Raw genomic sequence first — 72,089 nt, forward strand, 5'->3', positions numbered from 1 at the left:
AATTCCATAAAAAATATTCTAAAATTCCAGAAAAATCATAGAATATTTATAAAATTATTTTGAGAATTTTCGGGCGTTATAATTTCAATCTCTTTATGCTATTTTGTAAGAAAATATAGCTAAAAGGCTATTAGGAGTGGACTCTAGCACTTCACCTAATTCATCACAATATTTGCATGGTAAAGAGTGAATTGATGATGACAAAATTGATTAAAGGGGGACTCTAAAATTTTGCTACTTCTGCTACTTCAAAAATTTCATAAAAAATATTCTAAAATTTTAGAAAAATCATAGAATATTTCTAAAATTATTTTGAGAATTTTCGAGCGTTACAATTTCAATCTCTTTATGCTATTTTGTAAGAAAATATAGCTAAAAGGCTATTAGGAGTGGACTCTAACACTTCACCTAATTCATCACAATATTTGCATGGTAAAGAGTGAATTGATGATGACAAAATTGATTAAAGGGGGGATTAAAGTTGAATTTGGTTAGTGGTCAATAAAAACCTAAAAAGTTGGAGCATAATAAGTTCAGATAGTTGATTGGAGATAATTCAGTGAAGTACACTTCTTTTCTAGGTTGTATGATTAAGGAATTTTTGTTATATACATTAGATGGATGAAATGACATAAATGAAAAAGTGAATAATAGGATGTGTTGTTGTCTTCAGGTTATCAATGAATTTTTCTTATCTAATTCTATAACCAAATGCAAACATATTTTTGTGCTTTTTAATGTACATGTGAATTATAATGTTGAGGAGTAAGAAAAGAAATCAATCTTTCAAAAGATAGCAAAGTTGTAGAGTGAAAAAAGTTCAAACTACAAATATTTATACAAGAAACTCATGTTGGTTGAGTGGCTTCCTAAAATCTTAGTATTTTAAAGTCTGAATTTATGGATCAAAAGCAGTGGGGCTTATTTATAAAGATGATAATATCACCTAACTTTCAAGTAAGTATTAATTAACAAGTCTTGCTTTTAATGGATTATATGTATTAGTAATACTCTTAAATTAACTATGATTTACTGAAATATTTTGGATGGCTTTAAGCATTTTGAATAGAAGGATTGTCATGTTGGATATATTTTGTGTGTTCAAATAGATAATCAATTATATATTAATATGTTTGACATATTTTGATTCTCAATAAAAGAGTGCAAAATTTAAAGTATTGTGGGTAAAGCAAGACAACATTCATATAATGAGCCAGAGAGTTTATGTCTATTTGACTTGCATGATAGTATATATTATTATTTAGAAAAATTTATGAAAAGTTTTACTGATACACTTAGTAACATTATTATTTCTTCCTAACAATTTTTATTTTTTTATGTCTCATACTTAAGAAAAAAGTAAGTCCTGCAAATATACCTATTACAAGATCAAAAGTTTGGATTGAAGGTCATAAGAAAAAAATGGACAACCTAGTAGTCAAGATGTTAGAGAGAAAATAATAATAAAACTATATCTTTGTTATTTGCAGAAGGTCACAAGAAAAGAAAGGGAAACCTAAATTTCTTATTTTATCAAAAGTTATCCCTTATTATTTGCAGAAAGAAATAGAAAAATGTTCACCCAAATCTTAAAACACAACTAACACTACTGACGATGTAATTAGCCTTGTATTTGGCAAGGAATCTCAAGGTAGAGTGCGCAAAATAGGCTTTGGAGTTATACCATTGAAAGTTTGAGCTTCTGTGGAACAAATGGAACTATTAAACAACTCTAAAGTATAATGCATTACCTTCAATAAGAAATACAAGAAATGAGGTCCATGTTTTTTTGCAAAATATGAGGTAGCAACATAAGAAAGAACAAGTTAGTAATTAAACAGCATAAAATAAAATATGGAAAAGTGATTTTTCTTTCATAAAGGTACATTCAAACGAGACCCTCCTCTCTATTTTTTTGTCTGTTATTTCTGTTTCTCTTTATGTTTGAGAGATTTTTATATGAATTTGAGGTGATTTTTCTTGTCTTTATTCTAGGTGTTTCAGATATTTTTACATTAATTTGAGGAGTAGATAGTTGTTATATTTGTTCTAGTGTTTATCAAGAAGAGAAATTCAAAATCAATATTTCTTAATTACTTCAATTTTTTGTGTTCTTGTTAGTAAAATTATCTCATGGTGACATTACTTGACACAATTTGTTTGTAAAATTAGGTTGCTAGTGGTAGCATTAATAACTATATTGGGAATGATGTTGGTGGCGATAGTGATATCAATGGTGCAAAAAAGTGATAATTTTAACCAACATCTAGTTGCAACTCAAGTGATTATCTTGAAATTGTGTATTTTCTAAACCACAAATTTGTTATAAAATAGGCCTAGTAAAATTAATAACTTTGTATTATTATACAGCTAAAATTAAAGAACTGTGAGTCGTGGAGATATCCATAATAATACTAAATATAAGATGCTTTATTGGTGTGGTGATTGTGTTGTTGTAGAATGTCGAATTGCATCGACAGATCCAAAAGCAAAAGTGCATCACGTTTTTCTTAGTCGATCTTATTGGAAAGAATAGGTTGATAGGGTTTTTGTAGAGAAGGTTGAACTAATTTGACTAAATGATGAAATATTTTTTTCTCAAGGATGCAATAGGAAGCACAATCACTTGGTTATTTAAATATATAGATTTGTGCGACTAATATAGATTATACTAATTGTAAAGTCATATACATTTTTTAGGAAAGAAATCATGTTACTAAGTGATTTTTTAAAAAAAATCTCTTATTAGATAATGAAGAATCAACATTAATTAGTTTTTATGTGATATCTTATTATTTTACTCAAGTTCAGCACAGCTTTCCATCCACAGACTGATGGACAGACAGAGCGAGTGAATCAGATTTTAGAAGATATGCTCAGAGCTTGTGCGCTGGATTTCAAGGGAAGTTGGTGCAAGTATTTGTGCTTAGCTAAATTTGCCTACAACAATAGCTATCAGGCCACCATCAAGATGACACCTTATGAGGCACTATATGGCAGGAAATGCATATCACCCATATGCTGGCAAGAAGCAGGAGAGAGAAAAGAGATGGAAGTGGAGCTGGGCATTCAGACGGAGCTGATAGACGAGACCACTCAGGTGGTCCAAAAAAAAAATCAGACAGAGAATTGAGACTGCCCAGAGCAGACAGAAGAGTTATGCTGACACACGCCGTAGGCCATTGGAATTCCAAGTAGGAGATTCAGTTTTCCTCAAGGTCGCTCCTATGAAGGGAGTGATGAGATTTGGCAAGAAGGGCAAATTAAGTCCTCGCTATGTAGGACCTTGCCTGATCATAGAGAGGATTAGGAAAGTAGCTTACAAGTTGGACTTACCACAAGACATGTCAGCAATACACAATGTATTTCATGTCTCCATGCTAAAGAAGTGTCTCTATGACCCGAGCCAAGTGATTCAGCGTCAGTCAGTGCAGATCCAAGAGGATCTTAGTTATGAGAGCAGACCTACACAGATAGTGGACAGAGCAGTTAAGAGTTTAAGAAATAAAGAAGTACCACTAGTGAAGGTCATCTGGCAGAACCAGAAGCACGAGGAAGTCACTTGGGAGCGGGAGGACAGTATGAGACAGAAGTATCCAAAGCTATTCTAAGTTCGAGGATGAACTTTTTATAAGGTATGGGGGATTGTAACAACCCAATTTTCCCTATTTCAAGTTCTAAAAGTCCATAAAAATATTTGGAAATACTTTTAAAATATTCTAGAGATTTTTAGGAATTTTTAGAGTATTTTTACGTAATTTTTGGAGGTCGTTTAGTATGGTTACAAAAAGAAAGAAGTTTTGACCAAAAATTTGTGGAAGGTGAGACTCGAACCCAAGACCTCCGGCCGAACCGGACTTAACCGAACACAGCTAACCAACTGGGCTACGCGTGTTTTGTTAATCAAGTATGAAGCGAGATGTATTTAAGTTATAGTAAGGATCAGAAATAAAACCTAGGTTATAAAGGGTTAATTTCTTTTACCCGAACCCTAACTCCTTCTCTTCTCCTCACGCCGCGCGATTCCTCTCTGCTCGGGCGAAACGAAGCCGTATTAGGGCTTTGTCTCCGGCGCCGGCGAAAGGCCCTTTTTGGCCCGGTCTTCACCGTGCGTGATCACCTTGACGAGGGGAGCTCGGAAACGTGAAGAGGAGCCCAGATTTCAAGCTTCTCCCGAAGCCCTAGTTGCCTCCTTCCGGTTGTAAGTCCTAAAAGCAAGTGTAAGTACTACTCACCTGCAGTAGGAGTAGTTCCGAGTATTACTTTGATTTCTTGGCTTTTGGAATTGAAGTGGTATGGATTTTGAGATCTTTTGATTGCTGCCGTGAGCTCTTTGAGGGAGGATTGGGTTTTTGTTTGATGATACTGTCGTAAGAGAAGGGTTGGGGAAATAGAAGGAGGAGATTTCTTAAGTTTTGTTCCTGATTGTGTGGAATTGCCATGGTTAGTGTCGTTGCTCAATTTTCTCTCCTTGCTGTCACAATGAAAATGAGATGTTATGTGCCATGTAGTGCTAGGTAGGTTGAATTCTTCAATTCTTCCATGCTTTGTGGAGATGCCATTTCCGGATTATGTATATGTATCCTTGGAATTTAGTTTTGTTGCCAAGCAATGAGCATGAATTAGTTAGATACTTTCGTGGCTTAGTTTAGCATTTCAGCTGCAGATTTCTTGCTAAGATCCGAACAAGAACAGCCCCTAGATTTCAGATCAGCTTTAGACTCTTCTTCTTGCTGGTTTACTAAGTAGGAGTGGTATTCTTTTGATATGCAACCCTAAACTTGTTTATTTCCAACAACCGGGCATGAAAACTTCTTTTCACAGCAGTAGAGTTTTATTCCAATGAGCAGATTGCTAATTTTTCTATTAGTAAAACTTGAGCAGTATTGTTTAGTTTTTCCCTTTGCTATTGAACATGCATGATCGGACTTCATGTCCTATTTCTTTGCTATAGATTTAAGCATGAGCAGTAGTTGAATGTGTTTTACTTGCACCGCTTGATCTTCACAGTATGCTTAACTTGATTCCATTGCATGCCTAGTAGTTAAATCTATTTTTACAGCATGTTTAGAAAGCCTAAAATCACTTTCCTTTGCTCTTTTATATGGCATGATTAGTAAGTTCAAAGTCACTCTCCTTGATTTGGTTTTATAACATGCTAGAGGGTTCAAACTGATTTCCCTAGTGTATTTGTATATAGCATGCTTAGTTAATTGTAATCTTATACCTGTTAAATACATTTACAGGACTCTAATAAACTCTAATAAAAGAGTATGAGAAGTATAAGTCAAGAAAAAGACTAAAGTCTAGTTAAAAAGAGATAACAAGTAAATTAAAATAAGAGGCTAGTACCCGACTTCCGAGGTTGTCGTTAAACAAATCCAGGTGACCAATTCTGAGGTCTTGGCCCTGGTAAGACCGAGGTCTTTATCCTCATAGGGCTGGAGGCTCGCTACCCCAGTCACTATTAGAGAGCGCGCAAAACAAAGATGGTACTAAGCCTGGGCCCAAAGAAGAAAAGAAGAACAAGAAGAAGAAAGTGAAAGAGAAATTAAAAGATTAATTTCTAGCATAAGAAAAGAAAAAGAAAAGAAGAAGAAAGTAAAAGAGAAATTAAAAGATTAATTTCTGGTGTAAAGATATAAGAACATGAAACAAGTTTATGCTTAGAATCAATAAAAGTTTAGTTCTTTAATTCTAAGCTTACAGTAGTTGTTTCATTACTTTCCTGTCAGTTAGTGAGCATGTTTAGTATTCAGTTTTATTTCTGTATACCATGAGTACATGCAGCTTTGCTTTAGCATTTCAGTTTCAGTATTATTGCATTGCTTTTATGCACTTCGAGTTTTTGTGAGATAGATTAGTACTTACTAAGTATTTTCGCTTATAGATCTTTTTCCTTTCCTCCTACTGCAGATAAAGGAAAAGCTAAGATATGAAGGGAGACGATAGGATGGTGGTGGTGATGAAGGTGTGTGATGACTGCGACTATGGAGAGATCCAGAGAGTGTTATCAAACCTGCAGGACCTATTTGATTAGAGTTTATGTTTTAGTTCTTTTCTTTAACACTATTATGAAGTTTGTGAGATTGTAGTTGAGTTTATTTCCGCATATGCATTTAGTCACTTTAATTATTTGTGGAGTGATATAGTTGGTTGTCTTTACTGTTGTTTTTATAACTGCGTGGTTGTGAAAAATGAGTTCCAGCCGCCTGCGGCTGCGTATATATCTTATGTACTATGGATTTGGTCACCAGTACAAGGGAGATTCTGCCGAAATTTTTCGGTAGGAATTCCTCTGAACCGTGATAAATCTAAGTATTGCTAATAATAGCGTTAGTGACACTAGTAAGTAGAGTAGTAGTTAAGTAACGGTCGCCCTTAGAGAGTAGTAGTAAGAAGGGTGGTCGTTACATGCATCCTAATATTGTAAAATTAGCAACAACATAACCTAGCTCTGATACCACATGAAGGATTTTCAATCCTCTTTAAGATCGCGCTACAACATATGAATCAACAAAACAATTTAAGCGTTCAAACATAGAATCTTGTTAAAAATCTACAACAAATATGTGATACCAAAAAATAAAAGCTTAAAATAGCAAATTGTAAACCCATACATGAATCAAGTGACAACTCATCTTCATTGTCACTAGAAGAACCTGAAGATCGAAATGAATCAACTGTAGGGCCTGATCTTCCCTAGGTATGATGGTGACAATTCTGAAATCTCGATCTGATGGAGGAAGCAAGAAAGCCATCACAATATCTCTCCTATGAGGATCACATCCATATATATATTGTGCCCAAACACATTAACAATCTATCAATGATAACGGTAATGAACTAACAGGTTCTATACATGAGTCCACAATACCACAAACCCGTTGATTAAACACAAACACATGAGTCCACAATACCACAAGCCTATTGATTAAACACAAATTAGATCACTTTATTGGATTTGTGTGTAATGGTAAATTTGGGCACTACCAATTAATATGTGGGCCACTAAATAAACATGAAATCCAGCACATTGTCTATTCACCCTTTCCCCCTCTAGTCGATCATTGTAAAAAAATGAATTCTTCTCTTGAGAGGAGATGGGTGTTCACTTATAAATCTTATAGTTGTTGTTGTTTCGCTGTTTTAAAAAAAAAAGAGGTAGATCTATTGCATCCTCCACTATTGCTTTGTATAGAGCTCCAAATGTGCCTTGCCTAAAACCTCAGCATACGCCCTCAGTAGATCTTCTAGATCAAAAGCAAAGGTATAACCTTCAAAGAAGACTAGTTAGTTATTCTCACCCTTGGAGGGTCTCTGGCCCCGCGAGCGACCTCTAAGGTGTAAGTACTCAGTGTTAGTTTTGATGTGATCAACTAAATCAAGTTAGATTCTGTTGTGGTTTGATACCTTGTGACTGAGTGTGCAGGAACTTAGGAGCACAGGACGTCCAGCAAAAAGACGCAGCTAGCGAGAAGGATGACATGGGAGAGAGTCAACGGGATCGGTGTGTCCTAGGGATGAGGTGTTGTGGAAGAGTACGCTGGAGGACGAGGAGGCGTGCAGCGTTTCTAAGGGATGAGAGGTCGGAGAAAATAGATTTGGGTGAGCCCTATTCCGGATGGCTACAATCACCCAAGCGAGCAAAGCCGAAGTAGAAGACTCGGACGAAAATTCAATTGGATGTTGACTGTGGTCCGACCGCCTGGAGTAATTCCAACTGTTCGAAGTTGGTCGGGGCGCTTGGAGCTGGTTCAGGCACTCGGACCACTTCGGGTACCGAGGGTACCCTCGAGGGCGCCCTCGACTGCGGATCAAATTTACAGGGTCCGGGTACCCGGAGCGGGTCCATGCACCCATACTAGAAAGTTTATTCAGATCCATTATGACGTACTCCATTTTGACACGGATAAAATTTTATCCACGTTTAGGCACTTAGAACCCTTCCAAACACCCCGATTAAGGCTATAAATACAACCCTGATCCCAGTAGCTAAACACAACACTTGTAAATGATCTAATTTCAGTTTAACTTTATAATTGAGTGTGTTAACTACTGTAAGAGGCTTCTCCACCTGAAGGAGATTTTATTAGGCTTTTTCAACGTCTTAGATTAGCAATCTTCTGATTGCAAACCAAGTAAAATCTTTGTACCTCTTTCTTTAATTTGCTTACTATTTTTGTACAAGTGTTTATGTTGATAAAGCTATAAGACGAGAAAGGTGTTTTGTTCTTATTTCACTCTATTCACCCCCCCCTATAACCAGTCGTAAGGGACCAACAAGTGGTATCAGAGCGAGGATGTTTCAGAAGGACTAACCACTAATTGAAGCACAAGAAATGACTGCAGCTAGCATCTACCCACCAATGTTCGAGGGGGAGTTTGTGTTTTGGAGACGTCGAATGGAGGTACACTTTAAAATCAATTTTAATATTTTACTAATGATTAAGTACGGTTTTGATATGCCCAAAAGCGAAGAAGGAAAACAACTTGAGGAGCATCGATGGACTGAGAAGCAGCGCAATGATTTCATGGAAAATGGTAAGGTTGAGTTTCACCTTCTGAGCGTTCTGTTTGCTCAGGATCTCGATAGAATCGGCAAATACAAGTGTAACGACCCGGCCCTTTGGCCTCTTGGGCGGCCCTTGCGGCGACCCACTGACGACCCCTTATGTCGTCAGCCCATTTGGCGACCTCTAATGTCATCGACCGATGACCCTTGGTCGTGTCGTTACTCACTAGGACTTTCCACCCCTGACCAGTAGATTTTTGCCTCCCCCAGGATTCAAACTCTAGACCTCCAGGCTTAAGTACTAGATTTTATGAATCATGGGCTCTCACTTAGCTACCAGGATTCATAAACTCTACTACTTAAGCCTGGAGGTCTAGAGTTCGAATCCTGGGGAAGGCAAAAAAAATCCACTGCCAGGGGTGGAAAGTCCTAGTGAGTAACGGCATGGCCAAGGGTCGTCGGTCGACGACATGAGAGGTCGCCAAATGGCCGACGAGACAAAATATGTAACGACCCGGCCCTTTGGCCTCTTGGGCGACCCTTGTGTCGTCGGCCCATTTGGCGACCTCTCATGTCGTCGACCGACGACCCTTTGGCCGTGTCGTTACTTACTAGGACTTTCCACCCCTGGCAGTGGATTTTTGCCTCCCCCAGGATTCGAACTCTAAACCTCGAGGCTTAAGTATTAGAGTTTATGAATCCTGCCGCTCACTTGGCTACCAGGATTCATAAACTCTAGTACTTAAGCCTGGAAGTCTAGAGTTCGAATCCTGGGGAAGGCAAAAATCCACTGGCCAGGGGTGGAAAGACCTAGTGAGTAACGGCACGGCCAAGGGTCGTCGGTCAACGATATTAGAGGTCGCCAAATGGGCTGACGACATAAGGGCCGCCAGTTGGGCCGTCACAAGGGCCACCCAAGAGGCCAAAGGGCCGGGTCGTTACAACAAGAGTGCAAAATAACTTTGGGAAAAGTTTTTGAATCTCTACGAAGAACCAAAAGAAGTTGAATCCAACTCCTCGATGGACACCGAGTCGTTGTCAGAAAAATTCGAGACTGAGGAAATTACCAGAACAACTCTTATAGCTGAATACCTACCTGAAAACACAAAAAAAACGCATCCGAGATTAGCATCATTGAAGGGGGAGAGTCTTCGGAAGAAAGTGACAATGAAGAGGGAGCATCTATAGATGAAAATGATATGTTAAGTTAGGTATATAAACTTCCTTCAAATCAACTGTTTGAGTACATTAAAATGATAAATACATCATTATGCAAAATCAGATCTAAGTATGTAAAATCAAAGAAAGAATATACATGCCTAAAAGAAGAAATTGATAAATTAATAAGTGAAAATACAAAAATGAAAGATAAAATCAAAATGCTAGAAAAAGGCAATTCATGCTTAAATCTTTCACATGCTCTAGAAAGAAATTTCAAATATCATCGAAGGCTTAATGGATATTTTAGATACCATAAGAGTCAAATTACAAAAGTAGAAAGACAAACCATCCCTAAAAAATTTTTAATTAATACAGTTGGAAGGAACCTATATTGGGTTCTAAAATCATGTCATAATTAAATTTTTATGCATAAAGTACTTTTAATTGATTTAATGTTTTACTTAGAATTAACTAAATAAATTTCTTTTCATGATTTCTATTAGAAATTAATTAGAATTTAATTTTTCTGAGAAAGAGAATTTCATCACTTATCTGTAGGGAAATTTTTAAATTTTCTTGACCGTTGTATGATGTTTCTATGATTTTTTTCTACAAAAATCATATTCTAAATATTAAATAAAATTAATTTTCGTTCAATTTTTGAAAAAATAATTTTTTTATGTAAAAATACTTGCTCTATTACATTTTCAAAAAAATTGTTACAATCGTTTTTGAACCTAGAAGCTATTTTTAAACCTTTTTTTTTTAATTCAACTTTTTAAAGATAAATTATTATTGCTTAAATCAATTTCAAGAAAATGTTATCACAACTTTGGATATATTTGCTTCCTGTTACAAATTTTTAAAAATTTTTTAATCAATTAAACATAATTCTAAAATTATTTACTCTAAAAATTGTTTATAACTAGTAAAAATCTAGATTTTTGAAATTTAAACTTGTTTGAGTTTTCTGGATACTAGTCACTATATTTTTATCCCTTAGGCTTTGTTTTAAATTTATTTCATGTTGTTCTCATGACATACCCCATTTTTAATATGATCAAAGGGGGGTATTTAGTTTAGGGGGAGGGTGCATATTTTTAAAAATCATGTACTTGCTATTTTTTTGTTGTTAATTGGTTTTGGTTTACCCTAACTTAACTTAGGGTTGCTCACATAAAAAAAAGGGAGATTGTAAGTATCCCGTAATAGTTTTGATGTGATCAACCAAGTCAAGTTAGGTCCTGTTGTGGTTTGATGCTCTGTGTCTGAGTGTGCAGGAACTTAGGAGCACGGGAGGTCAAGTAAAAGATGCAGATAGCTAGAAGGACGGCACGGGAGAGAGTCGACGGGCTCGGTACGTCCGAGGGATGAGGTGCTGTGGAAGAGTATGCTAGCGGACGAGAAGGAGGCGCGTGACATTTTTGAACGACGAGAAGCCAAAGTGGAAGGTTTCTCGAGAAGGTCGAAAAATGGATTCGGGTGAGCCCTATTCCGGATGGCCAAAATCACCCTAGCGGGCGAAGTCAGAGCAGAAGACCTGGATGAAAAGTCAACTAGATGTTGGCTGTGGTCTGGGCACCTGGAGAAATTCTAGGCGCCCTGAGTCCGGGCGCCCGGAGCTAGTTCGGGCGCTCGGACCACTTCAGGTGCTGAGGGCGCCCCGAGGGAGCCCTCGACTACGGATCAAATTTAACAGGGTCCGGGCGCCCAGAGCGGGTCCAAGCACCCGGATCAGAAAGTTTATCTAGATCCGTTGCAACGTGATTCGTTGCGATGAGGATAAAGTCTTATCCACGTCCAAACACCTGGAGCCCTTCCAGGCGCCCTGATTAGGGCTATAATACAACATTGATCCCAGTAGCTAAACACAACACTTATAAATGATCTACTTTTAGTTGAGCTTTGTAATTGATTGCGTTAACTATTGTAAGAGACTTCTCCGCCTGAAGGAGACTTTAGTGGGCTTTTTCAACATCTTGGATTAACAATTTTCTGATTGCAAACTAAGTAAAATCTCTGTGCCTCTTTCTTTAATTTGCTTACTACTTTTGTACAAATGTTTATGTTAATAAAGCTATAAGATGAGAAAGGTGTTTAGTTCTTATTTCAGGCTATTCACCCCCTTATAATCGAAAGCAAGGGACCAACACAAGGTTGCTCGTGCTTGCCCTCATGGGGCCAAGTTCACTCGCGTGAGAGACCTCTAACTGTGAGCAACCTCCGAGATCGCTCACGCTCGTTGGGCTACCTCCTCCCTACCATGTGTGACGCCCTCGCAGGGCCACCTATTTGGACAGAAGAAAAAATAGTTGTGCACGTTGCCTCCTATTTGGCTAGAAGCAAAAAAAAAATGATAAAAATATGATTCACCGATGGATTTATAAATTTGTTTGTCCATTAGGTAAACAAAAGAAAGGAAAATAGCTACTTTTTTTTCAAAGTAAATAAGATAAAAGACTATAATCCATCCTTTTTTTCAAAGTCAAAAGAAGAAAGTTTTTTACGATGAAAACTTTTCTGTAGATTTTATTTTCTTCCTCCCAAGTAAATAGAGCCCTAAAGTCCACGTGTTAATAATTAATTGTCTCCTTAATAATTATGATATAAAGTCCATATATAAATTATTTATTATCTTTTTAAGAATTAAGTTTAAAATAATAATAATTATTAATTATCTTCTTAATAATTATGGTTCAAAGTCTACGTATAAATAATTAATTATCTTCTTAATAACTATTGTTTAAAATAATCAGAGGTGAACCATCTTACATTCTCTCTCCAACTAAATTTTCTCCCGCTCATCCCAAAACCTTTGCCACTACTTTTATTGTCGTTTATGCCACCATCAATTGTCAAAATTCAGAATTTATTATATATTCGGAAAGCCCGCGATCCAAGCTTTCTATTGGTAGTTTGATACCAAAACTTTAAAGTGAGTCGTCGGATCCTATTTCGTATTGGAGTTGCGCACAAACTTGTCACCGTCATTGACCACTTTGTTGCCAGGGGTAATTTTTAGGAAGCTTTGAGCTCGATTTTAGTCCTAAATCGAGAATTCAAAGGTTGTTTGTAGGTGTAATTTTTTGGATTGATTTGTACGATTTTACTATCAATAGTTGATATTTATTGTATATTTGGATAGGTGTACGAACTTTGCATCAATATGAGATATCAAAGGAATTTCTAGATTTGTTTGGACATTTTCAAAAATTTCAATTTGTTTAATTGAAGATACGGTAATTTACCAAAAGGTGTATCCAAGTTTTTGAATTTACTAAAAGGCACATGCTAATTTGTTATTTACCAAAGGATGCACATTTTTATATGCTTTTCCTATTCTACCCTCCTGATTACTCCTTTTTTTAAAAAAATTTTCTCTGTCATGTCTCTCTCTCTTCTCTTTCCTCCTATGCAGGCAACATTTTTCTCTTTCCTCTCCTCTTTTTTCCTCTCTTTTGCACGTTGATTCTTATAAAGCCATTTTAACACTTTTGAGAAATTGAAATAAACAATGGATAGTATATTTGAACTCCTTGAAACCCCAGAATCCACAGAAACTGAAATGGGTGTAATCGGAGCTCTTTAGGTCCATCAGTGGGTTTTGGTCGAAACCCACTGATGGACCTATAGAGCTCCAATTGCACACATTTCAGTTCCTGTGGATTTTTGGGGTTTCAAGAAGTTCAAATATACTATCCATTGTTTATTTCGGCTTCTCAGAGGTGTTAAAATGTAATAAAGAAGAATTACCAAAATTCTCCATGATGGGCCTGATAGGGAATCATAGCAGGCCCAACGTGGGCATGATATCATTCCATATCATGCCCACGTTGGGCCTGATATGATTGCATATCAAGCCTAACGTGGGTCTGATATCATTATATATCAGGCCCACATTAGGCCTGATATGATTCAATATCAGGCCCAACATGAAGAATTTTGATGATTTTTTCTTATTATATTTTAATACCTCTGAAAAGTCAAAATAAATAATAGATAGTATATTTGAACTCCTTGTAACCCCATAAATCTACAAGAACTGAAATGGGTGCAATTTGAGCTCCCTAGGTCCATCAATGGATTTTGGTCGAAACCCACTGATGGATCTAGAGAGCTCCGATTGCATCCATTTCAGTTCCTGTGGATTTCTGAGGTTGCAAGGAGTTCAAATATGCTATCTATTGTTTATTTTGATTTCTTAGATATGTTAAAATGTAATAAGTCAGAATCACCAAAATTCTCCACGTTAGGCCTGATATGGAAACATATCAGGCCTAATGTGTGTTGGCGCAGTGGGCCGGCATGAGGGGAGGGGTGAATTGCCTGAAACAGAAAAAAAGATACCCTTTTCGTTCTTTCAACTCTTCTTTAAGTGCAGCAACAATAATAAAATAAAAATGACAAAACTAAGGAAGAGACTCAGGATTGACTTGGTTACAACCTAGATGATTGGTAATCCAAGGTGGTTGCAAAGCTCATTAAGAATCTCCTTTCTCTGAAGGCGGAGAAGCCTTTTACACACAATGAAAGCTCGAACAATTGCTAGGAAGTTAATACAAGAGTTGATGTCTTATTCCCTAGCTTTATGGCCCTTTTATAGCTCCTAGAAACTCTATCTGCAGCTTAAAGGCGCCTCCCAAAGGCATGGAGGGTGCCTCCAACGTGGCAGCAATGGATAAGGTTTTATCCTCTACAATGGCTAAAAAACTGGGTCGAGGGTGCCCTCCATAAGCATGGAGGGTGCCTCCTATATTTTATGGAGGGCGCCCTCTATGCCTCATGGAGGGCGCCCTCTATACCACATGGAAGGCGCCCTCTATACCTCATGGAGGGCGTCCTCTACTTGCAGGGTATAAATTGCTCTAGCCTTCCTTTGGTTCTTTCACTGCTTCGTTTGCTTGGGTAATTGCGGCCAACCAAAATAGGGCTCACTAAAATTCAATTTCCGGCTTTCTCCTTGAGCAGGTTTCCGCTTCGGTTTCTCGTCCCTCGAACGTCGCGTACGTTCTTCTCGTCCACTGATGTACTCTTCCGCAGCTCTTTCGTCCCTCGGACGCACCGAGCCTGTTAGCTCCCTTCCTATGTCGTCCTTCTCGCCAGCTGCGTCTTCCGCTCGACTTCCTGTGCTCCTAAGCTCCTACACACTTAGACACAGGGATCAAAACCAAGCATGACCTAACCTAACTTGGTTGATCAAATAAAAAAACCATCCAACAATGTGGGTCTGATATAGAATGATATCAGGCCCAAGTTAGGCTTAATATGGAATCATATCAGGCCCAACGTAGAGAATTTTGGTGATTCTTTCTTATTATATTTTAACACCTCTCAGAAGCTGAAATAAACAATGGATAGCATATTTGAACTCCTTGTTGTAGGATCGAAAAAGTATGATAGAGGGGGGTGTGAATATCGCACTTTAAAAACTTTTCTTTTCATGTTTATAAAGACAATCAGAATATGCAGCAGAAAGTAAAAGACTCATTTGGTTACTTGGTTTGGAACCTAGGTCGACTCCCACTCCAAGACCCGCAATCCTTGATCACACCGTTTGACAATTCACTAAACTCTTATTTCCGAAAACCTCAGAAAGAAGCAGTGCATACAAGTAGATGAGTAAGATAGTAACAACCTACTATCTTACTTGAAGCAATAGCTTACTTATGAAGATGAGTATTTGTAACACGAACAACAACTTGCACAAAGATGAGCTTCGAACAAATTTCTTGCTTCGTTGACCCAGCCTCGGACCTCGAGCTCACTTTTATAAGAGTCATCGATGTTCGACAGACCGATCCTTGGGTTCGGTTGACCGAACCAGCTCCCTTCCATCTTCGCTAAGATCTGATGTTGATTCGATCTTCGGCATTTAATGACGATGATTGTTTGGTCGACCGATCCCTAGTTCGATCAACCGATCAGTCGCTCTTCCTTCTTTGCTTATGCTCGATCCGAGCTGTGTTGAGTCATTAGGATTCGGTCGATCGATCCTCTGGTTCGATCGACCGATCCTCTGGTTTGATCGACCGATCAAGTTTTGATCGGACTCTGCTCTGTTTTGGTTTGAATTGATATATGCTCTGAGTTAGCCTTGTTCGGTTGACCGATCATCTAGTTCGGTCGATCGATCAGGCTGGACCTGCAAAACAATGTTAAACAATAATCCTGCAAAACAAATATTAGCGTAATAATAATATAAATGCATAAGTAATAATAGATAGCTCAACTATTTTGATCTTAATTTGGAAATCTTCCCGGTTTCTTCAGTTGGATCAGCGATCTTAGGTTGTTCCTTTCAGGAACACGACCTCACTGTCGCTCATCCAATTGCTTACCTCAACTTACCTGCCAAACATTGGTCCTCCAGACCTATTTGGACTTTGCCTGCTCAGTATCTGATCGCCTGATCCACTAAGAATTTTCCTGTAATACTACATTAGCCAACAACAATAATAGTAATACAGAATACTATGGTAAACTTAAACTTAGTGTTGGATCGTGAAACGTTGATAGAGGGGGGGGTGAATATCGATTCGAAAAAAATCGCGTTAATAAGAGTTAAGCGCAGCGGAATAATAAAAAAACTTAGGCAAACTGAACAAGGTGTTTTTTTACTTCGTTCGGAGCCTGTGACGACTCCTACTCGAAGGCTCGTACTCTGTGAGTACTTTCGTTGGGCAATCACTATCAATTCGAATGATAATTACAAAATAATTAAGTACAAGAATTGACAGAATTAAAATACCGACAAGAGAAGAAGAATTAGACTTAAGAAAGCGCTTTGTCGGAATAGCCTCGCGGCGTCACAGGAGCGTAGAGCAGCAGAGCAAGCAGTAGATTCTCAGTTGATAGTTGTTGTTTTGAAGCTCCCCTCTGACCCTCCTTTTATATGAGGCTCGGGGAGCCCCGGATCCCTTCCGGGCGCCCTGGTGGGACGTGGCAGGTCCAACCAGCAAGCTCCACGTGGCGACGCGCGAGTTTGGATGAAGTTTGCCTCTCGGGCGTCCGAATCCCTTCCGGGCGCCCGAACCCTGTTTTCCCACAGAATTCGTCCTGCAAGACAAACGTTAGTCCGGAGGCAAATTTACCCTACAACACAGATTGTTAGCAAAAGCAAAGTGAGTATGAATTAGCAAAAAGGAGTATGACTTAGATTCCGTCTTTCCAAGACCATAATCTAGTCACGATCTCGACTTAGATATCCGAAATGGATCTAAGCCGGATCGACGCCTAATGTTCCCTTCCTGGTAACGCGTCCTCGCAGTCACTCCCCTCCAGTGACTTACCTTACTTACCTGCCAGACGTCCAGTCAGCCCGTCGACCCGTCTGGACTTCGTGCCAGCTATCCGGTCAGCCCGTCAACTTAGCTGGACTTCATGCCTAAGCGTCCGGTCAGCCCGTCGACCCGCTTGGACTTCGTGCCAGCTATCCGGTCAGCCTGTCGACCTAGCTGGGCTTCGTGCCAGACATCCGGTCAGCCCGTCGACCTGTCTGGACTTCTCCTGCACACTCGATCAAAGTGTCAGACAACAACAAACTAACTTAACCTGATTTGTCATTCATCAAAACTTGGGTTAAATCGTTAGTACTAACCGCACCAACAATCTCCCCCTTTTTGATGGAATGACAACCTGGTTAAGTTAGTGAAAACATATGCAAGAAACAACATGCATTTATGTGGTTTTAAAGTTAGTTTATATTTTCAAATTGGTTTAGCTAACTTAACCACCTAACCTAACCCTCCCCCTTTGACATTCATCAAAAAGTAAGCATGGATAAAGTAAGCATAGATATAGACTTCAGACAAAGTAAGAAATAATGTCAAGTTAATCTAGGGGAGTTTAGAACATAGATTATTTAGCTTTTATTTCTTAAAAAAAAACTAAATCTTGAAAGATAGCTGATTTTTCAAGTATAGTTTATAAGGTCAAAGTTTAAAAGTTCAAGGTTTCATACATAAGTTTTCAAAATCAAAATTCCAAAACTAAGTTTGAAAAATCTATTTTTCAAAACTGATTGAAATTTATTTTTCAACACTAAGTTTGTAAAAGATTCAATTTTCAAAATTAAGGAAAATGATTTTGAGAAGCTTAGTTTGTAAACTTAAGTTTTGAAAAATCTAATATCCACAATCTTCAATAACAAAGCAATTTTTAAAAACTAAATTTTGTAAAAGTTAACTTTCAAATCAAAATGTCAAAATAAAATCAAATTTTAAGAACTAGAGTTTTAAATTCAATTTTCAAAACTAAGTTAAATCTAATTTTCAAAATCAATTTTCAATAAAAAGTAAAACTCAATTCTTAAAAACAACTTAGTTTACTTAGTTTTATAAGAGTTAGTTTTCAAAAATAGGTTTAAGAAATTGTTAAGAAAACATTTTTCAAAACACAAATTTTAAAATATTTTAAATAAAGGGAAAATTTTAATTAATTCCTCCCCCTGAACCTGACATAAAATTTTGAAAATATTTGCTAAGAATATTCAAAGTAGATTTTTTTTTAAATTTTTTTTTAAAATGAGGTAGAATTTTCTAGAGAGATTTTAAAAAGAAGATTAAAAAATAACACTTAATGAGATAATTAAAAAATAAACCTCCCCCTGAATTTGATACTCCTTTATTAATCCTCCTTATTTATTACTCCCCCTTAATATAATGCTAAGGTTTGAGTGTGTTAAATTTCAAGCCCTGACACATTTGTCTACCTAAGTGTTCTAGGGGATTTGGTAACACTTATATTATTTACATATTTATCTCTGTATCCTTGATATAATTGTTTATTTGAGTTTGATTAATCAATAATTAATATTAGATTCAGGCGCTTAAGCTTCAGTTTAAGGTTTAATAAGATAAACTTTATTAAATCAAAAATAGTTGGCCATTATCAATAATTTATTGATTAATTTTTACTTGATGTAACAATTTAATACTTAATAAAATAATTTAAATTTCAGATTGAGTTGGTAAATGAAAGTGTTAGTTATAATTATTTTTTTTATTTACTTCCTTTTAAGTGGGATTAATTTAGTTTGAAGTTAGCATGAAGTTAAAATTATTAGACGGTTTAATTCAAGTCAATTTTAGTTCTCAAATAAAGTTAAACTTAAACAGTTAAGTTCTACTTATTAATTACATAATTAAGTTTAAAGTTAAAGTTAATGGAATTTAAGTTTTTAAGTTAGGTGTCTAAGTTTTAAATGAATTTAAAAGAATTATTATTATTATTATTATTAAGGGATTTCTAACAGGATTTCTAAAAAAATGTTTAAAAGGATTTTAAAATAATTTTTATAATTATTTAATGGCAATTAACATACGTTCAATTCAGTTAGATTTAAGTTAATATCAGTGATTAATTTAAGTTTAGGATTAATTTAAAGTTTAAGTTAAAATTTTTAATTGTAATTTCAATATTAAGTTTTAATTTTCAGCTAAGTTAAATTAAGTTTAAAAATAATTTTAAGATTAAAATAATGTTTAAGATTAAAAATAAGTTTAAAGTCTAAATACAAATTTTTAAAGTGAAAATAATCTATAAAAATAATTTTATTATTATTATTATTATTATTTTTAAAAGTTAACAAAATTATATTAAAGTGAAAAATAATATTTAAAATAATTTTTTTAAATGATTTTTAAAAAATTTAAAAGGATATTTTTTTAAGTTTTTAAAATAATTTTTAAAATTATTTTTTCAAAGTTTTTAAAATAATTTTCAAAAGAATTTTTAAAATGATTTTTTAAAGTTTTTTTTTAAAATAATTTTTAAAATATTTTTCACATAATTTTTTTTTAAAGAATTTTTAAAAAAGTCTTTTAAAGAATTTTTAAAATAGTTTTTAAAGAATTTTTAAATAGTTTTTAATGAATTTTTAAAATAGTTTTTAAAGAATTTTTAAATAATTTTTAAAGAATTTTTAAAATAGTTTTTTAAGAATTTTTAAATATTTTTAAAGAATTTTTAAAATAGTTTTTAAAGAATTTTAAAATAGTTTTTAAAAAAATTTTAAAATAGTTTTTAAAGAATTTTTAAAATAGTTTTTAAAGAATTTAAAATAGTTTTTAAAGAATTTAAAATAGTTTTTAAAGAATTTTAAATAATTTTTAAAGAATTTTTAAATAGTTTTTAAAGAATTTTTAAAATAGTTTTTAAAGAATTTTTAAAATAGTTTTTAAAGAATTTTAAAATAGTTTTTGAAGAATTTTAAAATAGTTTTTAATGAATTTTTAAAATAGTTTTTAATGAATTTTTAAAATAGTTTTTAAAGAATTTTTAAAGAATTTTAAAATAGTTTTTAAAGAATTTTTAAATAGTTTTTAAAGAATTTTTAAAATAGTTTTTAAAGAATTTAAAATAGTTTTTTAAAGAATTTTAAAATAGTTTTTAAAGAATTTAAAATAGTTTTTAAAGAATTTTAAAATAGTTTTAAAATAATTTTTAAGTTTAGAATAAAATTTTTAAAGTTTAATATGAAAAGTTAAAATTTTTAAGTTAAATATAAAATTTTTAAGTTTAAAATAATTTTTAAAGTTAAATTTTAAAATAATTTTAAAATTTAATTTAGTTTTAAAATAATTTTTTTTTAAAGTTAATTTAATTTTTAAAATAATTTTTTTTTAAAGTTAATTTAATTTTTAAAATAATTTTTAATGTTAATTTAATTTTAAAATAATTTTGTTTTAATTCAAAATTTAATTTTAATTTGAAATTTAATTTTAATTTGAAATTCAAAATTTAATTTTAATTTGAAATTTGAAATTTAATTTTAATTTGAAATTTGAAATTTAATTTTTATTTGAAAATTAATTAATTTAATCCTTATACATCTCACCCAATCTAGATTTTCAATCAGGGAATCCTGTAATTTTGTGAGATGAATTAGATTTAATTACAGAGTTTGGTTTAACTTGTGTTAGATTCAGGTTTTGCTTTGGTCTCAACACATAGGCATTCTTCGGATAAACTTCTAAGCTTGGTGAGTCACCTGGACATCATTAGAAGTAACCAACCCTTCGAGGTTTTCCGAATAGTCCTATCCACGAAGCTTAGTACTAAACCTTGGTCTACCTAGTTAGGATCCGTAAGGGGTAGCTTCAGTCAGTTCCACTTGGCCAAATGCACCAGATCGAAGCCATATCTTTCTAGACATGCGATGCCCAAGCTTCCCCAACATACTATCATCCAAAACTTCACCAGTACTACTTGTCAAGTTAAACTTTTGTCTCTATTTATTCTATTCCTAACTACCTTGCCAGGTAGTCTACTCTTATTTTACCCTTGTCGGGTAGATTAATTTTGGAGGTGCCAGCTATTCTGTAGCCTCCCCTGAATTATTGGCATTTAATTTAAGATTTTTGTATAATTAGAGTTGGTTTTAGTTAAGTTTTAATGTTTAATTTTAAATTTAAGTTTTTAATTTTGAATTAATTAAATTGGTCAAATTGTCTTTCTTTAAGAGAGTGTATTTAATATTTGAATTTTCTTTCAATTTCAATTTTATTGGGTTAATTGAATTATCTTTCTTTAATAGCTTATTTTTAAAGTTTAAGTTTTTATTTATTTTTAAATTTGAATTAACTAAACTGTTTGAATTATATTTTCTTAACGATTTATCTTTTAGCTTTTTATTAATTGTTAATTTTGAAATTTCTAGATTATTTTTGTTTAATATGTTATCTTTAACATTTAATTTTAAGTTTGTTAAATTCCGTTTTGATTTTATCAAAGTGTTTGATTTTATCCTTATATTTTCTTTGCCTTTTAAATTGATATGGTTAATTGAATTTATTAGATTAGTTTTATCTTTAAAGTTTAATTTTTTATTAATTAAATTATCTTGGTTTTGGATAGCATTTTCTAAACTGATTTTATCTTGATTATTAAATATTTTATCAAGGTATTTATTGATTTTATCCATTTTCTCATTCTTAGCATTTAAATTCAAATTTATTTTAATGTTTGACTTATTTATGTCTAAATGCTCACCTAATTTCAAATTTTCTGAATTAATTAAATTATTTGAATTGATTTGGTCATTGTTCTGTTTGACCAAGACAATGTTGATGTCAAATTGATCAGAGTCTTGATTGACTTGATCAGAGTCTAGATTATTTTGTGATTTTGAATTTAAATCAATTAAATCTAGATTATCATGCACCATACTTGGACTAATTTCATACTTATCATCATGCTGATTATTTAACCTATTATTAGCAGGGGTATTTTGGTAAATATTACTAACCTTGAGCGCAACCCCTAATTCAGTAGGCTTCTCCATTGGATTTGACTCGAGTCCATATTTGACTTTAACTTGATCTTCTAGCTCCATCGGCGTCTCGTGAAGCTTGATCAACTGGGTCCACAGCTCATATGCATTCTTGTACTTTTCTAATCTGCATAAAATATTGTTAGGTAAAACATTACAAATGATGTTACTTACCTTTTTGTTCAGTTCCGATTTTTGAGAAGGTTTCCTCAAAATTAGCATATAATCGATGTCTACGCTTCCTAAGAAGCATTCCATTAATCGCTTCCAGTAGTTGAAGTCTTCATGATCGTAGGGTGGTGGTTCGCAGGGGTTCCGTCCTTCTAGAAGAGTCATAATTTCTTGCACACAGAGAAACAAACAAAAGATCCCAAGACTTGGTCTTGGATTAGTAGTGCTGAAAAAAAAAAATATTTCACTATGAAAAAACTAATAAAATATTATTAAAATATTAATAAAAAAAATATTATTTCAAAATTTTGAAAATGTAATATCTTGTCAATGCTAAGCAATGGTGAAGAGATGGCGATGTAATTTTCAAAAATAGTTTTGGAGGGAAAAAACGAAAGGCGTACCTGCCTGATTGGTGGTTGCACCCTTTGCTTGATTGGTGGTTGCACCAAATCAGAGCGGTACCTGCTCTGATACCACTTGTTGGATCGTGAAACGTCGATAGAGGGGGGGTGAATATCGATTCGAAAAAATCGCGTTAATAAGAGTTAAGCGCAGCGGAATAATAAAAAAACTTAGGCAAACTGAACAAGGTGTTTTTTTACTTCGTTCGAAGCCTGTGACGACTCATACTCGAAGGTCCGTACTCCGTGAGTACTTTCGTTGGGCAATCACTATCAATTCGAATGATAATTACAAAATAATTAAGTACAAGAATTGACAGAATTAAAATACCGACAAGAGAAGAAGAATTAGACTTAAGAAAGCGCTTTGTCGGAATAGCCTCGCGGCGTCGCAGGAGCGTAGAGCAATAGAGCAAGCAGTAGATTCTCAGTTGATAGTTGTTGTTTTGAAGCTCCCCTCTGACCCTCCTTTTATATGAGGCTCGGGGCGCCCCGGATCCCTTCCGGGCGCCCTGGTGGGACGTGGCAGGTCCAACCAGCAAGCTCCACGTGGCGACGCGTGAGTTTGGATGAAGTTTGCCTCCCGGGCGCTCGGACCCTGTTTTCCCGCAAAATTCGTCCTGCAAGACAAACGTTAGTCCGAAGGCAAATTTACCCTACAACACAGATTGTTAGCAAAAGCAAAGTGAGTATGAATTAGCAAAAAGGAGTATGACTTAGATTCCGTCTTTCCGAGACCGGAATCTAGTCACGATCTCGACTTAGATATCCGAAATGGATCTAAGCTGGATCGACGCCTAATGTTCCCTTCCTGGGAACGCGTCCTCGCAGTCACTCCCCTCCAGTGACTTACCTTACTTACCTGCCAGACGTCCGGTCAGCCCGTCGACCCTTCTGGACTTCGTGCCAGCTATTCGGTCAGTCCGTCGACCTAGCTGGACTTCATGCCTAAGCGTCCGGTCAGCCCGTCGACCCGCTTGGACTTCGTGCCAGCTATCCGGTCAGCCCGTCGACCTAGCTGGGCTTCGTGCCAGACATCCGGTCAGCCCGTCAACCTGTCTGGACTTCTCCTGCACACTCGATCAAAGTGTCAGACAACAACAAACTAACTTAACCTGATTTGTCATTCATCAAAACCTGGGTTAAATCGTTAGTGCTAACCGCACCAACACTTAGATTTACCGAGAATCGCTGGTTCAGTCGACCCATCTGGCTTCACTCACCAGAATTTAATGTTACCACCCCCTAGGGTTTTCTCCACCTGGCTTTACTCACCAAGACTCAGTATTCGACTACCCAGGGATCAAGTCCTCCAGACCTATCGAATACACCTGGCTTCCACGATCTACCGAGATTTCTTTTGCCTCAGTATTCGGCTACCCAGGGATCAGGTCCTTCAAACCTATCGAATCCACCTGGCTTCCACGATTTACCGAAATTTCTCTTGCCTAGCTTGCAACTAGGACTTCCCTTGCCTATCCGCAGTTAGGACTAGTCACTCGGTTGACTTCCCACCCTTGCTTGGCCATGACTAGGACTTCCCATGATCAATCTCCATTAAACTTACTTAACCATATTTGTCGGGCATTAAAACCTTGGAGGTCGATTGTACCAACACTTGCAACCCAAAAATCCACAGGAACTGAAATAGGTGCAATCATAGCTCTCGAGATCCATCAGTGGGTTTTAACCAAAATCCACTCATGAACCCAGAGAGCTCCGATTGCAACAATTTTAATTCCTGTGGATTTCTAAAGTTGCAAGGAGTTCAAATATGTTATCCATTATTTATTTCGACTTTTCAGAGATATTAAAATGTAATAAGAAAAAATCGTAAAAAAAATTTATGTTGGGTCTGATATGGAATCATATTAGGCCTAACATGAGTCTTATATCATTCCATATCATACCCACATTAGGCCTGATATGATTCTATATCAGGTCCAACGTGAGCCTGATATCATTCTATATCAGGCCCATATAGCCCAACGTGGAGAATTTTGACGATTCTTTCTTATTACATTTTAACACCTTTGAGAAGTTGAAATAAACAATGAATAGCAAATTTGAACTCCTTGCAACCTCAGAAAATCACAGGAATTGAAATGGATGCAATCGGAACTCTCTATGTTCATGAGTGAGTTTCGACCAAAATTTACTGATGGACCTAGAGAGATTTGATTGCACCCATTTCAATTCTTATAGATTTCTGGGGTTACAAAGAGTTCAAATATGTTATTCATTGTTTATTTTGACTTCTCAGATGTGTTAAAATATTTTTAGAAGAATTGACTTACAAAAGAGAGAAAAAAGAGGAGAGGAAAGAGAAGACAAGCATAGGAGGAAAAAAAAATAGAAAAAAATTATAGAAAAAAATAAAAAGAAAAATAATCAGGAGAATAAAATAAAAAAAATATGATAAAAAAATATTTTTTTTTTGATAAATAATAAAATAATATACATCTTTTATAAATTTAAAAACTTATACATCTTTTAATAAATTACCGTGGAAGATAAGTCATTTAAAAAATTTTAAAATCTTCTGTCTTTTATAAATTTTAAAACTTAGATACATGTTTTAATTTTGGAAGATAAGTCATTTAAAAATTTTAAAATTTCTGTCTTTTATAAATTTTAAAACTTAGATACATCTTTTAATAAATTACCGTGGACGATAAGTCATTTAAAAAATTTTAAAATCTTCTATCCATCCAAACAGCTTGGCCCCATTTCCTGTACTTTTGGTAAATTAGGGAAGCACGGAGATCAGATCTTCTGGTTCAAAATTTTTTAATCAGAAGAAGCTTTATTCATTTATTGAATGGATGGATTAAACTCCACCTATTAAACAGACGGGATATAATCCATCTAACTAATAAATAAGTAAGAGATCAGGACAGATCTAAAAATCCGGGATCAGGGGATCCCAGTCCGAAAGTACGAGTAGTTTCGGAGTTGACGGCCACTTGCAGGGGAAGTTCGATCGTGGGCGCATGCACAATGGGAATAAACCCACGCTTGATGGATTCACGGCCAAACATTTACCTACAACCAAATCATAGTAAAAAAAAAAAAATTACATCGTACGAGTGGATCAAAGTTCTAATTTAAAAAATTGACATCGTAAGAGTGACCATGATCAATTTCCATCCACTCGGGTTTAATAAAAGATAGATTCGGTATCTTAGGGGTCCCTCCTAGTGTTGGCCCCATGGATATAGAGAGAGGTTCATGTAGGTACACAGGTCATAGGCGTATGTGGGGTAAACCCCAGGTCGTCAGTTCTTGAGAATCGACCCCTGACCATTACGTCATAGATACGATGCGCCCACCATCTGCGCTACGCCCTGAGGGCTCCACTCGCGTTTAATAAAGGTAGATCCGCTACCTTATCGGCCCCCCTAGTGCCGACTCCACGGATATAGAGGGAGGTTCATGCAGGTATATAGGCCATAGGCACATGATGAGATAAACTCTAGGTCACATCGTCTGCGCTACATTCTGGGGCGCGTTTAATAGAAATTATATAACTTGGATAATGATAGGTAACCCTACTTTTTGGATCGATTTTGAAATGAGAATGGCAATAGAAATGTAAGAGCCGGCAATTTTCAGGGTATCTATGCAATTGTAATCGATATTTCCAATTATTATATAGTTTTTGATATTTCAGACAGCTACTCCGCACTCCCATGCCTCCCTATCCTTCGCTTAGTCGGCTCGTCTCGTCTCGTGGCTCCTCCTCGTCCAACTCATCGCCTTGCTGCTTGAGGTAATCGTCTGCTCTTTCGGCTCAGCTGCTGTGATTTTTGATCTAGCATCTCTTCAAGTCGATTTCTCGGATTTTAATTGGAGTTTTCTTTGTTTCTGTTTTTTTTTTTTTTTGGTGGAATTCGCGATTTTTATTTTACACGTTTTTATCGACGGAGAAACTTCCTATGCGATATTATGTGGATTTTAGATCACACACTTTGCTGTAGTCATCTGTACCAAAGGAAGGGTAGAGAAAAACTGGATGGAGGTATTGAGGTACTCGAGCTGTCAAAACGCCTTGGTTCACTCAAGGCTGTTGATTTAACCTTACATCAAATTTGTTTAGAATTCATGTTCATAAGATTTTGGCATTATTTTAAGCTCGATATTTGGGCATAATGCAATGATTGGCCTTTCTGATTTGGGATTAGGTTTGGCATTGGAATTTTAAGAGTTCTCCGGCTACTATAGTTAAATCTTTTTTTTATCATTTCCAACTTTTAAAACAGGTTGTTAAGCTAGAAATCAAACAGAAAGAGAGCACTATGTGTAAGATGTGTCTACGCGTGCCAACCAAAGACGTGCCTAAGCAAGCAAGAGGATGAACTGCAGAATCCATGGAAAGAAACGCTGCATCTTGGGAACATCTCTATGAGGGGAGATCCCTGGAAAGAAACGCTGCATCTTGACAAGATGTTGTAGTTTACCCGACCGGGAATCCCCTCCGGTCTATTACCTTGATGTTCCGCTATAAGTTAATCACTTAGGAGTATCCCCATTTAGGAGCGTCCTCTACGTACCAGTCTGGGCCACGAGAACATCTCCGCTCGGGAATATCTCTCTCATACTTGACCCCTCTGTTTGTTGGTTAATCCTAGGAAAACGTACCGATTCCACTGTACAAAAATTTTTGTACAAGTGTCGAACCTTTCCTTAAATAACCTATTGTGTTCTTTAGAAGTTAAATTAGGAATCGCAGACGGAACTTAACATCATTGATTCCAAATTTAACTTATCTGTTCTTGATGATTTAGATTTGAATCGCAAGCGGAACTTAACACTATTGATTCAAATCCACCTATGTTATTAATTCCATTAAATATTAATTTCCAAAATTGGCTTCCAGGACTGCATGGTGAGGCACATGACCTTCTTGGATATGGGAGCAACCACCACCGCCTAGTCAAAGCCTTTTAAGGAAAGCTAATATTTAATTTCCTTAAATAACTCTAGGTTAACCAAAAAGAACAATCGAATCACAAATTCGAAAAAGAAGAAACACAAACTCGAAAAAATTTATTCGAAAAACTAGATCTAATTGCCTCTTGTATTTAGAATTCTTACAAAGAAAATAACTAGTATGATGTGGAAGAAAATTACTAGTTATACCTTCTCTTTGTAAGCTAATGACCTCGAGATCTGCTGCCGTATTCCTCGCCTCGCCTTGGACGTCGTGTGGGTGACGATCCTCCAAGATGAACACCACCCAAAAGAGCTTCTCCTCCTTGTAATATTCGACCACCACCACCACAATAGAAAAGAGAGCAAAGGGAGAAGAGAGGGAGAGAGGGGCCGACCACCAAGAGAGTCTCCAAGCCGAAGAATAAGAGTTGTGTCTCATGAAGCCCCCTCACCCCTTCTTTTATATTACTTGCCCAAGGCAAATAAGGAAAAACTTTTTACAAAAAATAAAATCATCCAAGAATTTTTCCTTTTCTTTTCTCTTGATTGAATCAATCACCAAATCAATGGTTGTGATCAATCCTATTTGGTTTAGGATTGAGTTTGGCCGGCCCCTTGCTTGGGCACCAAGCAAGGTGGCCGGCCACCATATTTAGGAAAGAAAAAATAATTTTTTTATAAAATTTTACAAGAAGAAAAAACTCTTATAAAATTTTACAAGCTCTCTTTCCTAGAGTTAAAAAAGGAAAGTTTTAAAAAATTAAAACTATGTTTTAAAATTTAAAAAAAAAACCTTATAAAATTTCCTTTTTTAACATGATGATAGAAAATTTTAATTTTAAAGCTTATCTTCCTCCTTTTTTTCTTAAATCATGAGGATGGTTAAAAAAGGAAAGTTTTAAAACTTTTAAAACTCTCTATTAAAACATGTGACCAAATTCAAATAAAGAAAGTTTTTAAAATTAAAATCTCTCTTTTAAAACTTATAGTTTTCTACAAAGAGAAGATTTTAAAAATTCAAAAACAACCCTCCTTGTTTGAATATTATGGTCGACCCCTACTAGATTGGTCACCAAGCAATAGGGTCGGCCCTTTAAGAGGAGATGTGGCCAGCCATTGCTTGGTCACCAAGCAATGGACCGGCCCCCTTCTTGGACACCAAGATGGGCCTTTCTTTGGATGGACTTGAGGCTCTAATGAGGCTACGACAGGTACCTAGAGGAGAAATTGGTTTTGGCCTTCCGATGAGCTTGAGTATCCCGTGTTCGCCCCGAACACACAACTCAAGTTCATCGATAATAACTCATTCCACTAGAGAGTTATTACCACACTACCGCACCAATCCCAAATTACATTATGGGCTCCTTCTTATCATGAGTGTGTTAGTCTCCCTGTGTTTAAGATTACGAATGTCCACTAATTAAGTAAGTTACTAACAACTCACTTAATTAATATCTAGCTCCAAGAGTAGTATCACTCAACTTCATTGTCATGTCGGACTAAATCCACCTGCAGGGTTTAACATGACAATTCTTATGAGCTCCTCTTGGGGACATTCTCAACCTAGATAACTAGGACACAGATTCCTTCTATAATCAACAACACATACTATAAGTAATATCATTTCCCAATTTATCGGGCATATTGATTTATTGAGCTAAACCTCACCCTTTGATAAGTCAAAGAAATAAATATTAAATATATGTGTTTGTTATTATATTAGGATTAAGAGCACACACTTCCATAATAACTAAGGTCTAGTTCTTTTACTAAGTCAGTACAAAAAGAACTTACCTAAATGGTCCTACTCAATATAATTAAAGTGTATTAGTGTAATTTATTAGTCAAGATAAACTAATACTTAATTACACTACGACTATTCTGATGGTTTGTTCTTTTCCATCTTAGTCGTGAGCAACTTGTTTATAATTTATAGAGAATCGACAACATGATCTTCTGAGTATGACACCACACTCCATGTTGTCTACTATATAAATTAATTGGACAATTACATTTAACAAATAAATGCAGATATTGACCAATGTGATTCTTTTATTTCAACAAATAAATGTTTACAAAAGCTAGGCTTTTAGTATACACTCTAACACTGCCTCTTATATCTAATCATTTTTGCTGGGCCTCATGTACGGAGAGGAGAGGTCAACCTGGGATCCATAACTGAACATGTCCTCTATGTAGGGTCAAATCCCTGAGAGCATCTCCAATGGGGGATATTTCTCCAAATATCCCCCCTTGTGGGGGATATTTGAGGGGTGATTGGAAATCACCGGGCACTCCCTCTTGTGGGGCCCACCAAAATGGTGGGCTACCATTATTTGTTAATTTTTTTATTATTTTATAATTCAATTAAATTGAAAAAAAAAGCAAAAAATGAACGTTAGAAGAAACAAAATCAAACATTCGAACGAATAAACATTGGAAAAAAACATAAAAAACAGTAACATTGGAATAAAAAATCAAATAGGAAAAAAGCGAACGTTAATCTCAACATTCATTTTTTCGAACGTTGGGTAACGTTTATTTTCCCCCTATATATACATCGTTTCTTTCATCTATTTTCATCACTTTCATACTCATTGTCTACCAAAAATTTAGAAAGAAATGGATAAAAATTCTGATCATTATTTTAGGGATTTGTTCAACTCTTCAAATATCGACGAAAATTCTAGTGAAGAAAGTTCTCGAGTTCGTCCTAATTTCTTCAATCCTCAATTTTCATTTCTCACTCAACATCCACCAAATTTCCAACCTTTTCCATACCCACCACCATATTACCATAATTTCTAAAGTTATCCAAATTCTTTGAGTGGCGACCCTCGAACTCCGTTTTATATATATCCTCCAGAATATTGGTAGAGTAGTCAGTATTTCATGCAAGTCCCATCTCATGGAATTAATCCGCTTCAATCACCAAAGATTCAATCAAATGAATCGAGAAGAGCTAGTGTTGATGCAACTGACAGTGATAAAGATACACCTTATGCAGCCCCCGATTCACAACTTTTTCCATTCTCATATGAAACTGCAAATGACGATATTATTCTCAATCAAGCACTAGAGATGGGCAATGAATCAGATGAAGACCATAGCAAGCAAACAGTATGGACAATAGCATATGATAAGCTTCTTGCAGCGGCCTACACAATTATCAGTGAAAATTCAGTAGTTGGTAATGCCCAGAAGAGTGAGTCATTTTGGAAACGAGTTGTGACATACTATAATACCAATCGAGATAAGGGAGCTAAAAAGAGAACTGCGGAGAAAGCAAAATCACATTGGGCTTTGCTGAAAAAGATCGTAAATAGATACAATGGAATCTACAATAAATGGTATAATGATCGACCAAGCGGATGGAATGACGAGGATTTGATAGTGCGAGCTCATGAAGAATACAAGAGTACTTTTAAAACTACTTTCCAATATGAGCATGTGTGGAGAATCGTGAAAGATAATCCAATGTATGCTCCTCAATCCTCAGAGCGACGGACTACAAAGAAAGCAAGAACATCAAAATCATCAGGTGCATATACTGACTCTTCTAATCCTAACACAACTGTTGATATAGATGATAGAGAAATCCGAGCTCGTCCAATGGGACAGAAGGTAGCAAAGAGGAAAGGCAAAGAAAGAGTAGGCCTAATTGATGAATTGAATCAGGCTATGCAACAATTAATTGTTGTTTATCATTATGTGTTTTATTAATTTAATATGGTTTGTATCTCTGTATTTCAATTTCAAATTTATAAAATATTTGTATTCGTATGAAGTAGTATTTTTCTTAAATTTATATGTCTTTTTATTGTATTTTTCTTAAAATTAAATGTAAGTTAATCAAATGGGCGTGGGCCCCATAAATATTTGGTTGGTGAGATATTTGATTGTGGAATTGGGGATATTTGAGAGTGAATATTTGATGGATGGGATCCATAAATATTTGATTGGTGGGATATTTCAATGTGAGATTTGGGATATTTGAATAGTAGGATATTTGAAAAATGATGTGGAAGTGGGGGCCACAAATATTTGGAAGAAATATCCAACCATTGTGGATGCTCTGAGAGGAGACAATGACGGATAGACAGGGGCATCCTTATACCAACCCATGCCTTTGACTATTAGCCAACATACGTGGCAGCTTGCGTGGAAGCTTATCTCGTTGGTATATAAAGGTCATTGTGTGTATCAAGAGGAGGCAACTGCAACTGACTGTAAGTGGCCTTAAGTCAAAACAGTTGATATGCTCTATCGGATTCAGACTGAAAGGGAGAGTTGCAGTAGTGCATGCCGACCGCCACTGACTAGTGTTGACATGCTGGCAAGAGAGATGCTTGGGTGTGAGGGATCAGATGCTCTACCAAATTCAGAACGAAAGGGACAGTTGCGGTCGTGCACGCGGGCCCCCACTAACCAGTGTTGACTTGCAGGTAGGAGACCCTCTCGGGTGCACAGAATCAGATGCTCTGACTTGGAGGGGGAGTTGCCACACCGTCTCCTATTGACCTATGTTGACTTGTAGACAGGAGGCCCGCTTGGGTGTGTGGGATCAGACACTCTACCAATTCGGACTTGAAGGGGAGTTGCGGTCGTGCAGCCAAGGAGAGCGGTGGTGACCCACATCACTTTTGGCGCCACCTGCTCGGGTGAAGGAACCGCTCGAGTGAAGCACCTACTCAGGTACAAGAAGATGGGAGTTCTTGGCTTGCGTGTTTCAAAGCAGATCGCCGGAGCAGACGGGAGCTCTACCGGATTGGAACCCGAAGGAAGAGGTGCAATTGAGTCAAGAGTGGGAAGGAGGTATCAACCTGCATCAAATTGCTTTAGATCTGAACAAAGAGAAGCGTTGTTGGAGCCATCAACATAAAGTTGCCATGATGAACTGCCAAATGCAATGATTTGATATCGAGATGAAGAAAATTTCAATCACTGTTTGTGTTCCGCTATCAGCCAAGAGCTTAGAGGTGATCCGCCTAAGAATCAGCAGAACTTGTGTTAGTTATTCAGTAGCTGCAGTTGAGTCTAAGCTTGATGACTTTGAGGGTGAAGCAGGGTTTTAGTGGGAGAGTCAACTCGGTAATGAGTTGCATATAGAATGGTTTTCAGGCAACTTGAAGATTGAGGTTGTGATTGAGATTACTGATTGGAAGATTCATGTTTGAGTTTGAGGTGTGGGATTTTGACTATAAACAAAGTCAGAACATTGTAAAATAAAAGGAATGCGTTTTTGAATGTACTAGAGACTATTCCTGTAGTTGGGTTACTCCAACTATAGGCCTGCTGGTCTAATCCTGAACTCAATATCGGATCAAACCTACATGGCTCTACGTTGACTGAGTCTTGTGCCTACCACGCCGCCCCTATCGTCTCCGCCACATCACTCAGATTCATGTTTGAGTTTGAGGTGTGGGATTTTGACTATAAGCAGTGTCAAAAGATTGTAAAATAGAAGGGATGTGATTTTGAATGTAGAATTTTCTATGGCGAAAAAGAGATCAAATATCATATTAGGGCCACACATGTAACTCATATCTATCAACTAATTCACTCTCATCTGCATTGATTCTAGAAGTACTTATCATGAATTTTTCACCAATCATGTCTCAAATGTGATGAATGTTGATTGATATTTCTATGGTCTCTTAAATTTTTTTATACTATAGTTTATAAATGTTGGCAGGTTAGGCTTCCTTACTGCATTGGAGTGAACACTTACCAAAGTTTAATTTGTACAGGAAATCCTAACAAGCTAAGCTCCATCTTGTTTCCTCCCTCTCAACACAAATCACTGCCATTGAGAAACTTTTGCCTCTTGTAAAATGTCTCTAGCAATAGAGAACAATGAAGTGGACATTGTGATTGCTGTTCTCCATCCTAACATTAATTCTTTCCTAGAGGAATGGTGGCCATTTTTGGCACCTTTCCATCTTATAATTGTACAAGATCCTGCCTTGAAGGAGGAACTTCAGATTCCCTTGGGGTTTGACCTCCAGGTTTACTCTAAATCTGACATGGAAAGAGTTGCAAGTGGTTCCTCTATTAACTTCTCAGGTTATTCTTGCCGATATTTTGGGTATCTCATGTCCCGAAAGAAATACATTATTTCAATTGATGATAACTGCCATCCAGCGAGGAACAACTATGGTGTTCTAGTTGATGCTGTGGACCAACACATAACCAACCTCCAAACGCCATCCACACCATTCTTCTTCAACACACTGTATGACCCGTTCCGTGAAGGTGCAGATTTTGTCCGTGGCTACCCTTTTAGTTTGCGCCAGGGTGTCCAATGTGTAATATCAAGTGGTTTGTGGCTCAATTTAGCTGACTATGATGCTCCAACTCAGATTGTGAAGCCACATGAAAGAAATGCTCGATATGTTGATGCTGTTTTGACTGTCCCACTCGGGGCAATGACAACCTTGAGTGGAATAAATGTTGGGTTCAACAGGGATGTTATAGGACCTGCATTCGTCCCAGGGTTGCAGTTAGTAGGGGAAGGAAAGCGAAGGTGGGAAACATTGGAGGATATATGGTCAGGCTTTTGCGCAAAAGCGATCTGTGACCACTTGGGATTCGGCGTGAAGACTGGACTGCCTTATGTGCATAGAGATGATGCAGAAGTGGGCAATGCCATGGAGCGCCTGAAGAAGGAATGCGAAGGAGTGAAACTGATGGAGAGCATTGTGCCCTTCTTCCAGTCTCTGAGACTTCCGACGACTGCTGTAACAGCAGACGATTGTGTGCTAGAAATCGCAGGGATGGTGAGGGAGAAGTTGGGGATGCTTAGTCCCATATATCTGCAAGCCGCAAATGCTATGGAATCCTGGATCAAGCTCTGGAAGGCTGTGGGGGCAAATACAGTATAATATGTTCTTTCTCTTTTGATTCCTTTGTAGCTTGATTTGCTTTCCCTTTGCTTGTTGCACTTGTTCTCACTGGCCATTTACCATTAGAAAATTAACTCTAGCACAAGCTATGCCAAAGGTTATCGAACTCTTAACAGTATGATGAAGTGGAATTGACATAAATTTCTTGTAGCTTTTTCCAGTATTCCTGGATGTTTAAGTTTTTATAACCTCAGTTGCTTGGTTCAGCAAACTAACATTAAGGGATTTTTTAGAGCAATTGCCCTCTCTCTCTTCTTTTTCCCCATAGTTTTTGTTGGTTTAGTGTTACATATATCTTTATTATATTTCTGTAGTTATTTATTGTTTTGTCTAAGTAGGAGCGGAAAGTTTTAGAAAGATATAATTTTTATGCTTTTGATCCAACAAGTGGTATCAAAGTGAGATTGTCATGTCCTAAGGATGGATTGTGAATACTAACACGGAAATTAATCTAAATACTAAGCTATCATATCTGAAAAGGAAGTGTGATGGTCTCATATTGCAAGAATTATTATGCTCCTACTTTTAGTGATTAGAATATGTATGATGATGGTTAGAGATTATTGAATGGGGAGAAGAAAATGTTCACACTCACATCCAATATCAATGAAAAAGAAAATTAAGGTACTATTCATCGAGAAAACAAGAGGAAACAAATTGTATCCAATGAAGATGAATCTCTTTACATGGATGAGATGTCAAGTATTATCAATTGAGTTTGAGACAATCACCTTTGATGGTCAGGCTTCATGACTTTTGAATTGTTTGTCAAACTGGCACCAACATCTAGAGCATCAAGTTCATCATGATGAAGGCATCGAAGAGTAGCAACAGAACAAACAACAAAGTTAGATTTTATTCAAGGAAGAATCGATGTAGGCCCACTTGGAACAAGATATCTTGGAGAATAGAAATCTAATTTGTGAATGTACTAAGATCGACTAGAACACCACTAGGCTTGAGGATTGCATTGGGGGCTTTTGGTATACCTATACTTTACACAGATTGGATCGTGTTGCCACCATCTCATTTTCAGTGATCATAAATGGAGAGGTGCACAGATATTTTCAAGGCGTCAAAGGTTTGAGGTAGGGTAGCCCACTATAGTCGTTCCTTTTTGGCCTCAGCCTTGAGGTGTTCTCTAGACTGTTGTGAATAGATGTCCGTGCGAGTAGAATTCCACCTACATCTGATGTTCGCTAGGACGAGAGTCATACATCTGACATATGATGATGACCTACTAGTCTTTGCATGATGAGATGAGTACATCATCGCTCACATAGCTGCCTTTAGATATTTGGGAACCCAACAAGCCCCTGGGCCAACTTGCAACAATCTATTGTAATAGAAGATGATTAAATGTATTTTAGATGTTTTTCATAGTCCTCTTCATATTATGTGAATAAAATATGAGGTTAGTGTATAGTCGATCATCAAATTGACTAAGGGATGGATAAATTTTTTCCTCGAGGGTATACATCGTGAGTTGATCTCCTATCCCATTGTAGCAACTCTGCTATCCTTTAGCCAAGTAGGCATCTATTGTAGTAAAGATGATTATGCTCATCTTAGACACATTTCACAGTTTATTTCTAGATTATGTGAAAGGAGATAAATTATTAAATCAGCTTATAGTTCACTGTCAAATTCACTAGGCGGTGAGAGAAATTTTCCAACTGGACATCCAACATCTATATGACAGGGGTTAATGGACGCACTAGAGCTTTATTAGAGCAATCAAACTTTTAGCTTGGGGCATTTCCCTTCGAATACCTAAGCATACCTCTATCTATCGCTGCAAGATCGTGCTTAACAAATTATAGTCATTTGATTGAGGCAATAATTGGATGTCTCACTTCCTGGACAAAACACATATTATCTTATGTTAGGAAGCTAGAGCTAGCTGATGAGGATCAAGGACAGAGTCAGGCTTTAGACTACCCGAGCTATAGCCGGGGGCCCAACTAAAGTTGTGTTAATTTTAAATCTTTGATTGTATTGATTTTTTCATTCCCAAATAAAGTAAAGGGGTCTTTAGCCCGAGGAACCTTTGGAGGACATTGGTAGCCCAGGTGGGCTGGCTCCGCCATTGATTAAGATAGTTTTGTAGGGTGTTAGAGCATCTTTTGGAACTCCCACTGTGACGTGGCATAAATGAGAAACCTCCCTCCCATAGTGGGAGGGAGGGTTCTCACTTTTACGGAGCCGCTTCGTCGTGTTTTTTAATTTTTTTATATTATTTTTTTTAAATAATTATAAAAAATAAAATACAATAGTCAGAATAATAGTCTTCGTGTGCTATGCCGTTGAACAACGGCTAAAATAGCCGTTGTTCAATGGTTAATTTTTTTTTTATAAATACAAGATCGATTTCATATTTTTTTCATTCATCTCCTTGTTATTTTTGCTTTCGATTTCTTTCCTCAACTCTCTATATTTTTCAACCACAAAAATATCTTGATTTATTTTAAATGACTCAAAATTCAGATCGATCTATGCTCCATGAATTCTGGAGAAATGAATTGACGGAAGATGCGGAGGATATAGATGAACGAAGAATGCTCCAACTATATGAGCAACGACAAACGGTACGTCAAAGAGCTCAAAGTTCTTCCGGTAGAACACAGAGAAGGTATTTGAATCGGGATCGTGAAATTGGACATGCTCGTCTTTTCAATGATTACTTTTCTGATGATCCGGTATATCCTGATGACATATTTCGACGTCGATTTCGAATGAAAAAAGAGTTATTCCTTCGTATAGTTGATGCCGTGAAAAATCATTCCGAATATTTTAAATGGAAGGTCGATGCAGCGGGGAAAAAAGGTTTGTCACCACTTCAGAAATGCACAGCGACTATTCGTCAATTGGCGTATGGAGTCCCTGCTGATCATTATGATGAGTATCTACGGATTGCCCAATGTTTATTCAACTTTTGTCGATGTGTAATTGAAGTGTTCGGGGCCCAATATTTAAGAAGACCTAATGCTGCTGATATTCAACACTTGCTTGAAATGCATGAGCAGAGGCATGGTTTCCCTGGCATGTTGGGCAGTCTTGATTGTATGCATTGACAATGGAAAAATTGTCCCGTCGCTTGGAAAGGCCAGTATACTCGAGGAGATCATGGCGTCCCAACAATTGTGCTCGAAGCCGTTGCATCTTCGAACTTGTGGATATGGCATGTCTTTTTTGGGATTGCAAGGTCACGCAATGATATCAATGTGCTTAATGAATCGCCGTTATTCAACGACGTCTTACAAGGGAATGCACCCGAGGTTAATTTTACGATTAATAATACACAATATACAAAAGGATATTATCTGACCGATGAGATCTATCCAAAATGGGCTACTTTCGTCAAGAGCTTTTCGTGTCCTCAGGATCCCAAAAGAAAAATATTTAAGGAACGACAGGAGGTCGCGAGAAAGGATGTCGAGAGGGCATTTGGGGTGCTCCAATCACGATGGGCAATGATAAAAGGTCCAGGACGATTTTGGTACAAGGATAATTTGAAGGACATCATGTATACCTGTATTATTTTGGACAACATGATTATTGAGAATGAGGGAGACGCAGCAGTCAATTGGTCGGACGATGAAGGAGATTCTCAATCACAAATATTTCAAGGCTCCACTCAAGAATTCCAAGCATACCGCAGAAATTACGAGCTACGTGATAATCAACTACATCATCAACTTCGAGCCGACTTAGTTGAGTATATCTAGGCACGCTATAATTGTAATCAGTGAAAAAATAATTTATTAATTGTGATATATGTATTGTGATATTTATGTAATTTTTTTAATTATGAAAGTTATTTTCTGCTAGTAATTTATGAATTTAAATTTTATTAAAATTTAATTATATAAAATGTAAATATGAAGAAGAGATAAGGAAATATATATAATAAAAAGTGTGGGACCCATAAAGAAGTTATTGAGAGGTTTTTTTATAGTGGAAAGGGGTGTGAGGTTTTTAACTTTTGATGTGGCACAGATATGATAACGAAGGAGCTCTCAATGGACTCTAACCACTATGGATACTTTATGTGGAGTACTTTTGGCTCTCCAATCATTCAATTTCTAGTGGTGTAGTGGATAAATTGTACTTCGTAGATCTACAAATCCTTCGTAGATCTACAAATCCTTTGTTTTGACGACAAAGCATCCTCCTATCGCATCCGCTATATGCCTTAGAAGGAAGGAGATACGTTTTGTAGGATAGTACGCACGTTAAAGAGCGACGAATGACGTGTATAATTTTTTCGAGATGATAGCAATAAAAATAAACAGAGTAATTGTAGTGAAAAATAGATTCAGTAAATGGCAGTGGAAATAGAATAAGTAAATTATAGTAGAAAATAAATTGTAAATAAAATAAAAATGATACCGCGTCAATAACATAAGTTGTTTGACATGGTTCAATTTCCCTCCAAGGTTCCTACATCAACGATGTATGATCCGTTAGGTGGATCATTCCCATGTTCCCTCTAAAAATTTTCCATTCCAGAAATCTCCTAGAGGAAGCAAAAGATTAGGCAATAATAATACAAATACCAAATATGGAATAATGTTGCCAACAAAACTTACGAAGCACTTGCCGGTTGCCAACATAAGTTGTTGACTGCTGATGTGGCATATGTCCAGTTGCCGGTTGCCCGGACTGTGCTAACCTAGCTACTGATCCAATATACTTCGACTTCAGATCTAGCTAATCCTTTCGGCACTTGGAGCAAGGTCAACTCTATCTCTTGATCGCCTCTGTCGGATTGCTGGATATGGACTTCGTGCCACCTAGAAGCATTCCGATCACCTGAACACTAAGGTCATTCGAACCTTGTTCCAATCGCCTCAAAATCCATGACTTGGTCTGCATCAGGTCGTCCATACCTCTTCCAGCCCTTGGATCTCCAAATTGCTTCGTACCATAAAGTTAGCTCACAACATATTTTGTATGATTTGGAAACAACTGTTGCCCACTTTGACTTCGAAACACAAGACAGTTTCTCAGTTAGGTTTCCACCTAGCTATGTAAACTATGCTCGATCCCAATAACAAGATGCACTCCTCACCTTTTTTTGTGTAAAAAGTCTCTCAGCTCGTGGGCCTCGTGCTTACGGGCGACCTGATTCATTTTTGCCAGTCCGATTTAGTTCACCCGGTTTGTTTTTGCCTCTGGTCCGGTTTGGTTCTGTCCGCGTGAGGAAAGCAAAGCAACGCGGTTCTGTCCGTGTGAGGAAGCGAAGCATCGCGATTCTGTCCGCGAGAAAGCGATGCACCCGCGCATGAGAAAGCAAAGCGACATACGCTTTGGTGCTTACACTGCTTCGAAGTGTATAAATACACTTCTTCTGCTCCTTCTCAATTCACTCCAAAAAAAAAAAGCAAAGCATTTCTCTGCTCTCTGCTTTCTTCTTCTTCTTCTTCTTCTTCTTCTTCTTTCCAAGTTCTGAGGCTTGGTTCTGCGATCTGAGGTTGAGTCCGAGTGCGGCGTTCGTCTTGGAATGCACCTACGAACGGCGCGAGCGGTTGTCGGATCTTGGGAGGATTTTGCCAGAGAGTCTTTGCACCGTGGGCGGCAATCAATTCTCTAAAGACAGTCGGCACGCCCGACGCTTCGACCGAAGATACACAAATTCCTAACCTTACTCTATTACTGTTTATTGTATGCTCGTCATTTATTGGTGCAATTATTATTGTATTAGTGTAATCAATTTTACTACAATTTTAGAGAATTGATTGTAGCATCAATAAGCATGATGAACGATAGGATAACTGGGTCTGATGAGGCTAGCGCCCGACCCGAACGATTTTTCGGGCAAAACTTCAGACGTTGGCAACAATGGATGAAATTTTGGCTTACTACACTAGGGCTATTCTCTGTTATAGAAACAAACCCTCCTTCACCTAATGAAGAGGAACCTGCCCGTAGTGCTGCCTTAGAGAGGTTTAAGCAAAGGGATTATCTCTGCCATGGGAGAATCCTGTCTGCTCTCTCAGACGCACTATTTGATGTGTACAGCTCAACCTCTTCAGCTAAAGAGCTGTGGAAATCTTTGGATAAAAAATACAACTCCGAAGATTCTGGTTTAGAAAAGTACACTGTGGCAAAATTCCTAAACTTCAAAATGGTTGAAGGCAAATTTGTGATTGAGCAGACACATGAATTCCAAGTCCAAATTCATGGTCTTGCTGAAGGAGATATGTCATTACCTGAAAAATTTCAGGTCTTGTCTATCATCGAAAAATTGCCTCTGAGTTGGGAAGATTTTGGCATGACTCTTAAACATCGGAGAGGTAAAATCTCTCTAGAAGATTTGATGATTGCCTTAAATATCGAAGAAGAACATCGGAAGCAACATAAAAATGATGATACAAGAATGCCTATGGATTTTATTCCAAAGGCAAATGTAGTAGTCTCATCTGACAAAAAGAAATTCAAAAATCAGAAAATGAAGAACAACATGAAACCCAACTCAAAGGTTCAAAAGAAAATTGGAACCAAACCTAAGCCTTGCTGGGCATGTGGACAGGTTGGACATTATGCCAAATTCTGCCCTAAGCGAAAGGACAAGGAGAAAAACCAAAGCAATACGTCCAACATCAAGGCACAAGCAAATGTCGTGACTGCTAGTGACGACACCAGCAATAGGTTTGTTACCTTCAAACCCGAACTAAACTTGATCTATCAACCCAATGAATGGTTAGTTGATACAGGTGCTAATGTGCACTGTTGTGCTGATCGCTCTGCCTTCCTTAATTATCAGGTAATTGAAGGCACTTCCGTGACCATGGGAAACCATTCTGCAGCCAGCGTGTTCGGAATAGGACAAGTTGACCTGAGGTTCACCTCTGGAAAAGTCCTGTCACTGCATGAGGTGCATCATGTTCCAGCGGTCCGTCGGAATTTGATTAGCGGATCAAAGTTAGTCCGTGCTGGTTATGAGTTGAACTTTAAATGTAATAAAGTTGTAATATTACATTTAGGAACCTTTATTGGAAAAGGTTATCTTAATGAAGGTTTATTTCAATTCAATGTAGAAAATGCTACCTTAAATAAATCTACTGATATTGCTTATAACATTGAGTCTTATGATATATGGCATGACAGATTAGGACATGTCAATTTTAATACCGTGAAAAGGATGATGAACCTTGACATGATTCCTAAGTATGCTATAAATGATAAGAAAAAAATGTGAAGTTTGTGTGCAATATAAACAAACCCGAAAACCCTTCAAATCAGTTGATAGAAATTCTGATATTTTAGAATTGATCCATACTGATTGTTGTGAGTTTAACGGTGTAATAACGAGAGATCATAAAAGGTATTTCATCACCTTCATTGATGATCACTCTCGTTATTGTAATGTTTATTTGCTGAAAACTAAGGATGAAGCTTTAGATAAATTTATGATTTTTAAATTTGAAGCTGAGAATCAAGCAAACAAATCTATTAAGAGGTTAATGTCTGATAGGGGTGGAGAGTTTACCTCGAACCTGTTTCAAAAATTTTGTCAAGATACAGGTATAATTCACGAGGTAATTGCTCCATATAGTCCTCAATCCAACGGTATAGCAGAACGAAAAAATCGAACCCTTGAAGATATGATTAATTCCATGTTAGGCAGTTCCGGGTTACCCAACTTCATGTGAGGGGAGGCTTTATACACTGCATGTCATGTGTTAAATAGAGTCCCCATGAAGTCAAGGGAGAAAACCCCATACGAGCTTTGGAAAGGCCGGAAGACAAGTTTGAAATACCTTAAAGTGTGGGGGTGCCTTGCAAAGGTTCTAGTACCTGAACACAGAAGGAAAAAGCTTGGTCCAAAGACCGTAGATGGTATCTTCTTGGGTTATGCTCAAAATAGTATTGCATATAGGTTTCTGATTATTAAATCTGAAATTTCTAGAATAGATGCAAATACTATTGTAGAACTTCGTGATGCTACATTTTTTGAGGATATATTTCCTATAAAGACGAGAACACCTCAATCTATATCTGGTAACCCAACTAGAGATACCTGCTTCCGTAGAGACCCCATTATCCGTAGAAGGTACACCCTCCTCAAGTCACTCTAGACTAGATGAATCTAGAGAGTGTATAGAATTGAAAATGAGCAAGAGACAACGTGTGTCTACGGATTTAGGCCAGGACTTTATCACCTATAATATAGAAGGTGACCCTGTGACATATAGAGATGCTATGGCTTCTCCTGAAGCTAAGCACTGGAAAGAGGCCATTAAAAGTGAAATGGACTCTATTATCTCTAATGCTACTTGGGAGTTGGTAGATTTACCTCCTGGGTGTAACACTATAGGATGTAAATGGGTGTTTAAAAGAAAACTAAAACCTTATGGGTCAGTAGAGAAATTCAAAGTCCGCCTAGTTGCTAAGGGATTTAAACAGAAAGAAGGGATTGACTATTTTGACACTTATTCTCCTGTTACTAGAATTACTACAATCCGAGTGTTGATAGCATTGACATCCATATATCATCTTGAGGTTCATCAAATGGATGTCAAAACGACATTCCTTAATGGAGATCTTGAAGAAGAGATATATATGGATCAACCTGAGGGACATGTAGTTTCTGGAAATGAGAATAAAGTCTGTAGGTTAGTTAAATCTCTTTATGGTTTGAAGCAAGCCCCAAAGCAGTGGCATGAAAAATTTGATAGAGCTATGCTATCGTTTGGCTTTGAAATAAATGACTCTGATAAATGTGTGTATGCTAAAATGAAAGGTGATAATTGTATTATCTTATGTTTATATGTAGATGATATTCTACTGTTTGGATCTAACCTTTCTATTATTAATGAGACTAAGACCCTCTTAAGTGGTAAGTTTGATATGAAGGATATGGGTTGTGCTGACATGATTTTAGGGCTGAAGTTGACTCGATCAACTAATGGAATAACAATTTCTCAGTCACTCTACATTGAGAGAGTATTAGAGAAATATGACTATAGCCAAGTTAAATCTGTAGTCACGCCGTATGATCCTTCAAAAACTCTCCACAAGAATAAGAGTGGTGTGACAGTATCTCAATTAAGATACTCACAAATAATAGGTAGTCTAATGTATTTAGCAAATTATTCTAGACCTGATATTTCTTTTGCTATATCGAAATTGAGCAGGTTTACCAGCTGTCCGGACAGAACGCATTGGGATGCATTAGACAGAGTACTCAGATATCTAAAAGACACTATATCCTTGGGCTCGTGGTATGGGAGATTCCCTGCAGTCCTGGAGGGAAATAGTGATGCTAGTTGGATAGCGGACACTGCTGAGTGTAAAGGCGTTACTGGTTATGTCTTTATACTTGGAGGCGGTGCAATTGCTTGGAGGTCTGTTAAACAGACGATTATAACCCGTTCTACATCTGAGGCAGAATTGTGTACTTTGGATACCACAGTAACTGAAGCTGATTGGCTGAAGGGTCTTCTTTCTGAAATTCCCTTGATGATGAAGCCAATACCTTCTATTTCAGTACACTGTAATAATCAAACAACAATAGCTCAGATTAGAAGCTCCAAGTATAACCAGAAACAGAAGAGACATGTACGAATACGATTAAAGTCTATTCGTGAGTTAGTGTCTCTTGGAGTGGTGTCATTGGACTCTGTAAGTTCAAAGGACAATATTGCTGATTCACTCACTAAAGGGCTTGATTCTGAGAAAATCAAGAGATCCAGTAAGGAAATGGGACTGAGGCCTGTCCTGGATTCATCTATAGCAGCAACCCAACCTATCTGATTGGAGATCCCAAGAAGTAGGTTCAATGTGGTATAAACAAGCTATAAGGATGAATCGTATGCATCAAATTGATTGAGATATAATCTCATAGTCTCTTCCCTGGATAGATGCTTGACTGCTAGTAAGGATGAGCTTAGGAGCTCTTAATGAGTTCAAGGTCTTAATGACAGGATGCTTGCAGTACATCCTTGGAGAACTCACCTATGTAAGTGTAACTGTGGGGTCGCAGTGTGGGGGGTCTATGCAACTCTCCTTAGCACTTATGAAACAAGATTCGGTGGCATGGCCGTAATGCACCAATCCAGAAGGATTCAACCGTCGCCAGTGATGAGTTGTTACCAATTGATCTTCACATATAAAAGGTTTAAGATCAAGACTCAGTTCTCTTCAAACCTATGTGAATAAGATTGGTATACTTAGGTGAAAATTCAAACCGGAAGGTATTTTCACTGAAAGCTCATTGCAACCAAGCCTCAGAACATATATTTATTTTTCGATCAAAATAATTTGAATTAGTGGGGGATTATTGAGTTTTAATTCAAAATATTCCCATTGTTTTTAGTCCCACATTGCTAAGCTAAGAAGCTTAGAAGGCTCTATATATGGAAGTCTTCCATGCTAGCTTAGTCAAGTTAAGGAGGACCTACACGCATGCGCGGGCCAAGCCCAAATCAGGTGGTTTCAGGGGGTTCGAGCCGGAAATCCATAAACCGGGCGCGACGGCGACCCGGTTCGTTTTTGCTAGTCCGGTTTAGTTCATCCGGTTCGTTTTTGCCTTTGGTCCAGTTTGGTTCTGTCCGCGTGAGGAAAGCAAAGCAGCGCGGTTCTGTCCGCGTGAGGAAGCGAAGCATCGCGATTCTGTCCGCGAGAAAGCGACGCACCCGCGCGTGAGAAAGCAAAGCGACGTACGCTTTAGTGCTTACACTGCTTCGAAGTGTATAAATACACTTCCTCTGCTCCTTCTCAATTCACTCCAAAAAAAAAAAAAGCAAAGCATTCCTCTGCTCTCTGCTTTCTTCTTCTTCTTCTTCTTCTTTCCAAGTTTTGAGGCTTGGTTCTGCGATCTGAGGTTGAGTCCGAGTGCGGCGTTCGTCTTGGAGTGCACCTACGAACGGCGCAAGCGGTTGTCGGATCTTGGGAGGATTTTGCCAGAGAGCCTCTGCACCGTGGGCGATAATCAATTCTCTAAAGACAGTCGGCACGCCCGACGCTTCGACCGAAGATACACAAATTCCTAACCTTACTCTATTACTGTTTATTACATGCTCGTCATTTATTGGTGCAATTATTACTGCATTAGTGTAATCAATTTTACTACAGTCAACTCATGCGGTTCAATAATCAGTCTCATCCCAGGCTTTGAGAGAGAAAAGAGGAGAGGTTGGGCTTCCTTCTTTGCTCAGATTGAATTCAGCTATATCTATATAAATAAAGAAGAGTTCTCTTGTCTCTCTTGTCAGGGAAGTTCGGAAGCTCGGACCATCATTAAAGCTTTGCTCCTTACGACTCTGAGGTTTAACAATCATTCGTTTCGTTCGGTGCGTAGCAAGTGCGAGGGCTTCTCGTATACTTCAAATTAAGAAGAAATTCGTAGACAGAAAAGTGGGAAGGGGACTGGCTTCTGATCTCTGGGAAAGGAGACCAGTCGACAACCTCAGATAGAGGAAGCCGAGCCTAACTAAACTAAGGTATTTGCCTAACTAAGTCGAGTGTCGGGTTAGCTAGGAAATGCTTAACTAAGCTATGTTCGCGAGGGACTTTAAAGGGAGGAAATGCTAACCTTTCAGGTGAGCTTCTTTGAAGCGAAGGGCTAGAATCAAAGAGGAGAGGTGACCATTAGAGTAGGTAGGATTCCCAATTCCAATAGTTGTGGGATCCTTTTTAATCAGTAAATTTTTTATAAAGATTTATATTTCGCCACATCATCGTTATATAAGTAGTTAAAAATCTCACTCTTTTTAAAACATCTCTTAAACGTCTCCAATAATTTTTTTTTACTGCCCTATCAATTTATTTATTTTTATTTACATTTTTTACTTATCTTTATTTATAATTTCATGTACTATATATAATATTAATCAATGTTTAAATTTAATAGCTATAATTATATTAATATTTTAAATTTTATACATTTACTTATATAATAATAATAATTTGATAAAAATAAATAAATAATTTTAAAAATATAAATAAACAAAAAATAAAAAAAAATATTAAATAGGGCTGCGGACCCTTGCTGCCTCCTATCCTCATGCGACGATCAAGAGGGAGAGCATAAATCTTCTTTACAATGTTTTTTTTTAAATATATATATAAAACAATCCTAACATTTTGAGATTGATTTATAGAAAAAATTATAAATCCTACCCACATAGTGAGAGTTGGGTTTATAATGGAAGGGTTTATAGTATAAATCCCCCCCTCCAAAAAAAAATTTATTGGTGCCCTAAGCCCATCATCTATTTCTAGTGGAGCTCGCAAGTTGTTCATGGCATTGCGCCATGAACTCTCACTTTCATTCCCTCCAACTTAATATATTAATGACTTTGAGTCATTCACTCTTGGTGCAAAATATGGAATATTCATAAGGGTCGAATGAGAATAGTAGAGTGAATTGCCCATGAAGATACTCGACTATAGTGTAGTCGTTCATGTCTTTCATATATTTTTATCTAGTATATAATGAATAGATGAATCCTCTAGATCCGAAGACGAGGTTCTTGAATTGCAGTTGATTAGACTGCCCAAGAAAGTTCGCTGTGGAACTTCTATTGATATTACCCTGCTTAGAAATACACTTTATAGCATCGACAATCCAAGATCTGAAATGAATGCTCATTCGTTAACTCTAAAGTCCGGAAAAAGATCATTATCTGCAAATATGTGTAACACATGTCCTCTTTATAATGCATCAACAAGAGCGAACGTAGTCAATCGAATCAGCTTAGCCTTAAGAAGATGGGCAAGAAGAATACTATGATAGGTGGTACCTAGTAATACCTCTATCTAATACTACAGGGGCTAGTCTTATCTTGCCCTTCGTTCCAGGGTCTCCCTCGGTGCCTTCTCTGATTTGAGACGATTGATACCAATTCCTCCACATCAGCAGATAAAATAGGCATCTTCATCTCAGATTGAGAATTCACACTTTATCAAAGATTCAACGTAAGACTAGATTGCGTCAATAACCAGTATCCCCCATGATTTTGTTCAGAATATGAGTCAGACGAAGATCGAATGAGATGTTATTGGTATTGATGAAGAGACAATTAGGATACCCTTATCGTACATGCTCAAGAGAACGATCCCTCACGTGACGCTGACGAACGGTCGTCACTGAGCCGGCATTACTTCGATACTTGAAACTCTGCCCACACTCAGACAAGTGCACGGAACGTTAGAGACTAGACGCCAGGGAAAAAGTCCCCGACGCAGACCCTCCAACGCTCAAGTCAGGTAATTTTTCCTCGGAAGAACAGTGTACGAAGGAAAAAAAAACTGTAGAAGACAAGTGCAAATGTGCGAGAGAGCACACATGCTCAAGGAAGAGAACCTCCCTTTTTATATGACTGTGCGTACCTCTGGAGTCGGACCGATATCAGGGAATGTCAGGTATCAGGACATGTCTGGTGATGGAGGACGCGTGACACCCTCCCATGGACTAGAAGAAGGTTCCATTCGCAGATGACCACATACCATTGGAATATTTCCTAACATACAACAATTATTCTTTGACATGCGATTACAATTCTCTGCCCTTGTTGTCGCATAGCACCTTTTATCTCGTCCGGGTATGACTATGGGCAGCTCGAGATGATCTGTCAGGTATAACACATAACCCGTCTTGATAAAAAGGACGAGCTGTGACAAGAGCCTCATCTTCTCTTTTGGATTGCTTAAGAGTTGACCGACCTATTGAGAGCACCAGGCTTAGATATGACCGAGCTGAAAAAACCTGACCACTCGGAGCAAGTCAGGCATTACCCCGATTGCACATCATGTCTCAAATCTGAGAACTTGATCTATAAACACCCAATCGAAAATCATGCGACTGATGACGTTAAACAATCTCACTTCTTCTCTCCTTAACTACTAACTATCACATCCTCCTAACTATTGACCGTGACACCCCCTTGACTTTTTACTGTCACGTTTTTTTAATTTTTGACTATTATATCCCCTTAACTTCTAACTACATGATTTTATCGAACCTCACTGTTATGCACCATATCACCCCATATCTCTTAGCGGAGTGAAAGCAGCTGGAAATTCAAAAGACACATGTGGAAAAGAAACCATTTATTGCTACTTAATTTGCAGGAAAACCCAAAACTTGCCTGCTGGAACAGAACTCAAAATGGGCGAAGCGAAGGAATAGAATTCGAAAAAGAACTCATATTTGTGTTATCGCATATGCACTGCAAGAAGAGAGAGTTGTGAGGAAGAGGGGTATGGATGTAGGAAGATATTGAAGCAACAACCATGCGGACGTAGGTAGATATTAAAGCAATGACCAAGTCCCTCAAAGTTGGCAAGGGACAAACGACGAGTGTTTTGCCCGATAACCCAGACCCAAGCACCAATAGCAGTGAAAAACAATGTCAAGGATGGGGCTCACCAAGGCAGTGGAAGCGAATTCAAGCCCACTCAGATATCAATCATAGACGCTTATCCCTACCTCAAGATCAATGTGGAGAATGAGAGTTGTCCAGCGACGATGGCTCGCAGAAAACTGAGGAAATACGTTGGTAAAAACTTTAATCCTCAGAGAAACATCAACCTAACATAAGAAACAACAGATTAAAGAACAAAGAAATTATTTAGATGTCAGGAAATATTAACAATTCCCACCACTAGAGATCTCCGAATAGACAACTGCATCATATTATTAGTTCAACTGGCATATAAATAAAATACTTCAAAAAGACGGCAGTAATGAACGTTGCAACCAAATAACAGGAATTTTGACAAAGATTTGCACAAAAACTTAAACTCTTTCAGCTTCATATCCAACCGAGTCATGCCTCTAAGTGAGGGTATTTGGTTTACACACCAAAGTACCTAAATGTTAACAGCCATGTTCTGGAACATTTATTATTCACGACTACCATTACTACTACTAGATGGAGGAACTCTCTCTCACTTAGTTTTAGCCATATGACGGATCAGGTCGATGACACGTGAGCTGCAATAAAAATACATTTACATTACAATCTGAAACTTCAATAGGTACAAACTTTGTACAGCTGAGTGGAGGATGGATTTTACCTGTATCCCCATTCATTGTCATACCAAGAAACCATTTTGACAAAATTTTCGTTCAGAGCAATCCCAGCCTTGGCATCAAAAATGCTTGATCTAAAATTGAACAAATCAAGACGATTTTCAAGTATGTTTCTGGGATTATATCAGAATATAGGGGCATAGGAGAAGCCGAACACTTCATTTTCAGAATGCAATAAAGTACCTGCTATCGCCTATGAAGTCAGTGGAGACCAAATCCTCTTCTACATAACCCAAGATGCCCTTGAGTTTCCCCTCAGATTCTTCCCTGTGTACGATCATGTGAAATTGATGACTAATAGCAAATCCGCAATGAAAATGTGAATGAGAGTATGCATGATAAGCTAAACTTGGTGGGGGAAAGCAGAAAGTAAATAAAAAGTAAATATGGAAAGAACTTTTGAGTGTTAACATGTGGTGAGAACTACATGCACAATCCATATAACAATCCCAACTGACTGGACAAATAATTACAACTGGAAATAATAAACTTACTTGATAGCAGTTTTTATCTGGTCATAGGAAGCGTTTTTCTCAAGCCTAACAGTGAGATCGACAACAGAAACATTTACAGTAGGAACACGGAAGGCCATACCAGTCAACTTTCCATTCAGAGCAGGTAGCACTTTACCTACAGCCTGCATATAGAGGATTGAAGAACACATTATATTTCACAAATCAAGCAAAATTTGGAAAACAATAATCTCCTAGAATTATCTCATTAACATGACAGCCCCTAATGAAGGCAAGCAAATCAGAAAACATAATAATCTCAATAGTTTCACCAACCAAATCAAATATGACAATAACCAAGTAATTCAAATTATCTTCCGACAATTAGAATTTAAAATTCCATCAAATCAAATTCTTTCCTATCTGCATCAAGTAATCATATAAACCAAGAAGTTATTTTTTCAAGGAACAAAATTACTTTTGATTTTGCTAAAGAAATGATGTAATAACCCATGTAATTTTATGATACCTTTTGAAAGAACATCAGAAATTTTGGTTTTGCTTGATAAAAGAAAGAACCATGAATGAGTTATCGCTAGGTTTACTTGGAAGAACGATTATAGGATGAACTCCCTTCCTCTCACTCTCCCCCTTTTATCTGTTAACCCAAGTAACACGAATCTGGATAACAGAATTCCTTTCCCTATTTGATAATTGGTTTGTAAAATATGAGTTGGAATAGAATAAGTCCAAATGAAAGCAATCATATAATATCCTACTGTTTTTATTTTTCAAAAGGAACATGCCGAAGAACTGATGAAGCAATGGAAAGGAAGAATTTGAATTTGTGACTTCAGAAATTTTGAGTTTGAATTACCTTACTATCGCTGCAATTTACTGCAAAAATAAAGGTTAAATGACCAAGTCTAAATACTACAACGCTAGCTTCAAACATGATGATATCCAAGCAGTTGGGGACATGAAGAGGACTTAAATCACAAGTTCTCTCAGTAGTAAACAGAATTTCAGAATAAATTATCCTGGCAGCAAACCACCAAGAAGTATTTGGCAATACATAGGACAAGGTATCAAGACTTAGGGAAAAAAACAGAGCCCCTGAAAATAAAGTATATTGAAGGAACAAAACCAATACTAGCAGAAATATATGAAACTGTAGTCATGTATAACTTAGGCATACTGCTTGACATTCATGGATATTCTAAGTGAACAGCATGTCATGAAACATCTAAAAAACCAACTTTTTAGTAATGTGCCAACAACCAAGTACACAAAATGCACAGGGGTCAAGGCACAGATTCATTAAAATGAATAAAGCCATGGTGAATGCAAAGGAGATAAGCAGAATAACAAATGACTAATTGTTAAGTGCATTATTTCAGGCACACACAAACAAAATAGACATACATATATAGATGGATATAAATATATAGACAGAGAGTAAATATTGGTATGCTTAAAAGTATGTATATGGAACATGCTCATGGGGCATAAGCAGAACACGTGCATACGCTACAATAAAATACCTTTGCAGCACCAGTGCTACTAGGAATGATGTTAAAGCTTGCAGCTCGTCCACCTCTCCAGTCCTTGCTAGATGGTCCATCAACAGTTTTCTGAGTGGCTGAAGGAAACAAAATAGCTTAAAATCATATGGGAAAGATTATCCAAAAAAGATGTGATTTTAAACTTGAAAGACACATTACCAGTGATGGAATGCACAGTCGTCATCAAACCTTCCACAATTCCAAATCTATCATGAATGACCTATCATATCAAAGAAATCAATCACCTGTCACCAATTTCATCACAAAGCTAAAATGCACCGTCTCAAGTTAACAACCTTTGCAAGAGGGGCAAGGCAGTTGGTGGTGCAGCTAGCATTGGAGACAATATTGATGTCAGATGTGTATGTATGCTCATTCACTCCCACCACAAACATAGGTGCATCCTTGCTTGGAGCAGAAATGATGACTTTCTTGGCACCACCCTGGTATTCAGAAAAATAGGGATTCTTATCCTTGTCCTCCAATGTCATTTATATATGTCATCAACAGCAATAATGTCTAAACAACCTTCCAATATACCATAGGCTTGAATTTTATCAAAATCATCCAGCTGTCTTATAAAAAAAATGAGACATTGAACAAGATTATTACTATGGACAGCAACATGCAGAATATCATTACAGGCAAAAAAAATTTCTATGCAAGCTAACAAATATGAAGTCGATATTTAGATTTGTCACCTTTGAAAAGACAAAATCAACAGCACCTTCATATGCTAGCACCAACATATGAACTTGTGCTTCAAACTGCTTCACAAAATCAGATTTATCGACACGTACCTTCTTATGTCATAAATTTTTTGAGTCAATGCAATTCATATATTTTCATTCACAGTTTTAAGGAACTTCAAGGCCAGTGAATCCACATGTAATGGTCAGCAGATTTGGGTCTCTAATCCGACCATGACTCAAGAATCAATAGGAACAAAAATGTGAAATGGTGGGAAGTAAAAAAATCTAGAATAAAGTTCCTAAAATTGAATGTATATTAGTTGCAAGAAGTATGTATTTTTGTAACTAAAGTGACCAACCTGATCACTAATTACGTTAAATCCACATGCACAAGCATCATACACAAACAACATAAAACTAGTCCGTAACATTAATCTCATTCCTTGATTTGCAAAACTAGATTCCTCTTCATCAATGCAAGAAGATCCAGTGGAGAAATGCAACCTGCGATGCAGTAATTCTCACCTACCTTTAAGTGAGCAGCAGCCTTGTCCTTGTCCGTGAAGACACCAGTCGACTCCACAACGAACTCAGCTCCAGTCTCGGCCCAAGGAATCTCCTCAGGGTTTCTAAACACAAACCACAATCTCTGTAAACAACTTTCACCAAAATTGAAACATGGAAAGCAGCTTCTTCTATCAGTATGACACAGATTACATGAGTTTAAAGACCTGATGCCAAAGACAGTAACTTCTTCCTCTCCAAAAAGAAGGGTCTTGGAATCCTTCACTTTTATCTCATGATGCTTCCATTGTCCATGCACGGTATCATATTTAAACATGTATGTCTACAATTCATTAGCCACGGTATAGTGTCAGATTCAAGATTCAAGGGAAAACTAATCATATAGTTAATCATAAAGTAGCAACAATAGGGCACGAACCCACTCTGCACGGATGCTTAAAAAAATATCAAATCAAGCCACCAAAACCGAAACCAAAGAACTAAGCTAATACGCACACTACAAGCAGAGTACCATGTAGTCGGTTGTGATGAACGGATCATTGACGGCGACGAGCTCCACATCATCGCTCTGAAGCGCGACTCTAGCGACCAACCTCCCAATTCTTCCGAAACCTAAAAAGTAGTACCAAAACAAAAGTAAAGGCCTGCGGAACCGCGATCGAGGTCTTGACTCACAGGAAATCATACAGACACTGAGGAGGAGGCCTACCGTTGATGCCGATCTTGATCTTAGCTGCAACAAAAACCACCAAACGAAAACAAAAGAGGAAACCAGGAATCAAAATCGAGATCACAGAAACATAAAAGAGATGAAGAGCAAAGGGGATCGAAGGCGTACCCATGGCGGCGAAACGAAAAGGGCTTGTGAAAGGGCACGAGACGGAAGCGTCAGCGAGGGAGCTATGCGTCCGCCCATTAAAAGGAGTCCACTACCGAAAAGAAGGTTCTGGACCATTCTAACGGACACACTGTAACTAAAAGTGAACCGTCTACGTGTTTGTATGTAATTGGTTGCAGCCATCGAAGTCGACCGACGTGGATAGCTCACGAGATACACACGGGAGCAGAAGCGTGGTATGTTATACACATACTGTACCGTTTAAGTAAATAAAAAAATGTATAAAATAAATTATGTACTTTAAAATTGTACAAACTGCATGCGTTTTGCTGGGTGACAAATGTTACTGCATGCACTTCATCAAATAGAAAGTTGTTATGAAAGCGACAAACGCTTTGAATAAGCGAAGACAATTACTTTTTATAAATAGGGTAACAAAATTAAAGAAATATTTTTTTATTGAAATCGTTAAAAAAAATATTAATTTTTTATTTATTATAAAAAACAAAATCCTATTTACATTTTTTTCCCCGAAACTATTTATATTATATTAAAGCAATGATTAAGTTCCCTCAATGAAGCTAAAGGTTGCATAGGCGAATATGATGAATTTTTTTTTCCGAATTTGATATAAAATTTGATATCAGGAAAATATGAAAGAACTATCGGTATCTTATATCTGACTTTGAATATTTAATTAAATAATATATATAAGAAAAAAATTTAAAACTTATTAACTAATTTTTTATGTTAAAAATAGATTATTAAGATGTTTAATTTATTTTGTATTATATTTTTTTTAACTGGTCCGTCAAAAAATAAATATAAATTGTTTTCATCTTGTCTAAAAATAAATATAAAATGTTTCATTTATTTAGTACTATCAATTTTTAATATAGTGTTAATTTTAATATATTTTTATTAAATAATAATAGTTGGATACTTGGATGGAAAAAAAAAAATTAGTATAGAAAATATCAAATTCTTTAATATGTATGGATATATAATTGAATATCCAATAGATATTGATATGAAGAATATAAATTTCAACCCAAATCTGATCCATTATCATCAATCCCCGCCACTGTTGATCCACAAATAGACAACTAAGTAGTATTAGTGATTCCAGATCCACGAATAGACAACTAAGTCATATTAGCAATTCCACTGGCGTAGAAATAAAATAGACTTCAAAAAGATGCAGTAATGAACGTTGCAACCAAATAACATGAATTTTGGCAAAGATTTGCACAAAAACTCAACTCTTTCAGCTTCATATCCAACCGAGTCATGCCTCAAGTAAGGGCATTTGGTTTACACACCAAAGTACCTAAATGTTAACAGCCATGTTCTGGAACATTTATTATTCACGACTACCATTACTACGATTAGATGGAGGAACTCTATCTCTCTCTCACTTAGTTTTAGCCATATGACGGATCAGGTCGATGACGCGAGAGCTTCAATAAAAATAAATTTACATAAATACTGAAAGAATAGTATAATCAGCATACAATCTGAAACTCCAATAGGTACAAACTTTGTGCGGCTGAGTGAAGGATGGATTTTACCTGTATCCCAATTCATTGTCATACCAAGAAACTGTTAAAAGAAGAAGAGGGAGAGAGCGAGAGGAGAAATAACATGAGAGTAATAAAATATATTATTCATTAATATTTGTCCTAAGGACAATATAATATATAGGGTTTAAATAAGTACTCGGTCAATTAACCAATTAACAAATAATAGAATAATTCTAAAAATTATTCTGAGAATTATTATAATAATTATAACAGAATTATTAGAATAATCCTAATACTTAATTTGATTTGATTTGGTAATTTGATCCGGTTAATCTAGGTAATTTCTCTTTTATCTCTATTACCCTCGACAAACTTAACGGGAGATCTTTAACGTTGAGTTTGCTTGCTAACTTGTTGAAACGGTGTCTGGATAATGACTTAGTAAATATATCAGCAATTTGATCTTCAGCAGAGATATAAGAGACAGATAACTGTTGAGTTGCCACACGTTCATGAACAAAATGAAAGTCAATTTCTACATGTTTTGTACGAGCATGGAAGACCGGATTTGCTGAGAGATATGTTGCTCCAATATTATCACACCAAAGTTTTGGTGGAATATTTGATGCAAGATGAAGTTCAGAGAGAAGTGATTGAAGCCAAATAATCTCAGACGTTGTATTTGTTATAGCTTTATATTCTGCCTCAGTGCTTGAACGAGATACCATAGGTTGCTTTTTCGAATTCCATGAGATAATATTTCGTCCAAGAAATATCACATATCCACTAGTAGAGCGTCTATCTTCAGGAGAACTAGCCCAATCCGCATCACTATAAGCATGTAAATCTCGAGACGATTGGCGATGTAGAAGAAGACCATGTAGAATAGTACCTTTGAGATAACGCAGTATTCTTTTTATATTATCTCAATTTTGTTCAGTTGGAGCATGCATGAATTGACAAGCACGATTTACTGCAAAAGTAATATCAGGGCGTATGATAGTAACATATTGTAAGGCTCCAACAATGCTTCGATAAATCTGTGGATCAGACAGAGGAGGAGAAGATGAAGATAGAGAGTTGTTTACAGCAATTGGTGTAGAGACCGGACGTGCCCCATCCATTTTAGCTCTTTGAAGAAGTCCAGTAATGTATTTGCTCTGAGAGAGAAGATAGTCATCCTCATGTGGAGTAAGCTCAATGCCAAGAAAAAAACGAGCAAAGCCCAAATCTCGAGTAGGAAATTCTTGATTGAGTAGACTTAATAAAGTTGTGATACCCTTGTGATTATTACCGGTTATCAGAATGTCATCTACATAAATAAGAAAAAATATCATAAATCCATCATTATTTTTGTAAAATAAAGACGAGTCAGTCTTCGATCCAGTAAATCCTTGAGTTTGTAACCAATTAGATAATCGATGAAACCATGCACGAGGAGCTTGTCGAAGACCGTATAATGATTTCTTAAGTTGACAAACAGGAGATGGCAATTGTGGATAAATAAACCCAGGTGGTTGCTCCATAAAGACAGTTTCCTCAAGATGACCATGGAGAAACGCATTTGAAATGTCTAATTGTCGTACGGGCCAATTAGAACTAACAGTTATTGATAACAATAGTCTGACAGATGTAATTTTGATGACTGGGCTAAAAGTGTCATTGAAGTCAATACCTGGTTGTTGACTAAATCATTTGGCTACGAGTCGAGCTTTGTGTCGTTCAAGAGAACCATCAGCTCGATGCTTAAGACGAAATACCCATTTAGAGCCCACCACATTCATGGAGGGAGTACGCGGAACTAGGTTCCATGTTCCATTGCGAAGAAGTGCATCAAATTCTATAGTCATTGCATTACGCCAATTTGGATCCTTGTTTGCCTGTGTAAAACAAGTCAGTTTAATAGACTTTGAAGAAACCAATAAAGCTCGAGGAAGAGGATGTCGAGTTGTTATTTGAGGGCATCATGCATATATGTCACTTAAGGGAAGCATGCGACGAGGACGACCATCATACGAATCACTTGTTGACGAGGAAGAGGAAGTAGTTTGACATTGTGATTCCGATGATGGACTTGTATTACTTGACGATCCAGAGCTAGAGAGTATATTATCCATAACTGGCGAGGCTTCCGAGATTTGACACGGAATAGGTTCCACAGCATTATTCCTCTCATCAGTATGCCCTGGCCTCAATGGAGTAGCCGCTCGGGTCAATTCTGGTGATCTAGGAGAATTTGTAGAGAATTCTGGAGAAGAACCCAGGATGTCATCTCTTCTCACATTTCCAGTGTGTTTAATTGGATGAGCAACTTGTGGTAATTCAAATGGGATATTAGGTGGTGGTAAGAAGGTACCACTGCTTGAGGATGAAGTTGTTGTTGTGGCTACAAAAGGAAACAGAGATTCATCAAAAATAACATGCCGAGATATATATATGCGCCCTGTCAGTATATGTAGACAACGGTACCCATGGTGCAAATTATTATAACCAAGGAAAACACACTGTTGAGAACGAGGATCAAGTTTATGTTTGGAGTAAGGTCGTAGCCATGGATAACATGCACAACCGAAGATACGTAAGAAGGTATAGTCAGGAGACTGATTATGGAGTTTTTCCATAGGGCATTTATGGTGAAGCAATGGAGTAGGTAGACGATTAATAAGATAAACAGCAGTTTGAACCACATCATCCCAAAATTTGAGTGGAACTGATGCATGATTGAGAAGAGCTAAGGCAGTTTCGATTATATGGCGATGTTTCCTTTCTGCAGAGCCATTTTGTTCGGGAGTGTGAGGACATGAGACTCGATGAAGAATGCCCAAAGAGCCCAGATAACGATGAAGTGCTTGATATTCTCCACCCCAATCAAAGTGTAGAGAAAGTATTTTTCGGTCAAAGAAACGTTCTACGTGTCTTTGGAATTGACAAATGATATCAAAAAGATCAGATTTTCGTTTCATGAAAAATATCCAAGTAAACTTGCTAAAGTCATCAATAAAAATCACATAATAAAAGAAACCTTGATTTGGCAAAATAGGAGCAGGGCCCTAAACATCAGAGTGAATAAGTTCTAAAGGAAAACTAGACATATGAGAAGAAGAAACAAAGGGCAATTTATGACTTTTTGCTTTCAAACATGCTTCACAAGAATGAGATGAGGATGATAAAGATGTCGGTAGGCCAAACCGATTGATGATTCCTTGAACAAGACGTAGAGATGGATGACCAAGTTGTGCATGCCAGGAGGTTTTATTTGTGCATTCTCCAACTAGAGCTTTAGCGGATGTAGGTTGAAGATAGTAAAGACCATCTCTAATTTCTCCTCTGAGCAGGGTGGTTTTGGTTGTGGGATCCTTCACAAGATAATAGTGAGGGTGAAATTCAAAAAACACATTATTATCAAGAGCAAATTGACGGACTGAAAGTAAATTTGTAGTGATGGAAGGAACATGAAGTGTATTGCGCATGGAAAAGAGTCGACCAGATGAATGAAAAAATGTGTTTCCAAGGTGAGCAATTTGCAAACCTGAACCGTTGCATACTTGTACAGTATCAGGACCATGATAGGAGGAGGCCTCTGTAAGAATGTCATAATCTGATGTAACGTGATGAGTTGCTCCAGAATCTGGATGTCATCCTGAGACTGAAGAATTTGTCGTAGGTACATAACGGTTGCTTGCAAGAGAAAATGCCCTTGGGTGATATGATGAAGTTGAGGTTGATGCTTGAGATGTGGATGCAAAACCTCCGGTAAAATTTGGATCATATCTCTTATAACATTGATGAGCAAAGTGACCAATCTTGAAACAAATCTGACAACATCCTCGTCCTCGTCCTCGGCCTTGACCTCGTCCTTGTCCTCGACCTCCTTGATTTCCTTGGTGGATAGTACTATCAGTCTTGCATGTCGTAAGAGCAATAGAATCTGAAACCCTTTGAGATTGTAATTGTAGAAGTATCTCATGTGAAGAGAGCAAGCCATGAAGGGTATCAAGTGATACTTGATCGATGCGAGTAGTTATTCTAGGAATAAAACTATCATATTGAGGCCCCAATCCTGCAAGAACATGTATTAATAAATCTGGATCTGAAATTGGATTGCCAATCACAGCTAAATTATTGACAATGGTTCTGATTGATTGCATATATTCATTGATGGATTTGTCTCCTCGGTGCACCGATTGTAACTGCATGTGAAGTTGAAGAACACGAAGTAGCGAAATAAATTGCATCTTCCAAAGTATATAATTATCATTGGTGAGTTTGATGGGTAAATAAGACATGGCATTTAGGGGTAAGGAAGAGAATTGTGTCGCAAAATTTATTTCTGTGGTGGAAGATGGAGAAGAAAGTTCTGACATTATAAAAGGAATGAGTTGTGTAATGCAAACTTATCTGTGGTGAAGAAGAGAACAAATATGCGTTGTGACCAATGTGAACAGCCGGAGCTTCTTGTGGCAGAAAACCAGGACAAACAACAAATAGATAGTCGGAGCTTCTCTTCTGGGATGGTGGATGATGGACACTCCAGAGATTGGCAGAAACTCCAAAGATCAACAGCTTGAGGAGGAGCGAAATCACATCACCTCTGGGATGTGGCTGTTGCTGGCTTGCTGGGATCTGCGGCGTTCGGCGACATGGTTCTTGGCGTGAACAGTACGCTGGATTGTTGTTGAAGAATAAAAGCGGCAGCAGCTTCTCTAATGGATTGCTGTTGAAAACCAAAATCGGCGGCAGCAGAAAAACAAAGAAGGATAATAGAGATTCTAGGTGTTCGTGCCAGAGAAAAGCTAATAAAGGAAAGAAGGCGAATACGTGGTATGCTTTTGTGGAGAGAAAAAAAATGGTTGGTTTTAGATCTCTATTTGAGAGGAGGGAAAAAGATAGGGCTCTGATACCATATTAAAAGAAGAAGAGGGAGAGAGCGAGAGCGAGAAATAACATGAGAGCAATAAAATCTATTGTTCATTGATATTTGCCCTAAGGACAATACAATATATAGGGTTTAAACAAGTACTCGGTCAATTAACCAATTAACAAATAATAGAATAATTCTAAAAATTATTCTGAGAATTATTCTAATAATTATAACAGAATTATTAGAATAATCCTAATACTTAATTTGATTTGATTTGATAATTTGATCCGGTTAATCTGGGTAATTTCTCTTTTATCTCTATTAGAAACAAGTTTGCCAAAATTTTCGTTCAGAGCAATCCTTGGCATAAAAAATGCTTGATCTAAAAATGAACAAATCAAGACAATTGTCAACTGTGTTTCTGGGATTATATCAGAATATAAGATGCATAGAAGAAGCCGAACACTTCATTTACAGAATGCAATAAAATACCTGCTATCGCCTACGGCCTATGAAGTCAGTGGAGACCAAATCCTCTTCTACATAACCCAAGATTCCCTTGAGTTTCCCCTCAGATTCTTCCCTGTGTACGATCATGTGAAATTGATGACTAATATAAAATGTGATTGAGAGTATGCATGATAAACTAAACTTGGTGGGAAAAATGCAGAAAGTTAATAATAAGTAAATATGGAAAGAACTTTTGAGTGTTAACATGCGGTGAGAACTACATGCACAATCCATCTCACAATCCCAACTGACTGGACAAATAATTACAACAACTGGAAATAATACATTACTTGATAGCAGTCTTTATCTGGTCATAGGGAGCATTTTTCTCAAGCCTAACAGTAAGATCGACAACAAAAACATTTACAGTAGGAATGCGGAAGGCCATGTGAGGTGTTACCGGAGATGAAGGGTTTTCCTTCGTTACTCCCTTTGCTGCAAACGCCAAGGAGATGAAAGGACGTCCTTTCCCCTTCATCTTCCTCAGGCTTCTTATAAAAGTAACGTCCAAGCACATATCCAAAGAGGGAAAGAGGTGTGCGAGTGAAGCGGAGGTGACCAGAGAATTTTGGGAGGTGATCAGCGAGCAGAGGATAACGCCCAGAGGCCGGGATTTGGTTCGTGAAAGAGTTCGAGGAGGTTCCGTGAGGTGATCTTCTCGGCGACAGCAACAGCGACGTCTCCTGCGGTTCTTTGGCGATTTCTTCGGGAAAGCACTGTGAGTGGTTACCGCATTATTTTGTTTCTGTTTCATGCTCTCAAAACTACCAACAATGGTATTAGAGCACGAAATCATGGTTTTGAAAGTATGAAAATCGGCGTGAGAATGGCTCGCTGTTTTTTTTTCTGTCGCGAAGAAGATGAACAGTACGCATTTTTTGTTTTAATCGATTGTTCAATCGATTCAAATATTTGAATCGATTGAATAAGGAATTGAATTGATTCAATTGACGACATAGTGTCGCACTCATGTGTTGAATTGATTCATGAATCGATTAAAAAAAAAAAAAGGAATGAACAGTGCTCATTTGACGAATCATAGTAAAAAATTTAAAAAAATAATGTGTATAAAAACTAAAGAGTGCATGCATATTTTTTCTTTGCTTCTTCACGATCATGTACAGAAACTAATATTTAATTAAATATTTATTTACTAATTAATAATACATACTTATATGTATTTAATTAATTAAAATAAATAAATATTTAATTAATTTATGGTTCAATTTACTGAAAATTGGAATCCTACCAACTTGTCCTATCAAACCCCGGTCTAGTTTAAATTATTAGTTGATTTAAGCAGACCAGTTTGATTCAATAATACCTGAAGCTGGTTCAAATTATTTTGGTTTAACCAGTTCGGTTTATTACTGAATTAATTGAGGTAAGTTTGATTACAGAAGTTGGGTTGATCAAATATGACCAGATTAGTTCTGTTGTGTCAGATTTAATCATAAAAATTAGATTTGTTCTAATGGGTCAGACTTAATCCAATGAGCAATTGGACGAATCAAACGAACCTGAGTTTGATCAATAAGTCTGAGACTGACTCAAATGAACTTAAACAATAACAGAACATAGGTCCAATTAGATTAGTTCTAATGAGGACAATAGACTAAGTTTAACATCCGGACTCCTTATTGATCGGTCTAATGGATTAGTCGACTTAAACTCCTAAATATCGAGAAGATTTGTTTTCTTGATTTATAATGATGATATGCCTGTATAAATTGAATTAAACTAGTTTTGTACTGGTTAGTCGGTTTTGTACTGACTTATTTAAATCCAATTTTTCAGATGGCACGGACGATTACCACATTGACTCGTCGCGAAGTGCGGTGAAACCAGCTCCGAGAGGGGATTCAGGAGATAGAGTATAAGTCTGCTTATAGGGCCGACGGACATGTTAAGACGGTTGGATAGACTATTTTGGAAACTTAAGCAAGAAGAGTTTCCAGTCATGAATAGTTATAAGATCTGGGCATTGATGCATTCATTGCCAGAGTATCCTAGGATAATAGCAGACTATGTATGGGGGCGTCATAAACGACGAATCACATATCAGTACTATGTGAGGAACTACTTCACCATATGGGTGAAGAAGAGTTTGAAGAGTCTGAAGAGTCTGAAGAGGACTAGGAAATGCTCGAGGAAGATTCAGAAATGGATCTAATGGAGAATCCTGAAGCTGCCCCATATGAAATTATCCCAAATGAGTCCAGGTTAATAGGGATAATATTGACTGTCACACTAGTGTTTGTCCTAGTGGGAGCAGTGCTGTCTTATCTAGTTTATTAGTGTTCTATTTACTGTCGTTATGTACGAGCAGTGTTAGCTCATCTAGTTTTTGAGTCATGTAATAATTTTTGTCGTTATGTACGAACAGAATTATATAATGAAAAGTTATGTTATATGTTAACAAACTTGGAAATGATTAGTTCATTTCATGTGAATATGATTTGTTCATATATCCATATGATTAGTTCATATGAAAAATGATTAGTTCATTTTAATAATGATTCATTCATTAGATGGGATATGTGTAATATGATTGATTAATGTTGATTAGATTAGAATATACAAATGATGAGTGGAAACAATGTTGTTACTTGATTTTGTAAACTAACTCTAATTTACACTGAGTCAATAAATAATTGCACATATATGAATTACACTGAAATAATAAATAATTTGTTTATTTATGTAGATCATGACAACTAAAAACATCATAGCTGAACTCAATAAGGGTGAGAAATTATATGGGGATAACTACAAAATCTGGCACCTCAAGATACAATACGTTCTTGAGGAACAAGAAGTTCTAGAGGCTGTAAATCAATTCATGGAGGAACCAGCTGATGGTTCTACAGCACAGCACAGACGTGACATTGATGCCTATAAGGCATGGAAAAGGAAGGACTCCATTGCTAAGGGTATATTTATTAGTTCAATGGTGGATGACCTAGTATTTGAGTATGAGCCATTACCATCTGCTTATGCTATCTGGGTAGCCCTTAGAGAGAAGTATAATGGAGTCAGTCTGAGTAAGCTCTGTCAGCTAACTATCAAGTTTGATAGCTGTAAAAAGCGCTCGAATGTTACCATGGCCCAACATCTCAGGGAGATGGGTAACATGATTCGAGAGCTTAAGACTGCTGGTTATGTGTTGACCGATGAACAACAAGTTCAGGCAGTTATTCATTCCCTTCCTGATTCTTGGGAAATGATGAAATAGAATCTGACCCATAGTGAGAGTATCAAGACTTTCACTGATGTCTCACGCCATGTGGAACTTGAGGCAGAGAGGATTGAATCCGCAAGGATTTCAGGTCAAGCTTTTGTAGCTGAAGGTTTTGGTTCTAAGAATAAGAACAAGTGGTTTAAGAAAAGAAAGGGGAAAGGAAAGGAGGCTAATACTATTGCTGCGAAAAACCAAATCAAGAAGAAAGGAAAGAAAAATGGACAAAAACCTAGGAGCAAGTTGACTTGCTTCAACTGTGGCAAGAAGGGTCATTTTGCTCGGGAGGTGCTGAGCCTAAAAAGGTAGATCCATATTTGTCTTCTTTCCACGAGCAATATGTTGCAAGTACAGTGTTGTTAGCTGATTCGTATCCTTTGTGGATTGTAGATTCAGGAGCAACGAACCACGTAGCTCATGATCGAGCTACATATGTGGAGTGACGTCGGGTACCAGCTGCTAACAAATGGATATATGTAGGAAACAATGCAAGAATTAAAGTCAAAGGAATTGACACTTGCAAGCTCAACCTACGTGGTGGAGGCACCTTGTTTCTACATGATGTCCTGTACGCTCCTGAGATTCGACGGAATCTGGTTTCCGTTATTTGTCTTCTTGATTTAGGTTACAATGTAAATGTTTATAACCATTGTGTGGAACTTCGAATTAACTCTATGTTAATTGGATAAGGTCATGTAACAAATGGTTTTATGGTTCTTGATGTAGAACCAAATAATAATGATGGTTGTTTTTCAAACATTGCTCTTACTAGTAATGCTGATATTAATGATGAAATTTGGCATACTAGATTGGGACATATAGGACAAGAACGAATGAATAGATTAGCTAAGGAGGGCCTCTTAGGCACTCGTGCTAACGTGTCTATATGTGAGCATTGTCTTGCTAGAAAGACGACTAAGAAACCATTTGGTAAGGCTATTAGGGTTGAATCACCATTGTAATTAATTCATTCAGATATTTATGGTCCGATGAATATAAAGGCTAGAAATGGGAGTTCTTATTTCATTACATTTATCGATGACTTCACACGTTTTGGTCATGTGTATTTGATTTATCACAAATCTGAAGCATTGGATTGCTTTATTCGTTACTTGAACGAAATTGAGAATCAATTGGAACGTAAGGTTAAAACCTTGCGCACTGACCGTGGAGGAGAATATTTGTCTAATCAGTTCAAGACAATGTGTAATGAGAAAGGGATTATTAGACAGCTAACTGTCCCTGGAACTCCACAGGAAAATGGGGTTGCTGAAAGAAGAAATAGGACTCTTCTTGAAATGGTTAGGTCTATGATGGCCCAGGCTAATTTGCCAATCTCCTATTGGGGAGATGTATTATTAGTTGCGACCTATATACTTAACAAAGTACCTTCAAAGTCAGTTCCATCTACCCCACATGAACGTTGGGCAGGCAGAAAGTCGGATTTAAATAATCTGAGACCTTGGGGGTCAGCTGCCTATGTTCATGATAAGACTCACGAATATGGAAAATTAGGACCCAGAGGTAAGAAGTGTATCTTTATAAGGTACTCTGAGACTTCTAAAGGTTATGTTTTTATTGGTGAGTGACAAGATGGAATCATCTCTGAAATAGGGTCAAGAGATGCTACTTTTCTTGAAACTGAGTTTCCAACACGAAGTGAAGTTGATAAAACAATTCCTCTATATGAGATAGAGGAGGAGGATAATGTTCTTTTATCAATAGATCAGGAGATGCCTGAATCTAGTCAATCGAGTGGGAGTAATTTGTCACTGAATGAGTCAGTTTCTCAACAGTCTAACCTTCGAAAAAGTAGTCGTCAGATTATTCCTCGGAGAAGATTTGATATTGAGAATGAGGCATTGATGGTTCTCCTAGGTGACGATGAGAAACCTCGAACAGTTGAGGAAGCTTTGAGCAACTCAGTTAGAAAAGAATGGAAAGTTGCAATGGATGAAGAAATAGAATCAATGAGAAAGAATCAAGTCTGGGATTTAGTCGATCTTCCTCCAGGCCAAAGGGCTATTGGGAATAAGTGGATTCTCAAAGTAAAGAGGAAAACAGATGGATCGATTAATCGATACAAAGCTCGATTGGTTGCAAAAGGATATACCCAAATGGAGGGTATTGACTTTGAAGAGACATTCTCCCCAGTTGTGAAGTTTGTGTCAATACGTGTCATCCTAGCTATAGTAGCACAATATGACATAGAATTACATCAGATGGATGTAAAAACGGCTTTCCTTAATGGTAATCTTGATGAAGAAATCTATATGGTACAACTAGAAGGTTATGTTGCTGAAGGCCAAGAGAAAAGAGTATGTAGACTTCGAAAGTCTATATATGGGCTAAAGCAAGCGTCAAAACAATGAAACATAAGATTTAATGAAGTAATATTATCTTATGGTTTCGAAATGTCAATGAGGATCATTGTGTTTACCTAAGAAAAGAAAAAGGAAACTTTGTCATTTTATCATTATATCTTGATGATATGATAATAACTGGAAGTGACATAAAGTGTGTGATAGAAGTCAAAAGTTGGCTTTCATCACAATTTGACATAATAGATATGGGAGAAGCAGAGTACATCTTAGGAGTAAAGATCGTTAGAGACCGATCAAAGAGGCTTTTGGGTTTGTCTCAAGAAGCTTATATCACTAAGATGCTGCAACACTTTAATATGTCAGATTGCTACGTTGAACAGACGCCTATAGCAAAAGGTACTGTCTTGAGCAAAAGTATACATCCCAAGACTCCTAAGGAAATAGTCGAAATGAAGAAGAAACCATATGCCAGTGCTATTGGTAGTTTGATGTACACTATGTTGTGTACTCGTCCCGATATAAGCTATGCTGTTGGTTTAGTTAGTCGTTTCCAGTCAAACCCAGGATCGAGACACTAGAAAGCCGTGAAGAGGATATTCAGATATCTTAAAAGAACAACTGATTATTGCCTCTATTTTCAAGGATCATAAATGAGTCTAAGTGGTTACACAGATGCAAATTGGGTAGGGGACCTTGATGACAGAAAATCCACATCTGGCTATGTCTTCTTGCTGAATGATGGCGCCATCTCATGGAATAGCAAGAAATAGGCTTGTGTAGCATTGTCGACAATGGAAGCTGAGTATGTGGCTTGTGCAGCGGCTATGCAAGAGGCTGTCTGGCTAAGAAGGTTCCTAAAGCATCTGAAGATTGTTGAGGATAATGGGAGTCATGTTACTATGTACTGTGACAGTCAAGCTGCGATAGCTTTTTCCAAGGATCCCAAATATCACAGCAAAGGCAAGCATATAGAAATTAAATATAATTTTGTAAGGGATATTGTTGACAAGAAAAAGGTGATTCTTGAGTACATCCCTACACGAAATATGCTTACTGATCCTTTTACTAAGCCATTGACTAAAGAGTCATTTCATGGGCATATGAAGTCTTTGGGACTTCGAAGAATGTAACAATTGTAAAGACATTTTGATAAATGAAAAATATCATGATCTATTCAGTGTATATGCCTTTGTTACATTCGAATAAAAGTCTCGATAAGCATATTGGCATATTGGGATTGGTCCACTCACATGGACAATCATCTCTATTTGTTAAGTACAAATAGAGGTAAGACCGTTGCTTATGGGATAACTTATGTAGCTATGAATAGAGGCATACCCATAAGTTAAGGTCGCCTTGATATTTGTGTCAAGATGAGATCATTTGTGTAATGATTGGAGTAAATGCACCCACCATTTACTGAATCTGCTTGAGGCCATATTAGAATTCATATGTTGAATTCAGGATTAGACATTGGGAATGTCTATATCGAAATCTGTACGATGTTAAATTTTGAGAAAAATATGCACTCTTTTTGGTAAAGAGAATAACATCGTAGCATGTGATTCATACCACATGTGCTATGGCGACAAGAAGAGTAGTAGAAGAATGGATCCCTGCTTCTCTATTATGTGAGACCCTTGAGATTATAAGTTAATCTCGATTTTACCCTAAGTGACTATTTAGCTGTCTACTTGAAATTCTGATCAGTGTCTACTACTTTAGCATGTTTCCTATTGGCTATGGATGATTCGGTCTATGGAGCATAACTAGGAAAGCGAGTGATTAGAATGAATAGATTCTATCTAAAAAGGAAGATTAAGATTGATTTACATCTATGACATTTATTCACTGGTACTGGTTACATTTTTAGTTCAGTACATAAAATGTAATTGTGAATAATTTGTTTGATTGGAGATGTTGAACATGCTCTTGACATATGGCCAATATGAGGGATTAGAGATGTTCATAATGATGTAAATAATTTAATCTGGGGTAAAGACAAGACATTTATGTCTTTGATTCGTTCTATGGACATTTATGTCTCTGATTCATTCTATGAAGCAGCTAAGTAAGGTGTGACAATCTTCTTAGCAATTGAATGCTCACTGTGCTTACTGTCACATGAACCATTTTCCCTAATGTATGGAATGGATGTTCTTATTTGGTCTTTGTGACTAAATTTTACTCTGGTCTTCGTGACTTGATCCTCATAAAGTCTTCGTGACTTATTTGGTCTTTGTGATTAAATTTTGCTCTGGTCTTTGTGACTTGATCCTCATAAAGTCTTAATGACTTATTTGGTCTTTGTGACTAAATTTTACTCTGGTCTTTGTGACTTGATCCTCATAAAGTCTACGTGACTTATTTAGTCTTTGTGACTAATCTCACTCTGGTCTTCGTGACATGATCACCTTGTAGTCTATGTGACTAACATGGTCTATGCGATCATATGGATTGACTTGGACGAGTGGGAGATGTGAGGCGTTACTGGAGACGAAGGGTTCCCCTTCGTTACTCCCTTTGCTGCAAACGCTAAGGAGACGAAGGGGCGTCCTTTCCCCTTCGTCTTCCTTAGGCTTCCTATAAAAGCAGCGTCCAAGCACATATCCAAAGAGGGAAAGAGGTGTGTGAGTGAAGCGGAGGTGACCAAAGAGTTTTGGGAGGTGATCAGCGAGCAGAGGAGAACGTCCAAAGGCCGGGATTTGGTTCGTGAAAGAGTTCGAGGAGATTCCATGAGGTGATCTTCTCGGCGACAGCAGCAGCAACGTCTTCGGCGGTTCTTCGACGATTTCTTCGGGAAAGCACTGTGAGTGATTACCGTATTATTTTGTTTCTATTTCATGCTCTCAAAACTACCAACAGGCCATACCAATCAACTTTCCATTTAGAGCGGGTAATACTTTACCTACAGCCTTCACAAATCAAGCAAAATTTGGAAAACAATAATCTCCTAGAATAATCTCATTTAAATGACAACCCCTAGTGAAGACAAGCAAATCAGAAAACATAATACACTCAATAGTTTCACCAACAAAAATTAAACATAGCAAATCAAAGATGACAAATTACCAAATAATTCAAATTCTTTTCCAACAGCTAGAATTTAAAATTCCATCAAATCAAAATTCTTCCCTATCAGCATCAAGTAATCATATAACCCAAGAAGTTATTTTTCAAGGAACAAAATTATTTTTGATTCTACTAAAGAAATGAAGTAATAACCCACGTAATGTTATGATACCTTTTAAAAGAACATCAGAAATTTTCGGGTGCCTGGACCATTCGGGCGCCTAGACCCCCTGGGCACCATAGGGGCACCTCCTTGACGCAATGCTGAGAAAGGGCGTTCAGGCACCCACACTAGGATAATTTGATCCATTGTAAGCTGTTGTGACGTGGATAAAGTTTTATCTACTCCCAGGTGCTTGAAGCCCTTCTAGGTGCCTGGAGCTGCCACATCATCAAATGGTCAAATTCGAACAATAGACTATAAATAAAGCCCTAGTTTCCGTAGTTTAGAAAAAATACTTATACACAAATTTGTTTTCTTTTCTGTTCTGCTATTTTGATTGTGAGCTATCAACATTGTAAGAGATTACTTTGCCTGAATGAGAATTTTAGTGAGCTTTTCATAGTGTTGGATTAGTAATCCTTTGATTGCAGACCAAGTAAATTATGTGCCTCTTTCTTTTATTAATTAGTTTATTAATTCTTTTACATACAAGTGTTTCTCTAACTTAGTTTCAAAAGATTAAGAAAGGTTTGATTTTATTTTCAAGGCAATTCACCCCCTCTTGCTGGCTGCACAATTCCTACAAGTAGTATCAGAGCCAGGCTCACTTCAGAAGGACTAACCACCATCTGAAGCAAAAGAAATGGTCGGATCCAGCATCTAGCCATCGAAATTTGAGGGAGACTTCACAATGTGAAAAAAGCGTATGGAGGTATTCTTCAAAATTGACTTTAAGATTCTGTTAATTATAAAGTATGGTTTTATAGCACCTAAGGATTAGCATAGAGCCGATAAAAAAGAGTACACATGGACGAAGAAGGAACAAGCCAACTTCATAGCTAATGGAAAAGCAGAATTTCATCTGCTTAGTGTTCTTCTGCCTTAAGAGGTCAGCTGGATCAGAAGCTACAACTCCACCAAAAATCTTTGGGAAAAATTTATGGAACTTTATGAGGGTACTTTGGAAGCCAAATTAGGAAGATAGGACATCCTTTGAAGCCAATTGATGAACCTCCGGATGAACAAGGGAGAAAAGGTAGCCCAACTCTATGACAAGATCAAAGATCTAATCACCTAGCTTAACAACCTTGGAGAACAAGTAACAAATCATGACTCTTTAAGGTACACACTTAACTTCTTTCTGAGAACTCTAAAGTGGTCAGTCTTAGTAATTGCTTACTATATCTCTAAGAACCTTGAGGCAAGTACTCTTGAAAGTTTATTCTCTACTTTGGAACTTTACGAGTCTCATTGTGTAGATACTCAGGAAATAAAAAAAATCAAACAACATTGTGATAATTCTTGTAAAACCTAAGCCGCATGGATTCTAAAATATAAAGAATTCACATATAGGAAATACAAGAATAAGAAGATCTAGTTTCATCGAGAACATGGCATAAGAAAAATAAGTACATAAACAAATATGATAAGGAACCTGATAGAAGAGCTATCCTTGTCTTTAGCGTTGTCCAGAAATAATCCCTGTGGAAGAAGATGTAGCGGAAAGAAAAGGAAGGTCTTCCAAGGGGCTTAAGGGATGACGGTGACATAAAGCTTCTTGTCAATGGAGAACAAGAAACTATGTCAAGATTTCACACTAAACCCTTGGGGACCAACCCTATATATAGTAGATATCTATTATCAACCCATAGATAATAATAGATGTGAGACTATAAGTCCATATATATACTGAACATCTATTATCAACATATAGATAATAATAGATGCGGGGCTATAGGTTGTACATATACAAAGTCTACATCCAACAACCGAAATCTAATAAACCTAAGTTAGATCACTTTAATGTGTTCTGTTTGTACTCATATGTACAAGTTACAATTAAGCTCACCAATTAGAGATAATAACCAACAATCTCCCACTTGGGCTATTTCTGAGTTGTATATAAAATACAAGTAAAACTATAGTTGATATCAAACTTTATGGGTATAGAATACCCCTGTAAACAATCTGGTCTACTAACTTCATTGGTATAGGACTAAAGAAGTCATAGCTATTGTATATTGATCTGGCGGTTAGAACAGGGGACCCCCATTCTGAGGGGTCAATGCCACGTGGGAGTCAAAAGGTTAGGTGGCCGACGGGAGAAGGATGGGCCGACCTCCCGGCCGGTCGACCGGTGAATAACGGACAGCAAAAGGCGCCCCGACAGAAGTCGGGGTTTCGACGCTCAATTGAACAGTAGCGAAGAGCCGAGCGGGAGGCCGAAGACAAGGTGACATACTGCTAGCAGTCCCCACAGCACCTTACCGAAGATCTACCCAGCATACCGAGGCATACGAAGAGCCGGACGGGGTGTGATTGGTTTTGGTGTGGAGTAAGATGAGTGCCGGCTGGACGCCCCGTCCAGCCGGTCGGACGGGCACCTCGTCATGGGGTAGGGAAAGGACAATTTATATCTTATGACAGCAGTCAAGTCCTATGACTAGGCCATACTCCTGATCTGACAATAAGGTATTCTGCTGTCCCATCGAGAGCGTGCTTGGACTGTAGCAGTATGGTGTCAGGTAAGCTCTCTGACAAACACATACAGAAGTATGGGCTAAGAACACGTGTCTACCTCGATTGGTGTGCATGAGTTTCTTCCAGCCCTATATAAGAAACCTTATACTTCGCCGGAGGTACGGTTGGACACCTTTGGAGCCACTTTTTTTACTACTTGCTTGCTTGACTTGAGCGTCGGAGGGTCGCCGCTGGGAACCCCTTCCCGACCCAACTTCTGTGCAGGTTCGCCGGAGGTTCGTGCAACCAGTCGAAGATCCACGTCAGCAGCCGGGGAGCGCCACGTGCCCAGCGTCCGTTGATTCAGCATTCGGACAGGATCATATATGATCATAACAAGCCACAACAGTAATCATAATATCAATGTCATTAATGACATAGATCAAGATATAAATGTG

General features: G+C 37.2%; 2 protein-coding genes across 2 annotated transcripts; one reads left to right on the forward strand and one right to left on the reverse strand.

The window, feature by feature from the left end:
* Positions 1–26,176: 26,176 nt before the first annotated feature.
* LOC122045486 (probable inactive UDP-arabinopyranose mutase 2) lies at positions 26,177–34,343 on the forward strand. The gene is made up of 2 exons (XM_042605720.1): positions 26,177–26,294; positions 33,208–34,343. Exon 2 carries the CDS (start codon positions 33,292–33,294, stop codon positions 34,339–34,341), a length of 1,050 nt encoding a protein of 349 aa, XP_042461654.1. The 5' UTR covers positions 26,177–26,294; positions 33,208–33,291; the 3' UTR covers positions 34,342–34,343.
* A 14,755-nt stretch (positions 34,344–49,098) lies between these two features.
* Positions 49,099–53,554, reverse strand: LOC122045487 (glyceraldehyde-3-phosphate dehydrogenase 2, cytosolic-like). The gene is made up of 12 exons (XM_042605722.1): positions 53,481–53,554; positions 53,352–53,375; positions 53,154–53,254; positions 52,849–52,964; positions 52,647–52,746; positions 51,722–51,868; positions 51,585–51,645; positions 51,405–51,502; positions 49,903–50,045; positions 49,592–49,675; positions 49,393–49,482; positions 49,099–49,309 (listed from the first exon to the last, which is right to left on the reverse strand). Exons 1-12 carry the CDS (start codon positions 53,482–53,484, stop codon positions 49,264–49,266), a joined length of 1,014 nt encoding a protein of 337 aa, XP_042461656.1. The 5' UTR covers positions 53,485–53,554; the 3' UTR covers positions 49,099–49,263.
* Between the last annotated feature and the right edge of the window lie 18,535 nt (positions 53,555–72,089).

The sequence above is a fragment of the Zingiber officinale genome, chromosome 2B, assembly GCF_018446385.1.
Source record: "Zingiber officinale cultivar Zhangliang chromosome 2B, Zo_v1.1, whole genome shotgun sequence".
Taxonomy (NCBI): Eukaryota; Viridiplantae; Streptophyta; class Magnoliopsida; order Zingiberales; family Zingiberaceae; genus Zingiber; species Zingiber officinale.

Coding starts and splice junctions, on each gene's coding strand:
- LOC122045486 (XM_042605720.1), top strand. CDS start 33,292: ATGTCTCTAGCAATAGAGAACAATGAAGTGGACATTGTGATTGCTGTT.
- LOC122045487 (XM_042605722.1), bottom strand. Junction 51,646..51,721: donor GCCTTGCCCCTCTTGCAAAG/GTTGTTAACTTG, acceptor TTGATATGATAG/GTCATTCATGATAGATTTGG. Junction 49,310..49,392: donor GACAATGAATGGGGATACAG/GTAAAATCCATC, acceptor TTTTTATTGCAG/CTCACGTGTCATCGACCTGA.